The 56,493-nt window shown below is 36.2% G+C and overlaps 2 protein-coding genes across 8 annotated transcripts; one reads left to right on the plus strand and one right to left on the minus strand.

Annotated features, from left to right (window-relative positions):
• Positions 1–8,239: 8,239 nt before the first annotated feature.
• Positions 8,240–13,838, minus strand: LOC127793799 (E3 ubiquitin-protein ligase AIRP2-like). Of its 2 annotated transcripts, none has more exons than XM_052324531.1 (5): positions 13,518–13,838; positions 12,077–12,233; positions 11,931–11,997; positions 11,596–11,830; positions 8,240–8,810 (listed from the first exon to the last, which is right to left on the minus strand). In XM_052324531.1, exons 1-5 carry the CDS (start codon positions 13,595–13,597, stop codon positions 8,600–8,602), a joined length of 750 nt encoding a protein of 249 aa, XP_052180491.1. In that variant the 5' UTR covers positions 13,598–13,838; the 3' UTR covers positions 8,240–8,599. The 2 variants fall into 2 exon arrangements, with proteins under 2 accessions (XP_052180491.1, XP_052180492.1); XM_052324532.1 differs by having other exon boundaries at positions 12,077–12,227; positions 13,518–13,835.
• A 4,458-nt stretch (positions 13,839–18,296) lies between these two features.
• Positions 18,297–56,112, plus strand: LOC127794152 (splicing factor U2af large subunit B-like). 6 transcript variants are annotated; one of them, XM_052325072.1, is made up of 18 exons: positions 18,297–18,463; positions 24,270–24,421; positions 25,035–25,154; positions 40,552–40,619; positions 41,253–41,323; positions 41,402–41,455; positions 41,538–41,597; positions 49,055–49,115; positions 49,220–49,332; positions 49,978–50,093; positions 50,870–50,968; positions 51,175–51,250; positions 51,569–51,657; positions 53,037–53,103; positions 53,183–53,281; positions 53,407–53,488; positions 55,117–55,184; positions 55,724–56,112. In XM_052325072.1, the coding sequence occupies exons 1-18, from the start codon at positions 18,377–18,379 to the stop codon at positions 55,859–55,861; spliced, it is 1,620 nt and encodes a 539-aa protein (XP_052181032.1). In that variant the 5' UTR covers positions 18,297–18,376; the 3' UTR covers positions 55,862–56,112. The 6 variants fall into 6 exon arrangements, with proteins under 6 accessions (XP_052181032.1, XP_052181033.1, XP_052181035.1 ...); XM_052325073.1 differs by having other exon boundaries at positions 53,040–53,103; XM_052325075.1 differs by lacking the exons at positions 18,297–18,463; positions 24,270–24,421 and adding an exon at positions 40,864–41,078 and having other exon boundaries at positions 25,084–25,154.
• The last annotated feature ends 381 nt before the right edge of the window (positions 56,113–56,493 follow it).

Raw genomic sequence — 56,493 nt, forward strand, 5'->3', positions numbered from 1 at the left:
TAATAACAAATATATCATATTTTGAAACATTTAATCAATCAATAAAATTATTTAAAAATTAAAAATAATATATAATAATATACTTTATTTGAAAATATAAAGCGCACTCATGCCCAGTAATGGTCAGCATTATCTATTTTTATTACATAATAAATTAATTTATAATTTAATCTAATCTTAATTTGTTCATCATACTTTGGGGGCAGTACAATTCTTTCAATTTGTTCATTGAGAAAGTTTTTAGCTAAGTTATTGATAGTGCGAAGTAATCACTGGGGGTAAAATTCTATCTTGATTTGAATTATCAGTCAAGCAATTAACAATTGAAGTGGCCTATAATTACAAGTAGAAAGACAGTTTAAGATGAACATTTCAATGTTTTAAGTTAAAAAGAATATATATTTATAATGATAGTATGCTAGGAAATGAAGGATTTAGTAGGCATTCTCTACCCAAGGGTCCTGCCTTTTATGGCCATGCGCTAACATTAGGAGGTCATGATAATGCAAGTTGAGATGTTGGGGATTGAGATGATGCTTGTTTTATTCAAGGGTTAATACATATGACTGACTTTTTAATAATTAAAAAATAAAATATTTAGTCTTTGAAGTAAAAAATGTTAAGATTTGATATTTTAATTATTAAAAAATATTATTTTTAGTGCTTACTATTACGAAATGTTAACACGTACATAAACACGCCCGTTTTGGCATGTGAGCGCTACATCAGTGAGACATATTAAATCAGGTTTAATATATAAATATATAATTTTTACTCCTTTAACAATTAAAAAAATTAGCAGATATGAAAAAAAAAAACTAAATTTGATAAAAGAAAAATGCCTAAATTTCATAAAAAAAAATATCCTAAAAATTTCAAACAAAAAGAAATAAAAATACTCAAAAAAGGACCTAAATTTCATAAAATAGAACTAAGAATATTCAAAAAAAATTGATAAGGTTTATTTTATCACTTCTTGTTTAAGACCTTATTTGACAATTTGTGAAAAAGATTTATGGATTCAATGAAGTTTTTGTTTTTGTCATTTAAATTTTTGTTATCACAGTTTTATTAGGTCTTTTTTTTATTAGATTTGGTCCTTTTAAAATATTTTAATGAAATTTTAAGAATTTTTTATGTATTTTTATGAAATTTAGGTCTTTTTTGAATATTTTTAATTTTTAAATAAAATTTAGGTATTTTTTTAATAATTTTAGGTCTTTTATAAAATTTAGATTTTTTTTTTATCAAATTTGTTCTTTTTTCATATTAGGGATTAAATTTCAAAAATTTTAATTGTTAATGGACCAAATGTCATATTTATATATTAAGTTTAATTTGATGTGTTTTGCTAACGTGACATCTTACATAATGTAGATAACGAATCTGTTTACTCTCAGTTACAGTAAAAATTTGAAATAATTATTTTTAATAATTAAGATATTAAATTTTAATATTTTATATATTAAATATAAAATATTATATTTTTTAATTATTGAAGTACACATCGTCATATTTAGAGACTTTGTAATATTCAAAGCTTTATTTGCTTATAACTCTATGTTTTATCTCCACATCCAACTTTCATGAAACATGATAGTATTTTTTTATGGCTAAAAATATATTTATGTCTCTAAATTTTTATATTTTTTTTTATGAAGTCTTAAATTTTTTGTGATTTCAAATGTATTTGTAAATTTAGGCTAAAAACATATTTATATCCCTAAACTTTTGTATTTTTTTTCTTGTGAAATTTTAATTTTTTTTATTCCAAATGTGCATTTCAATTGTACAAAATCACTCATTTAAACACTTGATTAACAAGTGATGCGCATGTGAACTGACATGACAATTTTTTGACATCTCCTCAACTCTTTATTCTTTCTCTCTGGTGTCACCTCAACTCATTTTCTCTCTAACGGCATCTCCTTAGCTCATTCTCTCTCTCCAACGCCTCTTTAACTTTCTTTCTCTTTGATTGCATCTTCTATCTCTCCGGCATCTCCTACATCTCCTGTAAAAAATGCTATCCCATACTGACCCATCTTTAATCCCACTAGTAGTTGGGTGATCATCAACTTGGACATGTCAATAACCTATCTAACTCAATTGGCCTACATGGCCCCACCAAATGAGATGTAGACGTGTAAGCACCCTCGTCCGGATATCCCAACTGTAATACCCCATATTCGTATGAGGCTGTCACGTAATTTTGATAGGTTTAGAATACCGAAAAATTAATTTTATAGCAATTTCAGGTACCGAATCAACTATAGGGAATGTCTCGGAGTGAAATTATCTAAGAAAAATTATATGGTTTTGATGAGTATTTCGAGATAAAATTTATGGTATCGAAAGAAATCGGATTGGGAACAGTTTTCGGTACAGCTAAAATACAGCTGCCATTTAGGTTGAAAACCCAAATCGTTGTAGGAGACTCCCGAAAAATCAACGAAACCCTAGGGGGGCTCCGATTTTGTGTAATGAGCAACCCTTCGATGGTCTCGAGATGAAACGACAGCCCGGTAAGGACATTGGAGCAAAATCATCTATATTGAGTAAAATTTAAGTTATTAATTATGAATTCTCAGTATTAAAATGCAAGTTTAATCGGTGTTTGAGAGCATAGTTGCAATAAGAAAATTACCTAAGTGATATTATGATAAAATTAGGGTTTAATGTATAATTTCTCTTAATTAAAAGTGTAATTTTCCTTTTGTTGGTGTATTATATAATAGCCATATATACGCATGTGCGTGGCCAGCTTCTGAGAAGCATTAATGGCCGCGATTTTGGGCTGCAATTGGATGATCATGGCAGCAGGATTTGAGGAAAATGGTTGCAGCGGGATTTAAGGAGGTTGGCAGCAAGATTTAAGGGATTATATAAATGATGTATAATATATATATATACACGATCGCGAGCGCCTATAAATTGGCAGTGACTTTGGTTGGATGAGAAGCAACAAAGCAAAGCAAAGTAAGGGAGAGCAGCAAGCAAATGGGAGAACGAGAGAAAGAGAGAGAGAGAGGTAGAGATAGAGAGAGAGATCAGAGTGAGAGAGTGGGAGATGGCCGAAAATGGCCATGGCCGAGAGCTGCATGAGCTGGCCGAGAGGAAATGAGGCCGAGAGAGAGCTAACGTGGGGGAGAAAGCTTGGCCGAGAGCTTCACCGAGAGAGTGGAAGCGATCGAGTGAGAGAAAGAGAGAGGTCGAGAGAGCTTGGAAGCCGCGGCCAGCAACGTTTCAGCGGCCATGGCAGCAACTCGAGCGGCCATAGCCGCAACGCAGCAAGCACGCAGGCAGGGGCAATCGAGGTAGCGGGTGCGCGAAGGATGCCAAAGGCCGCGGTGATGGTGCGAGCACCCGCGAAGGCGGCTCGGGCATGGAGTTGCAGGCGCGCGAGACTGTGCGAAGAAGCCGCGAGGAAGAAGAAAAAACAGAAGAAGAAGAAGAAGAAGAAAAAGGAAAAAGAGGAAATGAAGAAGAGAAGTTGCAGGTGCGTGAAGGGAAGGAGGAAGATGAACAGTAAGAAGAAAAGAGAAAAAGAAAAATAAAAAAGAAAAGGAAGAAAAAGAAAAGAAAATTGGGAAAAATGTCGAAAAGTCCTAGAAAAATCCTGAAAAATAGGAAATGAAGATGTAATGATATCCCGGAGATTTTGGCGAGAAAAGCGGCCCGACACGCGTTTCGAGAATATGGCATGCATACCGAGAAAATAGGAGGAGCTAAGTCAAGGTAAGTAAAATTTCCTAGAAAGTTTCAGAAATTATAGAATATTATTTTATGAATTTTCGTAGTGAAATATTTGAGAAAATATTTTAGAAATATTTAGTTTTGATTTATTGAGGAAATTAAGAAGAAATAGAAGGAAAATTAAAGGAAATGCTAGAAATTATGGAAAAAAAATGGGTTTTAATATTTATTTAAATAATTATGGTGATTAGGATGCTTTGAGGCTGAACTTGAAGAGACTCGTGCAAATTTTGAGGTTGACACGCAAATCGAGGCAAGGCACGAATATCGAGGTAGCCCGATAAGCTTGAAAAGGTAAGTGATACTTCTTCGAAAATGTTTTCATCATGTTGACATGCCCTGATATGTATCCATCATGTAGACTGCATACATGACTATGAAATGCATAAATACACGTTGATATCATTGATCATTCGCATTTGAGGCCGTAAGGCGTACGAACTGGCACCGCTACTTTACCAATGGTGCACTCATACACCTCGGCTTTGAAAGAAGAGGCCGCTAAAATGGTAGGTAGCATGAGGGGTGCAATTGACACCTACGAGGTAAGACATTGCATACACACATGACATAGCATTATGTACTCTTACTTAGATGATTCATCATCTAACTTGGGTTTTGCCCTTGGAATATTCAAACGTTCCAGATGGAGATTGTAGTAGATTCGAGGATAAATGCGGCATGATATGAAGAATGAAATGTATGTTATGTAGCCTATATATTTAAGTTCTGTTACTTTAAATTCTGAACGTTTTGAGAAATGTCGAAGATATAAGAATTTATTTACGATTAATGTTAAGATATCAGGTTTCGATCATTGCTTCCGCATTTGATGTGTATAGTGATTCTCTTTCGAGAATAATAGATGAGAATTCTGGGACGAAGTCGAGGAATTATGTGGTTTAGTTTTAGTATTTAAAAGAAAAAATTTTATTATCCCAGAATTGTCCCAAGTCATAACGCGCCCGAAAAAACGGGGCGTTACACCAACCACCCGGTGTATCTGAACGAAAGCGCTTACATAAGGGAAGAGAAATAGACATAAGACCAAAAATACCCTGGCATGCATACATATGAAAAATACAACAGCGGAAGCAAAACAATATACATGCATGCCCACAAGTACCTCGCTGGAACAGCAGTCACAGAGTATATATATACACATAAACCCTGTGACAATGAGTAGGAAATATAAAGGACAACCCAGCACAGTCAAAAATGAGAGTCAGAACTCCTAACAAAACATCAGAAAAGACGGGGGCAGCTAACTGTACATCCTACCGACACGGCTGGCTGCTAGGTGGCGCGGTCCTTGCCCTCGACTTTTACTTTACCCTTACCTGGAACGATGGAAAGCAAGGTGAGTCGCAAGACTCAGCAAGTTTATATGAAAATGAAGGCTATAAATGAAACAGAAAAGGAGATCACTCCAAATATAAACCCACATGTACACACAAGCCATGTGACGCAACAACGTAACAGTGCACCATAATAAAACACATACTGGTCCTTGGGGCCCACATAAAATACCTGGCACCCAAGTCCCCTACCAACCTGCCGCTGCCCTGAAAGGCAACATAGATCTCCAACAAACCTATGCGCACTGTCCCGGGTCAGTACTCCCGTCACCCGTATCTTTGTCGGTACTCCCGACAGCCGAGCCATAGGCGCTCTCGGAACGGTACTCCCGTCCGAGAACTAAATACTACCGGTAACCATGCAATGCACATAAAATGCAATGGCGTAATGAGCATCAACGTGATACAAGACGCACATACATCCAGGCATCAGGCCATGCTTCGCCCATATAGTAAATCACACACGATGCATATGCCCGTGCTGAATGCAACCTGACCAAGCTAGAATGTCCGTGATCAAGCATAACCAAATCATGATAACTCCAACATGCAAAATTATACAAACTGTAATATTCCAATTATTTGTCAAAATTAATAAAATTGGACTCTAAACAAAATTTCGACTGCACAGAATATTAATTACTAACTTGTCTACATATCTAGAATATTAACTCTGGAATTAAACGGGATTTAATCTGAATTTTGGCCCCAAAATTTCTCAAATTTTCTCCCGTGCACGCTGATTCTTTCTGTAATTTTTTTGCTGTTGAATTGCGCACAAAACACACCTTAAATCGGGCTTAAATGCAGCCAAAAATGAGTGGAGGGAAGGGCGCCACGTGGCAGCGCGTGGCCAACCGCTGGAGAGGCTATCGCCTCTTTCGAAACGACGTCATTTTGACGTCCTTGGGCGTCTGCCCACCCGCGGAATCGAACCCGCGTCCGCAACCTAGCCGCCTCGCGCGCAACCGCTCGCGCCCGCTCCAACCTTCAACCTATATATGCTTTAAGTTATATTTAAGGTGACTTTTAGCCTTTTTCGCAACTCGCGCCAGCACCCCCAAACTTCTATAAATTACACTCCCACCCCCTATATTAATTACACTAACACCCTGAACTTCCAAAAATTACACAATTTGATTTTATTTCAATTTTTTTCTAATTCCAGAAATTCCTAAAATAATTAATCAATAACCTTAATTTCTTATTTCTTTAAAATCACATAATTTAATTTTATTTAATCACCACAAATTATTTTAATATTTCTTTTAAATCAAATTATCCCAAAATTAAATTAAATTGCTATTTACGGGGCGTTACAAGACGACTCCAAAGATGGAGGAAACACAACTGGAGATGGAGAGAGAGAGAGAGAGAGAATGTGTGTGTGTGTTGGTTGAGGAGATGTTAATTTTATTGGACATATCACTTGCTAGCTAGGTATTTAAATGGGTGATTTTACACAATTTAGATATATATTTAAAATCATAAAAAGTTCATGAGTATAAATATGCTTTTAGTTTAAGTTTAGTAACATATTTAAAATAAAAAAATATTTAAAGTTTCACAAGAAAAAAATATAAAAATTTAAGGAAATAAATATAATTTTAACCATCCTTTTACCTAATATGTCCATCTATTGATGACACATAATTTATATCAACATTAATTTTATTTTAAAATCATTAAATATTCTCATATTCTTTCAATTTTCAACATTCACATAGATTCTTATGATGGAGGTTAATAGCATCTTCCCTCTCTCTTACATTTTCTTTTTACTTAAAAAAAAAAGAATGGAGAAAATATGCTTAAACATATTTTCATATTTTCAAATCTTCCCTTTAAATCCGTAAATTTAATATATTTATGAGTTAACCACCCAACTATTTGCAAATCTCAAAATTTTTGGCAAACAATCTTTGAAGGCAATTTTTAGAAAATTTCAGCATTAAAAAATATATTAAAACAATATGATTATTAATGAAATTTCTAATTCAAACCACCAATATCAGCAGCACCTACCATAAATATGTAACTCGTAAAGGAGGAGATTAAATTGCTTTAATCGCAAGCAAAGAACCCATGCTTTAAATTACAAGTATAAAATTTATAACGACGGAGGAATCTCTTGGCGAAATTTCTTCTCTCATTCATTGATAAAAGAGCTTAACATTATATAATAGAAAGCTTATTATAAATATGGATAGAATTTTAAGAAACTATATCTTTCTTCCGGTCTAAAGGGTTGTCAAATGGGGAGATTTCGGGAGTTTCAGAGATAATTTTAGTGATCGGAGTAAGAGGTGGCGGCACTTGTAAAACACTCTAATGGTGAAGTGAGTAAGGAATTGAGTAAGATATGGTGAAAAAACGCTTCGATACTATAAGAAATTTTGTGATAAAATATATTCTCACTCATTAACAAGAGAGTTATACATTATATAAAAAAATATTTTAATTATGAATAAAATTCTAATTGCAAGGGAAGTATCAATATATTCTAAATATGGACAAAATTCTAATTATATAGAAAGTATTAATTTAGGGAAAAACAAATAAAAGAAAATACAAAATTAAAGAGAGAGATTCCTTAACTAAAGCACTTTATGAATTTAGAGTAGAAAATCTAGAAATAATTTCAAGAATAGTAACAATGACACCCAACATGAAGAAGTCATTAACATCTCTTTATTACTAAATTTAATTTGATGAAAAGTAAAAATGAGTTTTGAAAATAAAAATGAATATGAATTACTATTTTTTGTATAATAAATGACAATTTTCAGATTATTTTATTTAGTTAGCTAGCAAGGAATTTGACTTTATAATTCTCAGAAAGAAAAAAAAAAAAAAGAGTTTATAATTTCATAATATTTTTTAAATTTAATATTAATAAATATGATACTACACAAAATTACCAAAACTCTGATTTTATATATCAATGCTCTCACAACATAGTAACAGCCACACAACAAAGCCAAACAAGCCTAAGCGGTGACACAAAAGCATTTTTAATGCTAGTCGTCACTTCCCTATGACAACTTTTATTTTATCCTAACTTCAGACCAGCTATAAATGTATGTGTGTGTGTGAGTGAGTGAGAGAGAGAGCGGTAGTAAGTAACATAATGTTCTTCAATAGAAGGTAACAAACTGTCTGGGTATATGCATACATAGCTACTCAAAGAGAAGCAACACAATTTCATTCAATGAAGTTTAAGCTATACATAGATGTACAAATTTGGCTAAATACATTACATTCACCAAACACCTTCCAGTCAGACAATCTCAAGATGGGTTATTCACTTCCAAAGCATTGGGAAATTTCTCCAACTCTTAACCTAACCTAACCTAACCTCACCTCACCTCACCAGTCGCCACATCCACATGAACATTGGTCTTTATGCAGAATACAATCAATGAGGCACTCTCTGCTCATATGGAGGCCATCGCATATTGCCTGATTCAGATGGTGCCAAGCGCCTACCTTGTATGAGAGTCATAAGGGTCCAGAGCTGTATCAGGAACGACCACAGGCAACTTATCTATGTACATGAACAGCCTTCGAAGGTTCTCCTCTGCAACGGTTTCCATGTCGATTATGTCCCTAGCGTCCAGGAGGACCCAGAGGTCACCTGAGTTCACCCTCTTCAGACTGTTGCGGCAGAAGGGGCACGACTGAGACCGTGTGCACCTGAAATATGTCCTAAAAGATTTCAGTTTCACATACTGAAAATATGAGGGGAATATCTTATAATCAAGCATGGCAAATAATAAGTTGGAAAGAGGGAATTCTGCAGACGTGTGAATGTTTGAGGGCAGCGACACCATCACCCTTCGCTTGGGCCAAGGGCAAAGGCTAAGGTTGTCATGTTTGAGAAATCGCGTAGAAGAAAGTTGTTCATAAAAATAGAGCCAACGATCAGGTCATGCCTAACTCCAGCGTCTGTGGTACACCACATTGACAAGGAACAGCAGCAGCAGCAGCATAGATATAGCATTATTCAGTGAGAATGCTACAAAACAGTTTTCAATTGTAACCTAGGAGCAGTTTTTTTCTTACTAAACTAAAACATGCTTTGCAGTTTGACGTCTGGAAATCTCTAGATCCCACAAATCAAGAGATATTGGTAACAATCCATAACTTTCTTCTATTAACTAAACATGTTCCAATACTATAACAACCAGAGCCTTAATCCCAATAGGTGCGGTTGACTGAAACTCATTCAAGTACTTGCCTTTTTAAAAACATCACGGGTAAGTTATTTCTTTCCAGTTAAAAGGAAAAGAAAACTGATAGAACATCAAATCACCATTTTAGTTTTTTATTTTTTTGGAAAAGCTAAAAGAGATACCAAATTCAAAGAAAAATAAATCAACTCCACATACAGTTCAGATCAGAACAAATACAATTTGATCTGGTTCAACAGTCATACAAATCCCTTCACTGTGTAGATGGAATATTGCCAATGATAGCATTCGTCAGCAACATTTTCTGGTGCCCACATGGGGAAGGGGAACAAGTTGCTAACAGCCTAGCTTTCTTGGGGTTTTAAAGTGTTTTCAAACTGCTCCGCTTCCTGTTCCCCTGCACCTGTCTTTCTTTTGTTGTTTTTTTTTTTTTTTTTCCCCTAGGAAGATTCTTCTTCCCTTCCCCCTTCTTGGTATTTATTTGTTCACAAATTATGTAAAAAGGTAAGAAAGGGACAAGCGTCCTAGCATGGGAGTATAGAAAGGAAAACCATATATCATTAGTAAGAAGAGAACCCCCCTTAACTTGAAAAAAACTTTTTTTCTTCATACACAGTTTGAACGTCTACAAGGTAGCACCCAAAACACCATTAGATAGCAAACACTGGTAAAATACTTTTCAAAGAACACCTGAATGGACCATCACCACCTTCTAGACATTAATCTACCTTTGAGTCGGAACAAACCAACTAATTCACATAATGGGAAAGATACATCATCAACTGCAATTACCTTGCCCATCTATTGCATTTGCATTTTGCCTTGCCTGGTCACCATATGCATCTAACATGCAACCATTATTCAATATTACAGATAAAACAAGACTTAAAATGGGTAACATAAAAAGGTGAGACAAATAGCAGTTTTGGAGACCAATGTAATATAATTGGTAGGATTAATTATTTTCCAACTATTCGGAGTGGGTCATATGTATAGATCTAGTCAATTGCAGCATCTCTAAGACAAAAATGATGAGGACTTAACAGAGGATAGGGAAGACACTTGTTCCTCTCACAACCACTCTTACCAAGCTTATAGCTCCATAATATGTCTTTTTTCACATTAATATTTCTGTGACTAACATCTTCTTATTCAAAATCCACCATCTCAAATATTTGAGGATCCTAATATACACTATAGATAATCTCTCTTCTTCTCCCCATACCTTTCCATCAGATTCCTTAATAGACTAGTCAATTATATTGTTGGCCTCTAAGGTAAATCAAAATTATTTTTTTTATATCTGACTTAATTAAATGTTTATTTACAAAAATATCTATAAAATATTACCAATAAGACCAAAATGATTCCGTCATAAAAAGGGGTGTCCCCTGTGCAGAGGCTTCCCTCTATACGAGGGTCGAGGGAGGATACAATTTATATGCAACCCTGCCCTTGTTTTTTTTTTTTTTTTTTTAAAATAGATTGTTTCCACAACTCAAACCCATGACCTTCCGATTACACAAGAGCAACCCTCTAAACTAAACTATGCAAACATAGGTTCCAATAGGGGGAAAAAAAAGAGCATGGGATTTTGAGGGCTAAACCAGATGAGGATATGGGTTGGGCGCTGGGCAAAGTTTCCAATAGAGTAGATTTCAGGCTGACCTCTTGATAAACAACACATTGCCATCCCTAAGTAAGAACATAATGGGAATGCATCACATATTGTAAAATTTTTCACTGCATTCAATTATTTACTTTTTCTTTCTTTCATTTTTCTTTTTCTTTTTTTCTTTTTTGCTAACTACATTCAATTATTTACTTTACTTCCGACCATTTTTATTCTATAGAAGTTTGCCAAGTGGCATGATTTAATAGATTAGCGTAAATAGATTAATAAAGAATGTTTAGCCAAAAAAAAGAAAAGACAAGAGAAAGAGGTTATCGTGATTATTATCCTACAATTTAAATTTACCCAATAGTTAAAGACACAAAAGAAAACCATGCAAAGAAGATAAAAGTAAAAGAAATGAGGTGACTAGTTTCCTGATTTTATCTATCCTTTTTTATTTTTCTGGCTGGTGAGAGAGCTATGGGTATGATTGAGAAGAATCAAGAATGGCAAAGACAAAGCATTACCGCTAATAATGGCAAAACAGAAAATATACAACTGTTTTGAACAAATATAGGACCATCACTTGAATAATGGCCTACTTTCAAATTCGAAATGCACATCAGATAGATAAATAAATAGATTTGGGGCTTGGGAGAGAGAGAGAGAGTACCACTGGCGGTAGCATTTCAAGCACATGGCATGGTTACAGTTGGGCAAGACAATCTTACTATTCATCTCCATGCAAATTCCACATTCTTCCTCTCTTTCAATGTCTATATCTGAATATTGTTTGCGTTCTTCATCATCTTTCCTTCTGTACCTTTCCATGCATAATGCCTTTTGCCTCTTATCTTCTTTGTCAGTAACACCTCTTTGAAGTTGTAGTAAAGAGGGATAAATAACCGCTGGCCAGGAAAAATTCAGATATCAACAAGTAGACAGAGACTTCAGGATGCTAACTTTAAGAAACATGGCTTCAAACTAACACAGGATTCAGAAACTTACCATAGAATTCTCTTATGCTAGCTTTCCTTTCATGGGTAGACATAGTTGTGGTGCCATCATCGTAAACCTGGAGCACGAGGTAGGTCAACAATGTCCATCATCAAGGAGCATTCAAAAATTGAGAAAACCTTACTACACAAAGCAACCTTGTAAATCAGGATTCTCAGTAGCCCAAGTGCGCCAGCAAGGTTACAGTCCGTCCACTGTACTAGGAAAAGGAACAGGTGTGCAGCCGGACTATAAGACATTCTCATTTGGAGGCAAGCACCGCCATAACCCCTGGGAAAATCAGACGCCCTGCAACTTGCAAGAAAGAAAAAACAAAAACTTTAGCAGGAATATCTAGTGTGATACAGTATCAACTTGGCAAGTCAACTATGAATCAAATGAAGAAAATGCACAAACAGAGCTATACAGATATTCTATAACTGTAAACATGACAGTGCACCAGCTTAAAATGTAGAGGTGCTCTGATTATCAGTGGCGATATAGTTATTTCTCCAATCAACCTGATTATAGCATCCCTTTCCTCTTTCCACACCATCCAAATTTTTTTTCACAAAAACAGTAGTTCAAAGCCAAAAAGCATGACTTTTATGCTAGCACCTATACTTTGTCACAACCTATTTCCAACTGCAACTAGGTAGCCAAATGCAATGTTGCTGACTTGATTAGCCGCAACTCTATAATCAAAACCTAATACAAGTAACTGAAAATACTCATTTTGGGATTTCAGGGAACTAGTGAAGTCGCTTATCAGAATGAAAAAGGAAGCAACACCTTCGGTTTAAACAGGAGAATTATTTTGTGCCTCTAAGGCACCACCTCAGCGGAACACCTTAGTGCCCCAAAACAATGAGATGTTGCCACATTAGTGATAAAGTTAAATTTGTAAATAATCACGTGAATTCTTTTAAAGTATACGCGAATTTAACCTTATTGCTAACACATTGCAACACCTCATTGAATTGAGGCACTAAGGCCTTTTGCCGACGTGGCACCTTGGAGGCATAAAATAATTTCTCTCCAAACAGAGACGGGCAAGGTAATATAATAATGCCTCAATCTACCTTAAAAGCATTACAATGGGAATTTCAACCATATCATCGAATGTAGTAGTAGTAGAAACAATAATAATAATGAGCGGCTCAGCAGAAATATTTCATCCCCGAATCCATTGAGGTAAAGGACCCGGCATAATCACTGCTCAAAAACGATACCCAGAACAATTAACTAATATCTTTCCAAATAAATTTGGAAGTGAAGAACTCTCAAACAGATGCAACGAGCCAGATAATTCAAAACAAACCCACTTACCTAAGCCGGTAAGAGAGAGAAAATCCTATAAATATGACAATTAATGATTAACTCGGAGCAGAAACAGAACCCTCAAACCATATGCACATAAGGCTAACTAAAATTAAAATAGAGTTTCGGAGCAGAAACAAAGCCCCGGCAGCTTGATTCAGGCACAAGAACAATAACAAAATAGAACATAGACAATAGAAAAGAAAAAGCAACACCGACAAACCAAAATGGTCCAAGACCCGGGAATCGATTTAGAGAGAGAAAGAAAGCTTTACTGACAGGGTATTGGCGTGCTGAATATCGGCTTCAAGACCTTTCAGAGAATCCTTGAACGACTTTCTCATGGACCCAACGTACATCCCTCCTCCTCTTCTTCCCCCTCCTCCTCCTCGTTTTTCTTTTCGTTTCGCAAACACCCAGAACTTTCCCTAGAAACAAACAACACACAGCATTGAACGATCACTCCCTATCTCTCTCGGCTCTTGCTCTCAGACTCCAAAACCTAATCAATTTTCATCCAAACTGCGAAAAACCCTCACTCACTCACACAGTCTCTCTCTCGAGTTGAATTGCTTGTGGGCTCGGCGTCCTTCTATTCCATTTTGTTCGAAAGACGATTTCTACAGAACAGACCGACGTGGCCGATTGGAACGGCCACGTGGGCCGTAGTGGTGCCCCGCACTCGTCCAAATGACTAAGTTTACTTATCCCTTCTCAATATTATATTATAAGAAAATATTATTAATACACCTTTATGTATACCTTGGACTACGTATCAATGACAAAAATATCCCTCTAAGGCGCATAGAGGCGCGTGAGACGCATGAAAAGGCACAGGGTATTTTTGTCATTGATACACCTTGTGTAGCCCAAGATGTACAAAAATGATGTACATGTAGCATGACTCTATATTATAATATTGAATCATGCTAGATGTACATCTATTTTATACATTTTGGGCTACATAAGGGGGTATTATGACCAAAATACCTGCGCCTCACATGCACCTCACGCGCCTCTATACGTCTCATGAAGGATTTTTTTGTCATAATACCCCCTTATGTAACTCAAGATGTACAAAATAGATATACTAATAGCATTTTCCTATAATATTTGAGATGATGATCACCTCCATTGCTCGTTTTCTTAATTTTGATAAAAAAAAATAATAAATAAATTATAAATGTGAGAATTTATTTTAATACGCAAGATAAAAATTAAACTCACGACCTATCAATACGAACCCAACATATCACTTATTGACCACTCGACTTATACTCTTGAATCTATATTATAATACTTTCTTCTTATACTATTGTTCAAATTACATTTTCATTGTAATACCACCAGTTTATGGATTAGTATGATATACAAGTACCCCAAAATTATATATATCAGTTTATTCTTTTGATGATGATAGGAAACGAATAAAATGTTTTAAATGATAATTTATTTTAAATGGTGGTATTTAATTTTTTTAAATAAATTGTAATTAATCACGAACTTTAATATAATCATAAAATTATTTTTAAGTTTAATAATTGTATTGTTAAGTGATAATTGTGTTGAAAGATTAAGATTGATGGAACGTTAATTGTCAAATGAATCAATTTAATTGCCTTAAATGTACCTAAAGTTATGGGTAATTGGGCATCTAATGATTAAATGAATCAATTTAATTGCCTTAAATTTACCCAATGTACCTAAAGCTATGGGTAATTGGGCATCTAATGATCAAACGAATCATCTTAAAGCTCATCTAGTATGCCTAATTAAGATATTAATCATGGGTTTTTGGCATTGGTTGTTTAATTCTTAGTTTTATAATTTATAACGTAAAATATAAAATAATGTTTTGATTACTTGGCTTCAGTTTAAAATTTTTTAAAAACTTTTTAAAAGATTAAACAACAAATTATGTTTATATAATTATTATTTTATTATTCCCATCTCCTAATGGTTGATAATAGCTCTAGACATCATAAAATTTAGAAATCATTATTTGTCTAATATCTTCGGTTGTCAACAACAACAAGAGTAATAGCTTAATAGAAAAAAAAGACAACAAAAATTATAAAAAAACAAACTATAAGTATCAAACATCGATGTCATTTTTTTATTTTTTTAAATAAAATAAACTAAACACAACAAAATGAAAAATAAATTTGAAAATATAAAACTCATGTAATAGAGTTTCAAATTTCTTTTAATTTTTGTTTTTATTATAAAATTATAACACGGGATTTGATAATATTGCTTCGTTTTGAGTTTTATGTTTACTTTATTTTTTTAAACATTTTATTCACATTTGTTTTTCACGACTCTTATAATGAGTTATCGATAAAACTTCTAAAAACTTATAAAAATTATAACAATAACTATCATACATATTTATACTAGTCGCTCCAACAAATCTCATGAGCGTCGTTGGCGAGTGATATTGGCTATTGATATCATTAACTTTCCTTCATCATGTTGAGTTATTGTAAATAAGGAGTAAGGAGAAAATAAAATAGGATAAAATATAAATTATAAACAAATAAAATTTTATTTTAAATAATGATTAAAAATAATTTTCTATTTTCATCATGTGGAGTTATTGCTCTCACATGGCTATATTTTCCTAATAGACTAATATTACAAAATAACCCATAAACTTGTTTTAAATTACAAAAAAGGCTTAATTTTTTTTTTTATATATTTTTTGACTTTTCGAGATAGGAAATTATTTAGAAATGCTGAAATAACGCATTTTCAGTTCATTGTCATTTTTGTGTTTCAGCACGTTAGAGTCACGTGATTGTTTTTTCAATTTATAAGTAAAATTATATCAATCAAAATTTAATAAAGAATCAACTAAAATTCAAACTCAACATCTTAAACTTAATAAATTTTAATAACAACGATGATATTGCAAAAGCTTTCAAAATTTAGGGTTTGAATTGATAAAATTAAAATTTCAGAATCAATTTTGGCAAACAGGAAAATTTCCATATTTTTACGATTTAACCTTATAAAAAATAAAGAATAATTCATGAAAATTCACAATTATTTATTTTTAAATGTATATTAAATAAACTTATCTACCATGCATATTAACCCGCATGTTATATGCACCGACTAAGCTTAAATTACATGCCCACAAATGCTAGTTTGCCAATAATATTTATTTATGGCCATATATACTTATTTTTTATATAATAAAATTATCTTAATTGTGTTTTGAACATTTATTTTTAATATAATCTCATTTTTAATCATAACATTTTTTTATGTGCATGGGATGCACATCCATCTACTTTACAAAAAATGCTATGTGAAACTATTAAACACTTTTTTACTCGATCAACAAACTGTGTAAGAGTACACATTAGTAAACACGTTTAAGCAAGGAAGCCCCCTATCTCTTTCTCTATGCTGATATCTCCTTAACTCTCACTCTCTGGTTATGTCTCTTCTAGTATATATTGTGTTTATTTGGTATATTTCTCTTCCTTATTCTTAGAATCAAGCGACAGTGAATGCGGCAACATCCTAAATATGAAAACATAAGCCCGACCACCATTAACAACCATCAAATAATAAAAACTAGAGACCACCATCGAGGTACAACCAATTCAAAAGCCATAAATGGCTGCTATTAATGGGGTTGTAACTTGAACGATTACTTGATTGATGATTTTGTTTTTATTGTGTTTGGATCTTGAGTTTTTTCTAGTTGTTACAAATTATAGAGTTTTTTATTTTCACTTTTGAAAATGTAAATACTTGTATATAGATTTATGGTTGAAATTAAATGGTCATGGTGTTTGAAGTAACCATTGCATTTGCTTGCCTATTCACTGACTAAGCATGGCTCGTACTATGTTATGTTCTTTTTGCATTCAATATATTTGTTAACAATTGCATGGAACAACAATTGCTTTAAGATTTCAAATTCATGAAGGGAAGACACAATAGGAGAGAGAGAGAAAGATAGTTGAGGAAATGTTGCTAGAGAAATAGAGGGAGTTAAGGAGACACAACCGGAGAGAGAGAAATATGAAGACTGGAGACATTGCCAGATTTGAGGTGATCCACCATAAAGAGAAATATAGTTAAGGAGATGTCGGAGATAAATAAGATATTAAAAAAAAACCGTAATTGGATAAGACACACGAAAGAGAGAGATGAAATGCTGGTGGAAACGCAACCAAAGAAAGAGAGAGTTAAGGATATGCCAAATAGATAGAGGGAATTAAGGAAACACTGCATGGGAGATAGAAGGAGTTGAGGAGGCACTAGAGATAAATAAAGAAGAAGTTGAAGAGACGTTGCAAATTTAAATTTCTTTAAAATTTGTACAACCTTATGCCATATCACGCGTGTCATCTTCTCATTGGCCCAGTTCATGAGAGTTATGCACATACATTTCATGCTTTCAAACAATTCATAACCAGTGTCTAATGAGTGTTTAATAGTTTTATTTTTTTAGGGTTGAAATGTCTAATAAGACATTTTGAAAGTTTGGAGTGTCACACCACAATTTTGATAAATTACACGGATATTTGTATGTCTTCTCTCTTTTACTATATTTATAATTTGTATATATTAGTGTCAATTACTTAATAACAAAATTATGTGAGTAACATTTTAATAATATCCACAGTTAATTGAAGATGTCTACATTCACAATGATGATGTAAAATAAAATTAATACATAATTTTGATACATTATTACCATGAAAAATATATCCTAATGGTAACTTGCAGTTGTGTAGTCTTGTAAAGCTTCAATTACTGCCTAAGTATGAACAGTATAATCTGACTTATTAATTAGAAAATGGTAAAGAGTTAAATAAATCAATATATTTAATTCTAGAATCAATTTAACTACAATATTTTAAGTTATTATACGTTTAGAAATAAGGTTAGATTAGTTATTACAGTAAACGCATAATACACTGGGCCAGTTCATCTAGCGGCCCATGTATTGCTTTATCCAACAAAGGCCCATTTTGTGGGCCAAAAAGCCCAATTTGGATTCCACAATATAGGTCGTTTTCTGATATTTTTCTCCTCTATGATCGATCCCCATATCCGACAGAAAACAGTGAAAAAAGTTGGGGGCAAGAGCTAGGGTTTGCTTACCAGTTTCGATGTCTAGTCACGACGACGATGGCGACCGGCGTACCAGAAGGGTAGGTGATCACGTTCGTGGAGGATCGCCTCCGTATCATCACAAGGTTAGTTTTTTTTTTTGTTGTTTTCTCCATATTTTTTGAAATTTAGTGGCTCATTGAATAATTAGAACTATGGTTAGCAATTCTGGTTCGTGTTTCATCTATACCATTTGGATGAATTGGTAGCTGGTATTATTTTCTTGATTGATTACACAAAATTTGCGAACCTTTCTTGTTGTCCACGTGATGCTTTTGATTTGTCGAGTTGAAGGTGGTTAAGATGGTGGATCGGAATTATCAATACCGGTGCTCTGTTATAAAGGGAGGAAACTGCTTTGATGTTCGATTTATGTCGAGAGATGTTTCACTATTTTAAGATGTGAAATGTGTAAGAATTTTAGTTATTTACTAATTTAATCAATTTCATCTTAATTTTGTACCGGAGCAAATATGGAATTGAACATCTGATAACTGTATTCTAGTTTTTCGTAATTCTTTTAGCTGCCGTATTTCTTTACATATTTGTAGAGGAGAGTTGTGAACTTAAAGAGGAATAGGAGATCTAGACATATTTTAGTACATATAATCTGTGCTCTTCACAGCCAGTACATATCGAAGGACGTTTATTTTTAAATAGAACCTTTTATCGACAATCTTGAAAGTTGTAGGGCGAAGTGCCAGGGTGGCCTCTATACTTCGGCCTGTGGGCCAGATTGACCCTCATACTTTCAAAAAGGCTAAGGAAGCCCTCCTAATTTCAAACTAAGGGCCACATTTTCCCTTTTGTTTGTTTGGAATGGATGGTGTTTAAACATCTTCTAGCACCATTTGGCTTTGACCTATTAAAAGGGTTTCATTCCTTCACTTCATTAACAGAAAATACATCTCTTTTAAACTCCTTCAAGGATCAAACCACCTTCTTATGAAGATGATAGAAACTAGGGTTTGAGGGTGGAGTATGGGATGTATAGAATCATGTGGGTACTCTACCAGCTATTTGCCTATAGCAGCCGTTAAGGATTGTTCTCTACCAGTGCCTCCAACACCCCCCTCCCCCCCCCCAAAAAAAAAAAAAAAAAAAAATCCACCCACAAGCACATCAACAGCCATTTCAGATGAGTTTTGTGTAGGTGTGTGAAGAAGAACTGCATGGTTCTTGTCATGAAACACGACACAATCATCCAGTGACCTGGGCAGCAACAAAAGGTTCCCCATTGTTCATCTAGAGACTAGATTTTCCTCTTTAACTTTTCTAACCCTCTCCCCTCCTTATCTTGACTAGTTATGGGAGACCAACAATTGTAGTTGTGGGTCTTTGTTTTCTTTTTCCTTTTCTCTGTCATCTTTCTTATGAAAATTAGATAGTCTCCTCATATTGATTTGTATATATATTGATTCAACAACCAAATCTGTGTATATTTTATCTGTGTGTGTGTGTGTTGGGGGGTGGTGGTGGTGGTGGGTGTTCAGGTTTGTTGTTCTTGGTTTCTAAGATCAACAAATTATTTTTGTATTCTATACATTGATTTAATCAATTCTTTTTCAAGTGTGGTTAATTTTAACTTTGTCAATGGACACAAACGATGTTGGAAGGTGTTTAAACATCATTGCCAAACAGCCAAAAGGGATAACATGGCCGTTAGTTTGAAAGTAGGAGTGCTTTGTTGGCCCTCTCAAAAGTTGGATGGCCAATCTGGCCCCAGACCAAAGTACAAGGGCCACCTTGGCACTTCTCCCAAAGTTGTAACAAGAAACTTGACCCGAATGACTATTTTAGTTATGAACCTATCATCATTCATCATTAACTGCACCTTATCCTAACGTAGGGTCATTAACACGACATTTGTAATATCAATTGACTTCTAAAATTCTCATTGGCAATACAAATCCATGCAAAAGACCAATGTGGCTAAATTTTACACCGGATGCTCTTCTTGACACAAGCCTTTCGTGAGGGAATAATGAGATAAAGTTCCAGAACCATCTTCATAAAGAAAAGTTTTATGAAACGGTGATGAAGGTAATTGATATGGTTGTGTTTCATCACGTAGTTGATATTGTGAAACTAACCTATACAACATGGAAACATGACACAAAACCTATGTTCATGATCTTTGTTTCAAGTAATGGACAAGATGTTGGCCATTGAAACAGCTAGAAACATTTCAATTCCTTGAATTTCCAGTGCTTTTATCAGAATATATTAAAACACTTTGGAACATTCCAAAACATTGAGTTGGTCTGACGCAGTAGGAGTATTTTAGAAGAGTTATTTGGGTTTACCTTTTCCGTTTGCAGAAAATATATATGGACAAAAAGAAACAGAAATTAGAAGGGCTTAAATGTACTACGAAATCTTATGGACTAGAATGGAGTGAAGGGTGAAGTGAGAGCTTCAAGGTGGTAATGAAGAAAGAAAACAGAAAAAACTGAGAAGGAAAATGAAAAAGAGAGAATTTTTTACTGAATGATAATATCTGTTCTCAAGTTACAGAAATAAGGATTAGCTGAGTATTTATATTCAGCTAATCCTTGTTAACAAACAACTTGCAAGTTGCAGCAAGTTACAACAAACTAACTAACAAGAACTAACTGCCACAACAGAATTAAACAACCTAACAGCATCCTAACCTAGCATAACAATAAATTACAGATAAACAAAATTATTTCTCTTCCATAAGGGGGGCAGGGAAGTGAAACCTTACGCTTGATTAACATTATATTCTTTACTTTTCTAATCATATTATCGTTAGATCTAGGCTTTCTTGAATATTGATGTTGATTTTTAGTCATTATTGCTCTCGCTCACTGTTAGAATGAGAGGGAAATGTGAATTCAATTGTATTCAAGCATATCTGCTAATTACAGTGAGAGCTAGGAATTGGGTGTAATTGAGACTTGGGTTTGGAGAGAGAATACTGAGATTTGTAGTTGTAAACTTTACTACATAGTGATATTTTTTTTGTCGTCTTGATGGCTGTGGTTTTTATCTGTTAGGGTTTTCCACATAAAAATCTCTTGTGTTTGAGTGTGATTGGATTTTTTTGTTTTCCATCTTATTTTTTTCCCAAGGGACGCTCCTGTGAGGAGAGTTGATGAAATGAAACAACTAGTCAAAAAAAGAGATAGAGGCAGATCCAAGAAGACTTTGAGAGATATATTAAAGTTTGATATGAAGTGTATGAGCTTAAATGAAGATATGACAAAAGACAGAAATATATGGAAGTCTAGAATTCATGTAGCCGACCCCACAGAGTGGAATAAAGGCTGGATATGTTGTTGTTGTAGGGTCCAGGAAGGAAATTGGAAGAATTCGGGAGAGAAACAGAGAAGAATTAGAGGGAAAGATAGGGCAGAAATCTAGAGAAAGGAAGGAAAACAAGGGAGAACGAGAGAGAGAAAATAAGGAGAAAAATATGAATTCATTATATCATTTCAACATACTCTTCTCTACATACTAAAGCCTATTTGTAGGCTATTTAGCTAAAAGAAAAATCTAGGAACAACACCCATGTGCACTACAACAGAACAAACAACATCTCCTAACAAACAATTGTAACTAATTACAGTGTTGACCCTCTAATTCGTCTTGGGTCGTGACAATTCTCTGCTCTATCGTTTCCGCCCAGAGTCGTTAGAATTAACTGCTAACAACTTTCGGATCACAGTCGAGAATTGTCGGCTCTAATACCAAATATCACAACCCTAGGATTTGGGTAGGGTTTAGAAAGGAAATTGGAAGAATTCAGGAGAGAAATAGAGAAGTATTGGAGGGAGAGTCAGAATTGAAACAAAGAGAAAGAAGAGAAAACAAGGGAGAATGAGAGAGAGAAAGTAAGGACTAAGGAGAGAGATCTAATTCAACGTATCATTTCAACATGCACTTCTCTACATACTATAGCCTATTTATAGGTTGTTCAATTGAAAGTAGAATCTAGAAACAACACCCATGTGCACTTCAACATAATTAATAGCATCTCCTAATAAACAATTGTAACTAATTACAATATTGTCCCTCTAATTCCCCTTGGGTTGTGACACATGAGGGCCTTTAACTCCTCAAATCTCTGCTAATAGGCTTGTACAAATCCCCCTTGCTTAAGCTTATTAAATTCTTCCACAACATTTAGCATTCCTTTTTCCCCAAATTGCTGACACAGGCCCTGCACGAATTCCCCCCATGGGCACTCCTCCTTCACTCCCATCTAGCCTTGATACCACACATCTCCCACATCGTTCAGATAAGCCGCTGCTAGCGTCATCTTCTGCTATTCAACCACATTGTAAAGGTTGAACAACCTCTCACAACGCCTCACCCACCACCTTGGGTTTTGGCCATCTAATAGACGATCTCCATCTTGGGCATAGGCAAACCGATCTGATTTGATCCAATTGCAGTGCCTTGCCTCCTTACCCCCAGATTCTCTTCCATCACATGTTCTGTCTCCAACTCTGCAGATACCTCCGATCTGAAATTTCCTCCCTGGCGATTTAGGATTGGTTCAGATCTCTCCCTTGGAGGAAATTCCGGTGAGATTCGTACCTGATTTTGGCATGAAAGCATCAACATGATTTGTCGATCCTCCTCTCCACCAAATTCTTGAATGCCTCCATTCTGTTCTACATCTCCAACATCATCGTTGTCACTTGTTGGACCTGCGTCTCCATTTGCTTCGTTCTTGTTTCGTCCGCCATAGCCCAACCTGATCACCCAGAACTTTGTTTTGATACCAAATGGTCAAAACTCAATTCTGACAAGGGGAATTCTCTCGTAATTCAGTGAGGAATTGCGTGGGAATTGATGAACCCAGAGGGAGAAGGGAGAATAGAAAGACAGAGAGAGAATTGAGAGAAAGAGGGAGAATAAGAGAATGTGAGGGAAATTTGAATTCAATTGTATTCAAGCATATCTGCTATGGTCGCGGCTGCTGGCTTATATACCCATCCTCTGTGGGTTGGCGCCAATATTTGAATTACAAATTGCTATTCCCTTCTTCTAATTGCCGATTCTTCTACAACCTTGTACCCATAACCACCCATCCTCTTTTATTACAAGAATACCCCTTGTCACATGACAGTTGTGTTCTTTATTTTTTAAAAAGAAGACTTGCATAACTTATAATTAATAATTTAACAATATAGGTTTGTGCTTAACTTACTTTCAAATTTTGTACCTGTTATGTGTGAAGATATGCACAGATTTAAAAATATTCAATGGTTTGTATAAATATTTATGTATCCATTACTTTATTTTTTTTAAACATTTGTATATGATACTCGAAACACTGATCTACATCAGTCTTTTGAGAATGTAAAGAGTTCATGTCTTTATTTCTTGGGATTTGAAATAAAAGAAACAAGCCCTTGAAAAATTTTGCCATCTTTTTTCTTGCCTTGGATGTTAAATGAACTCTAATTTTACATGAAGCAAGGGAGACTGACCATTGTCTCAATAGGTTGTCGAATGGTTTGAAATAAAATGCTAAATCCAGCTTAATATGAGCTAGTTTTTGATGCAATCGATTGCTTTCCAAATACAAATTTCTCTTCCAAATGTGATGCAAAAATGAAACAAATAAAATAAATGGAAGATGATACATAAGAAACTTTTGATTACTGTATGATATATTCCCTTAGTTAATTCATACCTTCTTAATGACCTTATGATGTTAACTTCTTGTAAATTTTGTTCTTAAATGAATTCCCATTTGCAGTTGAATCCTTGTTATATTCTGTTTGTTACTCCTCTTGTGATTTTTTAGTTTTTTGTAATCTTCATTTCCCCAGTCATAGCATATATTTTCTTCTTTTTTCCCTTGATGTTTTGATTATATATCAGGCCAGCAGCTAATTATGCAAATTCTTGCAGCACAAATCACGTGAGTCAGATCATGATAGGTCAAGGACAAAGGACCATAACCGAAACCACCATCCAAGGGACTACAGAGAGAGAAATGTGAGGGACAACAGAGGAAGACGCAACAATAATTATGGCCGTTCCACGTATCGTAATTATGAAAGGTTTAGATGAGAATTTACTGGTTTCTTGATTTTCCTTTTTTGTTTATCGATTTATTCTTATCATAGTTTAGTTCTTCTAAAGCAATGTGTGGGCATTTTGTGTTCAAAATTATTTGATAGTTTTGCCACATCACCTGCAATTTTTTTATACTAATAATACATACACCATGTTGCATAGAATTTAGTATAGATGTGCTAGTATTTGTTTTAGTGTTGAACTCGTCAAATTTTCATGTCCAAGAACGCAGGGTTATGGCTAAATTTTATACCCTTTAAACTATTTTTTATTTATTTAAGGTAAAATGGTGTTCGTAAACTAGCGTAGAGCTTTTAATTGATAACATGAAAGTTTTATATGTAGTTTTTCCTTTTCCCTCTAAATGTACTACATTTATTGAGTTTATATCCAATTAGCCTCTGTGGATGCATGTATTATCTCTAGTGTCTAGCTCTTCATAGGGGTGTTTTGCAAATTTTGGGGGAGTCCAATTAGCATAGTACATAAATGGTTGTTTCTTGATGATACTGTAATTTATGTTATATATTGTAAATATTTGCAGCATAATTTTTTTTCTTGATTTTGATACTCTTGTAATGGCTGTTCCTTTTGCAGGCGCCGTGATTATGATCAAGAAAGAGAGAGGCATAACAGACATAGATCACGTTCCCGATCAAATGAAAAATATAGAAACAGATCTATATCTCGCTCACGTTCAACTTCTCCATCCAAAAGGTCATTAATGTCTTTACCTAAGTGCATATGGTCTATTTGATGTTTACACCTTTTGTTGAACCTTAAAATGCTTCTTCATTGATTCATTAATAACATAGATGCCATGCATTGTTTGACAATTAAGAAGCCACTTTGTGAGTTTTCTATGCTTATCATCTTCTGTCTTCATAACACAGACTGTTAAAGCTGTGGTTTTAAGAATAAAAATCTGGCAGTTGTATTGTTAATTGATAAATTTGACTACCTTTTTGATTGTTGACAATTTTTTGAAACTTTACTACAATTAAAAGTCAGGATATCAACTTGCTAATTGATGTCTTGTCAAACTTTTGAATTCCATAAGTATGGACCACCTTAATAATTTTGATCTCTTACCCAGCACCTTAAGCAAAAGGCTACAGTATAATGACAACATATCAAACCTTCATCTCACTATGTGGAGTTAACTATAGGAATTCTAGCTTGCTAATCATTGGCCTTATTTTTTGTAAGACACTTATATATCTTTTACCAAGTTTTTCTGGTCTGCCTGAAGCTCTTTTGCTCAATATTTGTTCTATTTTAGTTTCATCCATTCTCCTTTCAGGAGCCTCTATTGATATTCTTCTCACGTGACCAAATCACCTTAAGCATGATTCACTTATCTTTAATGCGGGCTACTTTGATCTTATTATAAACAACTTCATTTCTAATTTTATGTGTTTTATATGGCTGCTCATTCATCTTAAAATCCCTAACTCTTTTATGCTCATGTTTTGCACATGTTGGTTATTTACTGCTCAACATTCTATGCCATGCAACAAAGCTGGTCTCATAGTTTAGTCTTATGAAATTTTCCTTTTAGCTTTAATGGAATCTTACTACCCAATGAATTAATAAAATATTAGATCCAGTTTTTCTGTTTTTAACTCCTGCTTTAATTCTAACATCCTAATTAATTTCTCTATGAGGATTGATCTAAGATATCTTTATGATATCCACACATATTTTTACTAAAGTAACATTCCATATATTAGTTTTTCAATCTGCTAAGCTCTCTAGATTCCAAGGCATTCCTCCATACTTCAACCTTATTATTCATGTCTTATTTTGTCTCATCCATCAACACAACATTATTTGCAAACAGCATATACCAAGGCACCCCTGCCTAGATAGGTTTAGTGAGTATATCATTGGTACGGAAAATAGATAAGGGCTTAATGCAGACTTCTAATGTTATCCAATTGTAATTGCAGAAGATTTAGGAGAGATACCATGTGTTCTAGCATGTGTTTCTACTTCATGATACATGCTTTTAATAAATTGTATATAAGCCATCTGGACTTGCTTTCTAAAAGCCTCCATAAAACATCTTTAGGAACTTTACCATAAGCTTTTCCTAAATCTATGTACACAATGTGCAAATCCTATTGTTTTTCACTATACCTTTCCTTTATGTACGCACTTGATTCCTTTATATTATCTGTAACTTTTAAACATCTCCTTTATTATTGTAAATAGGCTATAAAGTGCTCTTCCTCCACTCATCCAACATCCTTTTTGATTTAAGGATCACATTAATTTCATTAACAAAAAAATGCACTCTTCTTCCATGAATTTCCATGCTTCTATTGGTATAGTATTTGGTTCAATTTCCTTACTATTCTTTATCTTTTTCAATGCTTGCTTTATGTCAGTGCTGAAACAGAAACCTAGGGCACGAAAAGAAAGATAGCGAGAGAAGAAGAAAAAGATCTCGCTCAATTTTACTGAAAAGAAAAATGTAATCAAAAGTTACAAGAGGGAGCAGGCGTAGTTGAGTTTTATACTCAGCTGGCCTTAATAACTGTTGTTGCAATCTATAACAACCAAACCGCCTAAGCAACAGCCTAACTAATAAACCATTGCTTATAACAATACAATAACAATATATAAACATTACAATTATCAACATCATAACATAAGAAATCTAAAGCATTATGTTCTTCCACAAGTGCTAGAGCTTGACAATGAATCCCCTCTAATTCGATGTGAATTAGAGTGTGTTGGACAAAATAGCAGAACAGAGAGAGTAGAAGAAGAATGATAGGAAGAAGAGAGAGAGAGAGAACAATTCTCATTAACTTCTCGGTACCTCAATCAGAGGGATCAATTAGTTTATATAATGATATCCCCTGCCCCATCCCTTCAATAGGGATGCAAGTGGGTGTCATTCCTGCCAAATACAATTTTCTATAAGCTTTTACAGTTCTAACTACCTTCATGTGTAACAGTCCTACCCAATTGAAAGTACATGACGACACCCCCCCCCCCCCCCAAAAAAAAAAAAAAAAAAAAAAAAACAAGTTTCTTGTCCTTAAGAAATGTTGAGGAGGCTGGCCACTTGGGGAAATTGCTTGAGTAGGTCAGGTAAGTACTTTCATTTATTATTATTTGCATAAAGATTTGGCCACTTCACTAACACCTGGATAATTGGGGCTCCATGCTTGTATATAACACGTCTGTCCACTATAGCTTTTGGCTCCATAGGAGGAGTGATTTCCCTAGGGAGTGAGGGCAATGTGGGACTTACCTGCTGCGTTCCCACTAATTTCTTTAGAAGAGATACATGAAACATTGGGTGAATTTGCTAGCCTTCGAGTAGTAGGAGCTTGTAAGCGACCTTTTAAATCGTAGCAAGTATGGGAAATGGTCCATAGTATGCTTAGTTTAGTCACTTGCCCCTATGTGATTGACTTGAGACGAGGGTGCCTTAGCTTCAAATAGACTTCTTCCCCTACTGAGAACTCTATCTCACTTCTCTTTCGATCTGCAAATTGTTTCATTCGGTTTTGAGCCAAGGCTAACTCCTCTAATTGTTGCAAGACTTGTTTCCTATGTTGCAAATAATCCTCCACTATTGCCACCATAGTATGTTCCCCAATAGTAGGTAGGATAGGCGGTTTGTAACTGAATAAGGCCTCAAAAGGTGACATTTTAAGTGAGTTGTGATAGTTGGAATCGTACCACCACTGTGCAAGTGACAACCATCGGTGCCAACCTTTGGGCTGTAGGAAATAGAGACATCGTAAGTAGGTATCCAAACTCTGATTCACTCTCTCTGTTTGTCCATCTGTTTGCGGGTGATAGGCCGTAGACATGTTTAGCTTAGTGCTTAAGGCTCTTATCAATTCCTGCCACAACAACTAGTGAATATTTTTTCACGGTTTGAAATTATAGATTGAGGGTGTCCATGGTCTATAAGCTGTTAGGGCTAATTGAAGAAGTTTAGAGGTTAGGTGGGAACAACTCTCTCTTGTATAAACAACTAGTAGGGTTGTTAGAATAGTTAGTTGGTTGTGATGTGGCTAGAGGCTCTTTAAAAGAGACCTACGATAGATTGGAGATTATCAAATGAATATACGATCTGTCTTTTTTCTCTCCCTCATTCTCTCTCTCTCGTTCTTCCTTCTTCCTTCCTCATATTATCTGTTTTCTTCCTAAAATTCAATCATCCTTTCTGGAATTCAGTCGAATTCCTTCCATTGTCCAGCCCACAATTTGAGAGCTTGACAAAGTGGTATCAGAGTCGGACAAACCAGCTGTGGAGTAATCGCTGAAAGCAGTCATGATTGAAATTCGGAAGTGAGGAGCCTGGGCTTGGGTGGGTGAGCGCGGGCAACGACTCTCGGTTCAATTTGGAAGTGGTAGTTGCAAGCGATCAAAGGAGCAGGTTCAAGAAGATGGACGCGAAGTAGATGCAGGTTCAAGAAGCAAACTCGATTGAAGCTGGGTGGTTACTGGACCCCTGTTCTTGGGTCATTACATGGTGAAATTCAAGAATTCAGGTAAATTTTGACCGATGGTCAGTGATTGGGTAAGAAGTGGACTTAGACTTGGGCAATCTTGAATTTGCAACACAGAACGAGAGGCTGTGACTACGAAGATTCTTGGGGTCGGAAGTTAAAGGCAAAGCGGAAGCAGAGACGGTCAATTCGGCGGTGGAAATTCTTGGTGGAACCATCACGGCGAGAAAGGCGTTGGAAGCGGCAAGGAAGGCGTTGGAGGAAGCTGGTAACGATTGCTACAGTGCGGAAAGGGAAGAACAAGCAATTGCAGGGCCCAGTGCGATTGAGGAGCAAGGCGTCATGACCGAGGGTACACGATTGAAGCAACTGGAGATCATGTTGGAGGCTATGGAATTTAGAATGACCTAGACTCAAGATACTAGGGAAGGCTTAGCGGAATGGAAGGAAACCTTGCAAGTTGCAATGGAGAAGCAACAAGAAGCTATTGAAAGGTGCCAAGAATCAGTGGAGCAGCAAGGGCAAAGGATCAACAGTATGCTAAACATGTTGTCCTCCTTGCTCCAATTCCGATTATCACCGGAATTCTCGCCAAGGTAGGCCGATGATCCAATTTTCCGCATTAGGTTAATCGTTCTAGGACGCAAGGGGTTCTTGAAGAAGCAGATCAGGCTGAAATTCAAGAAAACCAGATGAGGAATCCACAACCTTTTAATCACACCCATACCCCTACACCAAGATTGGAGATTCCTATTTTTGAGGGGAAGAAGCAAGGTGGTGGGTAAGGAGATGTGAGAGATTCTTTCAGTTTTATCGGATTTTAGAAGAGCAAAAGATCAATTTGGCTACGACCTACTTGAATGATATAGTAGACTCTTGGTATCAGGGGTGGGTTCAAGATGAGGGAATGCAGGGAAGTTGGATAGAATTTGCTAGAGGGTTATGCGGGTGTTTTGGGGAGAAAAGTATGGTGGATGTAATAGAGGAGTTCAACAAATTAAAGCAAGAAGGGACTGTAGTGGAGTACCAAGGTTGGTTTGAGGAATTGAGGTCCATGGTGTGTATTGTGCAGCTAGGGCTCATTGAACAGTACTTAGTATCCAACTTTATTAGTGGATTGAGGGAAGAATTACAGCCCATGGTAATGATGACGATGCCAGCATTAGTGAGGCAAGTAGCAAAAAAAGCTAGACCACAAGAGCTGATATTAGAAGCCATTTTTAAGAAGCATAATGTTCCCTACGAGCCGAGTTTATTGGTCAGGAAGTACGGGGGTGGTAACTCTAGGCTTTTACTTATAGGGCCTAATCAAGAGGCAACCAAAGCACCTTCCTATAATAATGGCACTAAGGGTAATCTAGTAGAGCAGAGGAGACAACTCGGGCTATGCTTTAGGTGTGGAGACAAATATTGCCTCGGTCATCAATGTAAGAGGTAGCTGATGAATATGGAGGGTTATGATGGGGAAAAGGAAGAAGAAGAAGAAGAGGAAACAGGTGAGTGCGGGGTGATCCTCGGGAAGGAATCACAGTTGTAATGTATATAGCCTGAAGTGTTTGAAGGGAAGGCTGAGGTGGAGGTAGAACAGTTAAAGGCAGTGAACACTGCTATACTTCTACTACTCAAAGGGGAAAAGAAAAATAGTAAGAAAGAGAGGAGGAGGCAACAAGTATTGAAGGTAGGGATTGGTTGAACCATAGCCTTTGCTGTCAATTCTTGGGGACAATAATTGTTTGAAGGGGTGGGGATTGTCACGACCTTGGGGATGTGATTGTAATTGGGGGGAAATCCATGGTGTATAAGTTGTTAGGGCTAACTAAAGAAGTTTAGAAGTTAGGTGGGAATAACTAACTCTTGTATAAACAACTAGCAGGGTTGTTAGAGTAGTTAGTTGGTTGTGATGTGGCTAGAGGCTCTTTAAAAGAGACCTACAACTGATTGGAGATTATCAAATGAATATACGATCTGTCTTCTTTCTCTCCCTCGTTCTTTCTCTCTTTCTAACTTCCTCTCTCTCTCTCTCTTGTTCTTCCTTCCTCATTCTATCTGTTTTCTTCCTAAAATTCAATCATTCTTTCTGGAATTCAATCGAATTCCTTCCATTGTCCAGCCCACAATCTGAGGGCTTGACAAAGGGGTACCATGTAGCTTCACTACTTGATCCAGAAAGGTCCTAGCTACTTCTTGTGCTATGTAGGGATGGGTGAGCCCTATGAAATGGGCAAATTTTGTGAATCTATCAACCACCACAATTATACTATCTTTGCCCTCCGATTTGGGCAATCCCTCTATGAAGTCCATTGATATGCTAATCCAGGCTTTTGTAGGTGTGGTTAAGGGCTATAGTAGTCTAGGGTGGGCCATGTTTTCATGCTTGCACCTCTTGCATGTGTCACAGGCCATGACAAACTCCTTCACCACTTTCTTAAGCTGGGCCCAGTAGAAACGTTGCCTAACCTGGGGGTAGGTATTCGGAATTCTAGAATGTCCTTCCAGAGGTGATTCTTGTAGGGCTTGTAGAATTTTCTTCTTGAGTGATTCATTGTCCCCAATCACAAGCCTCCCTTGGTACCTTATCAGTCCATTTACCAATGTGCATCCCTTCTTCCCATTCCGATCCACTACTAGCTGCTCTAACAAGTCCTTAGCCTTCTCATAGCTTGTTACCGCTCCTTGATACCAATCTGGAATTATGGCGGTAATGGTTGCTGAACTTCCTTCCTTGTGGCACCTTGAGAGGGCATCGACTGCCACGCTCTCCCTTCCCTTCTTGTATTGTATGATGTAATCTAGCCACATTAGTTTGGCCATCCCTTTCCTCTCCAGGTGAGTGTGCAATTTTTGTTGCAATAGGAGTTTTAAGCTCTTGTGATTAGTCCTGATTATGAATCGACTCCCTTCCAAATAGTGTCGCCATTTCTCCACATCCATTAGCACAGCTAGGTGTTCCTTTTCATAGATACTTAGCCCTAGGTGTCTGGAGCCCAATGCTTGGCTAATGAATGCCAAGGGTCTGCCCTCCTGCATCAAAACCGCCCCAATTCTTGTTCCACAAGCATCTATCTCTAGGATGAAGGGTTCGCTAAAGTTAGGCAACCTGAGGACTGGGGCCTCACTCATAGCTTTCTTCAATTCTTCAAAGGCTGCCTGCCTGTACATTAGGTCTCCAACTGAACTTCTTCTTTCATAACTCAACTCCATAGTTCTTCACAAATCATCGATAATATCCGATCAATCTCAGTTAGAGCCTTAACTGTGGTAGACCATGGCCATGTAGTCATTGCCTCCACTTTCCTCATATCTGTACTTACCCCTTTCACTGAGATTATGTGCCCTAGGTACTTCAGCTGTCCCTGGGCAAAAGCACATTTCGACCTTTTCATATAGAGTTGGTTAGACCTGATGATCTCAATTGTAGTTCTTAGGTGGGTTAAGTGTTGGTCAAAGGAGGGACTGTAAACAAGTATGTTGTTAAAGAAAACCAATATAAATTGTCTTAGGGTAAGTGGTATGGGGAACTTGTCTTTAACGGTCATGGCATTGAGTTGGTGGTAATGCACACAGAAACACCACGATCTGTCCTTCTTGACAAGTAAAACAGGTGATGCATAAGGGCTTTGGCTTGGTCTAATTATGGCCTTGTAACATTTCTCGGACCATCTTCTCAATTTCAATCTTCTGGTTTGGGGGGCAACGGTAGGATCTATTGTTAATGGATTCAGTGTTTGGTTTGAGATTGATAGAATGGTCACACGATCGATTGGGTGGTAGGGATGTGGGTTCTACACAAAGATCCTCAAATTCAACCAACTTCTTATCAAGAAGGTTTTAGATAACGTACCTCTCCTTGTCCCATGTAGGGTTGCTGATTGTTAATAGAAATTCTCCTTCCAGCTTAGTGTTGTTACTGCTTCCTTCCACAACCTATGTTGAGAACAACTGTGAAACCTGAGCCCATTTGTTTTTGAATATTTTCTGTAGCTTCTTTCCTATGATCAACTTGCTCACCTCGGTCTCCTTGCCATTTGTAGGGGTCATTTTTTTCCTTTCCTTCTCAAATGATACCTCTATCCTGTTAAAATCAAAGCTTACGGGGCTTACCCATTTCATCCAATCCACTCTTAGCACGATATCACTGCCCCCTAACCTTAGTAACCTCATGTCAGCTTTGAATTCCTCTCCTTGCATCTCCCAACAGAAGCCAGTGCATGCCGACTTGCTCAAAACCTTATTCCCATTAGCTATTGTCACACTCAAGAGTTGTGTACCTGTGAATGGACAGTTCAACCTTCGAGCTGCCCCTTCATCCAATAAACTGTGGGTGCTCCCACTGTCAATTAGGATCATGAGGGTACAATTCTTCACCCTTCCTTCCACTTTAATGATCTTGTTGTTTGTTAAGCCCTTCAACGCATGTAGGGATATCTCCTTATTGTCCTCACTTTCATACTCAACTGGTTTGCTAGTTTCCCCTTCCCTAGTTACCACTCCCTTCTCCCCTTCTGTCACACACGGCGACTTACCTTCTGTTATTTCTTTTTCTTAAATGCTGTAATCGTTTACTTTATTTCTGTTATTGCCTATTATGGTTGTTGCTTTAAATTCCAACTGTAATAGTTTGTTACTAGGAGAATATTCTAGGAGGGCCCATGTGTAAGGGCTAGAATAGGACAAACCGGTTGTTATAACCGCTTACAAGAGGAAATCTGCTATGGCAGCGTCCATGCTAGAGGGTATATATACCCCTCCTAGACCCTCCAGGTCCTTTAATGAGAATATTATTGACACTCAACATCTCTCTCTCTCTCTCTCTCTTTTGCTATCTCCCTACTTCTCTTTGTTCCTTCTTCCTTCCTTTCTTCCCACTGCTATCCACTGATTAATGCTAAATCAGTGAGATAGCCACTGTCACTAGCAGTGACACCTTCTAAGAGCAGTAGTTGTTGCTTGCATTGGTGATTGGGATAGTATTTATCTCCACACTTGAAGCATAGCCCGACCTACCTTCTTTGTTCGATTAACCTCTCGCCTTGCTGTTGCATAGGGTGGCCAGAGCTTGGGGCCCCCAACCCTTTGACTCTAGAATTCATCTTGACAATCTCCTTGCCATATCCTTTTACCTCCCTGGGATGTTGTCCCTAGAGTCACCCATCTAGATTGTTGCCTTTGCTTCTTAATCAAGGCCTTACCACCAATTTTTGCAGCTTGGCACTCTCGGCTGCTTGCTCAACCGTGCGGGGTTGTGGCATCTTCACCATCAGTTGTAGCTCTTTGCTTAGGCCATTGACAAGACTAGAGACGAAGTAAGCTTTGGTTGAGCATGAGTGGTCTCAATTCCTCAAATCTCAGTTGATAGGACTGTACCTCTCCGCATGGCTTAACCTTGTTAATTTCTTCCACTATATCCATTATACTTTGCTCATCGAACCTTTCGCACAATTTCTCAGCGAACTCCTCTCATGTACAATCGTCTCTTACCTTTGACCACCCTTGATACCACACATCCCCTATATCATTGAAATAGGTCGTGGCCAAGGCTACTCTCTACCCCTCCAGTACATTGTACCAATTAAACATCCGCTCACATCTCCTCAACTACCACCTTGGGTTGATCCCTTCAAACAACGGGATCTCCATTTGGGGCATAGGGAACCCTGGTTAGTTCTATATAGCCTGTCCTTCCTATCTTCTTTCCATCACTATCTCTCCCACTTCTACCGGGTCCACCTCAATTTCAAAGGTTTCGGTCATCCGATGGCTCACCCTGTGCCTAGGTAAGATCGGATCCATCCTCTCTCTAGGGGGAAGTCGGGGGATATTCTTACCAAATTTTGGCGAGTGAACATCACCATAAATTGTTGAAGTTGTTCCCTGAATTACACTTCCATCTCCTCCTAGATCTGTGCAATCGCACCATCTGACCTTCTCTCCAAACCGTCCATAGAGCTATCCAACCTCCTATCAACCACCATAATCGCCTCATGATTCCAAGTAGAATCAATCTCCAATAGACCGGCCTTATTCTAGAGATCAGACATCGTTGCATTGAATTGATGTAGTCGTGGTCCCTAGTTCTTCATGCGAGTGTCCTCCGCCATTGATCTGAATTTTGAGAACGGACCTCAGTTGAGAGTCGTGCTCTAATACCAAAATTGTCAATGCTAGAGCCTGACAATGAATCCCCTCTATTTCGATGTGAATTAGAGTGTGCTGGACAGAATAGCAGAATAGAGAAAGTAGAAGAAGAATGATAGGAAGAAGAGAGACTTGAAGAGAGAGAGAGAGAGAACAATTCTCATTAACTTCTCGATACCTCAATCAAAGGGATCAGTTAGTTTATAATACTGATCTCCCCTACCCCATCCCTTCAATAGGGATGCAAGTGGGTGTCATTCTCGCCAAATACAATATTTTATAAGCTTCTATAGTTCTAACTTAACTTCATGTGTGTCACGTGTAACAGTCTTACCCAATTGAAAGTACATGACACTTTACTAAGATGCCCTAACATAAAACTTTTTTCTCCACATTCATTGAATAATTTCAAGAAATACTCTTTCCATTTCTCCTTGCTCACTCCCTTATTTACTAGGACTTTTTTGTTTTCATCTTTTATGTATTTCATTTAGCTCAAATCCTTTGTTTTTTTTTTCTCTTGCTGTAGCTAGTTTATGTGTGTGTGTGTGTGTGTGTATATATATATCTTTCTCGATTTATTGTATCAAGTCAGTGGTATAAATTTTCATAAGTGTTTGACTTTGCTTCACTAACTTCTTTTTTTGGGGCAAACTATCTCTCTCTAGGTTTTCTTTGTTATGACATTTATTTAAAGTTTTGTAGCAAGTTCTTCTAGTTTTGATTTTCTCTCGTACCTTTTCATTCCGCCATCAAGACTCTTTACCTTGGGTACTTTTCCATTACACTCTCCTATAACCATTTTTGTCGTATTTCCAATAACAGTAGCCATTTTAATTCACTTTTGGTTTGCCAATCATTTTATGGCCCAATCTCTTTTGCTATGTACTTTTCCCTTGAATATAGTTTCTTTTTCACTTTTTAAATCCTATCATCTGATTCCTGGGCTTTGTTTTATACCATTTTTTTCCTCAATTTTTTGATATGGATGTCAATAACCATAAGTTTATGTCGAGTAGTCATGCATTCTCCTTATATAATTTTACAATCTTAACAATATATGTGGTCTTCTTGTCTATAAGAAAGTAGTGTATTTAGCTATGATGAGCCAAAACTAGTGTTGATTGTGATGAGCTCATATCTTGTGGCAAAATCTAAAATAGCTTGACCCAGTGTTTTGAAAAACACTAAGTGCAAACGGTGCATGGAGCTTAAGCATAGAGCGCAAATGAAGTACACACTTAAGCAAAGTGAAGCACATATAAATAAAATAGAGAGTAGACTTTTATAAGTATAAAAAATATAACCTATTAAAAAAGCAATCATTAAAAAAAATAACTAAATAAGAATGAGGGCTGCAAATTTAACAAAAGACGATATACCATTTTTCATTTATATTTTATATCAATTTACAAGTTCATGCAACCATGGCAAAAAAAGATAAGGGACATTTAAAGGGATACAATTTGATCAGTTGCTGATCCTGATAGAATTTGAAAGATAAACAGGTCTGAGCTCTTGGTTGAAAGGATTTGAATATGCTAAGTTTTTTTTTAATTTTTATTTTTTTTATTTTGATGCGTCTTCTTTTGTTTTTTTGTAAAAATTTGGCCAAAAAACCCATACTATTTCTTAACACAATTTATGCAAAGGATTGGATAGAAGAATAAAGAAGAAAATATACCTAATTTATAACAATCCTCAATTAATCAACCTCTAATTTACATCAATCCCTAATCAATCAATCAATCCTAGATTTGTAATCAATCAACAATTCCTAATATGCAATAATCAAGAATCAATTCTTAATTTACCTCAACAATAACAACATATCCAGCTTTTATCCCACTATGTGGGGTCGGCTACATGAATTCTAGACTTCCACGTATTTCTGTTTGTTGTCATATCTTCATTTAGGCCCATACACTTTATATCAAACTTTAATGTTTCTCTTAAAGTCTTCTTGGGTCTGCCTCTACCTCTTTTTTTGACTAATTGTTCAATTTCATCAACTCTTCTCATAGGAGCGCCTCTTGGTCTTCTTCTCACATGACCAAACCATCTTAGTCTAGTCTCTCTCATCTTCTCCTCGATTGGCACTACTCCTGCCTTATTACGAATAATCTCATTTCTAATTTTATCTTTTCTTGTATGGTTGCACATCCATCTTAGCATCCTTATCTCCGCTACGTTCATCTTTTGCTCATGCTGGTATTATAATTCTCCTATAGAATTTTTCTTTCAGTTTTAATGGGATTTTACCATCACATAACACTCCCAATGCATTTCTCTGTTTTAGCCAACCTGCCTTAATTCTATGTGTGACATCCTCATGAATTTTTTGCATCTTTTTGAATCACTAATCTGAAATATCGAAAGTGGTCTTTTTTTTGTATGATTTGGTCTTCCAATTTTATTATAACATCCTTCACTCCTACAATTTTACTAAATTTACATTCCATATATTCTATTTTCCTTCTACTTAATTTAAATCCCTTAGATTCTAAATTGTTTCTCCACAACTTAAGCTTAGTGTTCACTCCCTCTTTTGTTTCATCCACCAACACTATGTTATCTGCAAATAACACATCATGACACCTCTATCTAAATGTGTTTAGTGAGTTCATCTATTACTAAAGCAAATAAGTATAGACTTAGTGCAGAACTTTGATGCAGTCCCATTGTAATTTTAAACGGTTCAGTATCTTCTCTGCATCTTCTGACCTTTGTTTCTGCACCGTGATACATATCCTTAAGGGTTTGTATATAGGCTATTCAGACTTATTTCTTCTCTAAAACCCTCCATAATACTTCTCTAGGGACCCTATCATAGGTCTTTTCTAGATCTATATAAACACCATATGCAGGTCCTTCTGAGGATCCCGATACCTTTCCATTAGACGTCTTAGTAGGTATATAGGTTCCATTGTTAACCTACTAAGCATGAAACCAAACTAATTTTCCAAGACGTCTGTTTCTTTTTTGAGCCTCTGCTCTATTACTCGCTTCCAAAGTTTCATGGTATGGCTTATTAACTTAATTCCTCTGTAATTTTCACAGTTTTGAACATCTCATTTGTTCTTGTATATATGAACCAAAGTACTCTTCCTCCACTCATCTAGCATCTTTTTTAATTTAAGGATCGCGTTAAATAATTTCGTTAGGCAGGATATGCCCTCTTCTCCCATGTATTTCCATGCTTCTATTGGTATATTATCCGGTCTCACCGCCTTATAATTTTTCATCTTTTTTAATGCTTGCCTTATTTCTTTTGAACTTATGCGTCGATAATATATATCTCACGTTCCCTTCGGAGTTACTAAGATGTCCCAACCTAACTCTTGTGTCCCCATCATCATTGAATAATTTTGTGAAATACTCCACTCATCTCTCCTTAATCGCTCCCTCATTCACTAATACATTTTGGTTTTCATCTTTTATGCATTTCACTTGGTTTAGATCCTTTGTTTTTCTTTCTCTTGCTTTAGTTAATTTATATATATATCCCTTTCTGCATCTTTTGTATCAAGTCGTTTATATAGATTCTCATATGCTTTTGACCTTGCTTCGCTAACAGCTCTTTTTGCTGCCTTTTTCGCTTCTTTATAATTTTTTAGGTTTTCTTTATTGCTACACTGATATACAATTTTATAGCATGTTTTCTTATTTTTAATTTTCAATTGTACCTCTTCATTCCACTACCAAGACTCCTTAAGGTTTGGAGCTCTACCATTTGTTTCTTCAAGGACTATCTTTGCCGTGCTTCTTAGAGCAGTGGTCATTTTTCTCTACATTTGGTTTGCCTGTCCTTCTCCATTCCATTTCCTTATACCCCTTAATTTTTCTTTAAAGATTAATTGTTTCTCCCATTTTAAATCATAATTTATTTCAATTAGGAATAAATTGGCAACCCCTAATTTACACATAATTATATGTTTCCTTCAATATTTTTTGCTTGGTTAATATAAGCGAGTTTTTTTTTTTTTTATAAAAAAACAGATGTATATATGATTTTATTTAGATCTTTTCTAAGATTTGATAATAGCTTTTTTTGGATAAGGTTTCCATACAAACAGCCACTCTATTGCTAAAATTTAAACAAACCTAACAATTCATATTGTTTGCTAAAAAACAAAAAACCCAAGTGTATTTTTGGAGCATGGTTTTTTGTGCTTCAAGCAAAAGTGCAACTTAACTGCTCTTTAATTGCACTTAGCTAAAGTCTTGAACTTCACACAAAAACAGGCCCAAGCATGCTGCACTTTCTCCCTCTAAATCCATAATCTCCATGGACACCTCTACACTGATTCCATTCTCTACCCACATGACCACTTAAATCACCTCCTATAATGGTTGTATATTGTCTAGGTATATCTTGTACCAACTTCTTTAAAATTTTCTAAGTTTTGCCTCTTATCTCCAAGACTCAACTTGTGGTGCATATGTGCCAACAATATTCGTAGTTTCTTCTCCTAGAACAACTTTATCTACAATAATCCTATCTCCTATTCTTTTCATATCCACAACCTTATCTTTTAAAGAATTATCCATAATAATTCCTGCTCCATTTTTTTGCCCAACGGCTCCGTCCCATCCTTGAGTGCCAAAGTTTATATCTAATTTTCAGCATTCTCTCCAACTCATTGTCTCTTGAAGGCACACAATATTAATTTTTCTCCTAATCATCACATCCATAGCTTTTCCTGTCAAAGTTATGATATTCCATAATCCAATCCTTAAGCCTAACAATGTGAACTTCGATGCCATTGAAAGATCTAAGGGCGTGATTCCACTAAATATGCAAAATCCAAGTTTGAAGTTCTCTTCTCACTGAACAATGAACATAGAAGTGATTTATTGATTCCACATCTGACTTTCACATACACACTAACTGACAAAGATTGACCTCCTTTTGATTAAGTTATCAACATTCAAATATCTTCGCATGTGCTACTTCTGAAACTGAAAAAGAGTCCTAAATAAAAGGAGAAACCAAGTAAAATATGCTTTTATTGGAGAAACTGTGTGAATGTATTAATTGTTTTCATGTAATGTTAATTTTAATCTTTCCGGAAGGTGTCAATAGTTGTCATCTCTCCTTCATGCTAACTTTTTTGATAAACTAGAATTACCTTTCATCTTTATGTAAAATATTTCAAGGTACTAGCGCCCTTGTTCATTACCTCATAACTTGTACCATCTGGTGTTATTATGTTTGAGTCTGTATTGCTTGCTGAAGCTCCTTATCAGTATGCCGGGTTTTTTTCCTCATTTTTTCACCTATCTTTTTTCTTTTTTTACTTGCTTCTTATATTAATGTGTAAGCAATTGAAAGCATTATGTTTTATTACATCTGTGGGACTGTGGTCATATAGTCTGAAATAGATAGGAAGGTAAATAGGAATTAAGAAAGAAAACATCTTTTGTAGTTTGACAATTTGTTTCTATCTTTGCTTTTGGAGCCGTTTCGGTGATGGTGACTCGTTATTTTTCTACAGCAAGCGAACAAGTGGTTTTGACATGGCGCCTAATGTTCCCAATTTGTTATCTGGTGGGGGAGTCCCAGGTTAGCCACCTAGCAATCTGCCATACCAGCATTTTTTCCATGCTTCTCAGTTGTACAGCATCAATTAATTACTTCCAGAAATTTTTTGCAGTAGTTTCAATATTTTTTTTTGCCTTTGCTCTTACTATATCTTTTTTTTTTTAAATCTAATTCTTTATTATCAAAACTGAGAACCATTGTTGTGTTGTTTGGCTGTTGTGTGTTGTTGTTTGTTTGCCTTTTTGTTTACCATCTGAGTAAGAAGGCAATGTTGGGCTACATGTCCCACCGTGCTACCTTTGGACGTGACACCACTGTTGATTTAATGTTCAACGAGGAACCAATGCAACGATTAGCTGGATCTTGTTCGCTTTCAACTGGCAACTGTTGTTATTTGGTAGACTTACGAATATTTCTCCAGCATCTGCACTGATGAAATTAATTTCTTACTTAAATACCTGAATGATGTAATAACTTTAGGTATGAATTGGTTCTCTTTTGTTTGTTTTTTATTGCTTTATGCTATAATGATATAGACAAGGATTAGACTTAAGATGTGTTGCTTCTTGACAAGCACGAGCAACATGTGATATTCTAGAACTTTATGCTTCATGTTATATTCATTTGTTTTTTTTTTCCCCCGGTTTAACACAGGGCAATTGATGGGTGTCCCTCAAACAATGCCAGGAATGCTCCAAAATATGTTTCCTTTTGGAACAACACAGGTGGAGGTCTTAGTGCATGGCTTACTGCAATTCTTTCAATTTCATCCTTGTATTAATTAGTTAACTGGATTTTGATAGGTTAATCAATTGGGAGCACTTTCCATGATGCCAGTCCAAGCCATGACTCAGCAGGTATACTTGTGATATTTCATTTATTTTATTTATTTATTTATTTTTCTCTAATGACAAATTTTCCTCCACCTCCTACCTGTAGGCTACAAGGCATGCACGTCGAGTTTATGTTGGTGGCCTTCCTCCCATGGCAAATGAGCAGGTTTATTGTTAGTGAAATTGGACTTACTGTTTATCTACTATTGACTCAAATTTTACATTGTTGAGGTGATGTTAGGTAAAAATTATCACATAACTTTTTCTTTCATATCATTTGTGGTTCTTCTGAATTTTATTAAATCTGATCCCACATATATTGTTTTTAATGGATTTGGTAAGGAGAGCGTAAAGAAATGTCATGGTATAGACAGTTTTCCTTGTTTCAGTACCATGGCATAAACAATGATGAAAGGATAATATGATAGAAATTAATGAGAATTTCAGTTTGATATTTTCCAAGAAACTCTTTTCATTTAACTTCTTATGAAAATGCAAGAGAGAACACAAAAGAAAACATTTTTGGTTCCATACATTCTTTTCCTTTTCTTGCCCTTTTACATTAAGAAATCTGTATTAACCATTATAAGTTTTCAAATGCCAATTGCATATATCTTCTTTATGCATGTTAAATTGTTAATAGTTTCCCACGCAGTTATTGTGGAAGCATGTCATGTTTAAGGAGCAGTTAGCTTCTGCTGTTTCTGTTATGTTATGTTGTTATGTTTGGATGTATTAAATTCAAGTAGTTATGCTGTTAGTTATTCTGTTAAGAGAAGAGGCGTGCTGTGCATATATATATACAGCTCACTCTCAGGTTCTGTATCTCTTGAATTCATTTTCAGAATTAAGAAATTTCGTGCAAGTTTTATTTCTTCAATTCTCTCTCTTGCACTTCTCCTTTTATGCTCTAGGGTTTTGTTTCATGGTATCAGAGTCATTGTTCTACCTCGATGGCCTCCAATCCCATTCTCAGTTCTTCTTCTTCTCCACCACCTTGCTCATCTTCTTCCTTGTCGTTTGCCTTGCAATCAGAATTTGCGGCAGTGGCTAGGGCATTTAATTTCGTTCAATCGAGCTAGATTCCAGCAATTATATCTTCTGAAAAGCTCAAGTTCTTACTACGATTCGAGCTTTTGATTTGACGTCCTTTCTAAACAAATCTCCACCTTTGACGAAATTTTTGGCTGATCCAAAGTCAGGCGTGATTGGACCCTCTTTCTTCCGTCAATCCAGAATACCTAAACTAGATTAGATCTGACCTGTTGCTAATTGGCTGGCTGTTCTCCACTATCGACAAAGAGGTATTGGCGCAGGTGATTCACTGTGAATCATCTGCTGAGGTATGGTCTTCCTTGGAAAATCTCTACTCTCACCAAACTATAGCTAAATCTTTCCTATTGAAGTAACAATTGAGGTCGGTTAAGAAAGATTCCCTCTCTAATAATGATTATATTTTAAAAATCAAGATGATAGGGTATGCTCTTGCAGCCATTGGAGGGCCTTTACATGATAAGGATTCTTTGCTTGCTATTCTAAATGGATTGGACTATGACTACGAAACAATTGTTAGTCTTATAACCTACCAAATGGATGAAATTTATTTAAAAAAGGTGCAGTATCTATTATTGATGCATGAACAAAGGTTAGCATCCAAGAATTTGCCACAACTCTCAACCAATTTCGATTATGTTTTGCCTTCATCCATGAATATTAATGTGGCTTCATACTCATCAAGAAATGGTATTGGATCTGTTAATAATCATAGAGGTGGTTATATTTCATGAGGTGGTAGTTATGTCAATAAAGGAGGCCGAGGTAGAGGTAGAGGTAGAACATCTAAAAGAAGAATTTACTGTCAACTTTGTGGGAAATCGGGGCATTTTATAGACAAATGTTATTATAGATTTGATAGAAACTTCCAACGAACACCTAGTCAAGGTTTTGGAAGATCTAATCCTATTGGTCAAACTGATCCACGTGCTTATATGGCCTCACTTAGTGATTCTAACAAAGCCTACATGAGTGAAATAGGGTTAGTTCATGGGACTCACTATGGCCCTCTTTCTCAACCATCAGAAACCCTACCTCATAATCCTCTATTCAATCCCTTCTGGTTTGTTGACTCAGGCATAACAAACCACATCACCTCCAATCTCAACAACCTGTCCTTGCATTCTCCATACAATGGTGGTGACAAAGTGACCATTGGCAATGGTAAGCCTCTTCCTATATCTAATATTTGTTTCAGTCAATTGTACACTGAATCCAAACCTACATCTATTATCTGATTACCTCATGTTCTTCATGTTCCTAGTATGAAGAAAAACCTGATTAGTATTTCACAACTTACTCGTGATAATAATGTTCTGATTGAATTTGATTCTAATTCTTGTGTGGTCAAGGACAAGAATTCTAGTTTGGTGCTACTTCAAGGACACCTTAAAGATGGACTTTACCAGCTAACTCCAACACTTAATCCTGTTGCTCACAGCCACTATAACATCCCGCATCGAGCGATAGGAAAGACCAGAACAACTTATCCTGATGGGCCTACGCGAACTTCTCAGAAGGTCACCCATCCTTGAGATTCCCTAGTTTAAGTACGCTTAATCCGAGAGTTCTTTGCCTGCATTCAGCCCAAAATATATCCAGCTGGTGCTGTTTTCCTCTTTACTTATCCTCGATATATAATACCCTTCTCTGGGCTCTTGGGGTATTACATTCTTCCCCCCTTGAGCACATGACGTCCTCGTTATGCGACCTTACAACTAGTCCCAGATCTTCTCCCCTTTGAGGGCTGCCATCTTAGAAGCTTGCTAGAAGCCACTCCTTGTATAGGCCCTTGAGCCCCGGCGCCACCCCCTGCCCTCGTCGGACCGCCTTCACCAAGGGTTGGCTCTGATACCACTTGTAACATTCCTCATCGAGCGATAGGAAGGACCAGAACAACTTACCCTGATGAGCCTATGCTAACTTCCCAGGGGTCACCCATCCTTTAACTTCCCTAGCTCAAACACGCTTAACCCGAAAGTTCTTTGCCTACATTCAGCTCTAAAAGTATCCAGCTGATGTTGTTTCCTTCCTTACTTATTCTCGATATATACTACCATTCTCTGAACTCTTGGGGTATTACAACCACTCAGTCCGATCCATTAAGCCAACTTTGTTTTCTAAACCTGCTGTATCTTTGAATACATGTAATAGACAATTGGACACATGTAATAGACATAATTCATTTAGTTATGAGCTGTCTAATAGTGTTAATGTAGCTCAAACTACTGCTAGTGTCTGTTTGCTATGTCATGCACGATTGGGGCATCCATCTCTTTGTGTATTGCAATCTATATTGAATAAAATTAATGTTTCTAGCTCTCCTTCAGTTCTTTCATTTTGTGATTCATGTAAGCTTGGTAAATTGCATCAGCTTCCATTTGCTAATTGTGAAATTAAGTCAACCAAACCTTTAGAATTGGTATATTTAGATCTATGGGGACCATCTCCTGTTCTATTTACCGAAGGGTACAGATATTACATGTTTTTGTGGATGCATACACTAGATATTCCTGGATATATCTTTCGAAACTCATGCCTTATCTACTTTTGTTTCACAAGTTTGCTAAGCTTCAATATCAAACCAAACTTAGAGCTTTACAAGCTGACAATTTGGGAGAGGGGGGGGGGGGGGATTTAAAGCCTTTTTACCTTATTTACACAATCATGGTATTCAACCTCGATTTACTTGTCCCTATACTCACCAACAAAATGGTGTAGCGAAAAGAAAACATAGACATGTTGAAATGGGCTTAACTGACAATTGGGGGGGGGGGGGGGGGGGGGGAATTTAAAGCCTTTTTACCTTATTTACACAATCATGGTATTCAACCTCGATTTACTTGTCCCTATACTCACCAACAAAATGGTGTAGCGAAAAGAAAATATAGACATGTTGAAATGGGCTTAACTCTATTTGCTCATGCTCATATGCCTCTCAAATTTTGGGTAAAAGCCTTCCAAACTGCAGTTCATACCATAAATTTGTTACCAACTTCTCCCTTTCAATTTAATACCCCATTTGAGTTACTTTACAAAAAACCACCCAATTATTTCTTATTTCAACCTTTTGGTTGTGCTTGTTTTCCTTTTCTTAGACCCTATAATAAGCACAAATTTAATTTCCATTCTGTCAAGTGTGTGTTCCTTGGATACAATCATTCTCAAGCTGGCTACAAGTGTTTGCATCCATTGGGAAAGGTTTATGTCTCTAGACATGTACAGTTCAATCCTAATGAGTTTTCTTTTCTTTGGTTGTTTTCTTCTCCTATTGTCTGTCAATCATCCTCTAATGGGTTCTTTACTAATTTCTTTCAATCTCTTTCTTCTTTTTCATCTAGTTCTCTATCTCCTCGAGTAGCAGAGTCCTTAACTCCTACCTTGTCACCTTCCATTTCTACTAACCCTCATGTTTTATCTCCTGCTTCTTTGGCTCCTACTCATGAGCCACAACCTATTCCTTCTCATCCACCTACAGCTCCCATTTCTTTGCATAAATCAAAACTAGTTCCAGTCCCATCTGTTCATCCTATGCTCACTCGATCTAAGGCTAAACAACTTGTAACCTCCTCACCACATGCCTTAGTGAGTACTTTTGAACCCAGTTTAGTTCATGAGGCTCTTTTAGATTCACGATGGGTGCGGGCTATGGAGGAGGAATTCTCAGCAGCGTAATAACACTTGGGACCTTGTTCCATTTTCTAAGGACATGAATCTTATTGGTTGCAAATGGGTATTTCGGGTCAAGTATAAATTTGATGGATCTATTCTTAAGCACAAGGCTCGATTGGTAGCCAAGGGTTTTCTCCAAACATCAGGGATAGACGATGTAGAAACCTTTAACCCAGTTGTAAAGGCACCAACAATTAGGGTGTTGTTTTCTCTAGCTGTCACTTTTGGTTGGGATATCCAACAAGTGGATGTGAACAATGCATTTCTTAATGGTGACTTGATAGAGGCTGTTTTTATGTCCCAACCTGACGGTTTTGAGAACTCCCAATTTCCTTCTCATGTGTGTAGATTAAGAAAGTCCTTATACGGTCTTATGCAAGCTCCTCGTGCTTGGTATATAAAGTTGAGAGTTTCCTTATAGAATTGGGGTTTTTCTAGAGCTACATCTGATGCCTCTTTGTTTATTAAAAAGACAACTGAATATGTGATGTTTGTCTTGGTTTATGTTGATGATATACTCATTACCGGATCAGATTCTACTGCACTAAAGCTGTGTATTCAAGATTTGGACGCACACTTTGCTCTTCAAACCTTAGGATCAGTCAATTACTTCATAGGATTTGAGGCATATAGAGATGAGAGTGGTATTTACTTGACCCAAGCCAAGTATACGTTGGATTTGCTGAAGAAGGCAATTATGTAAGACTGTAAACCTTGTGACACACCTATGACCTCGGGTATTTCCTTAACTAATGAGGGTGATTCCTTCTCCAATCCATCATTATATAGGACTCTTATTGGCTCTCTACAATATTTGACATATACACTCCTGGACATTGCCTTTGTGGTAAACAGGTTGAGTCAACTCTTATCAACACCTAAAATACAACATTGGTCAACCTGCAAACGTTTACTTAGGTATCTTAAAGGAACTGTCGGTTTGGGTTTATTATTCTCTCCATCTCCAAGTGATCTATCCCTATCAGTATATACAAATATTGATCATGCAGTCTGTAAGGTTACAAGAAGATCTACAAGTGGGCTTTGTGTGTATTTTGGATGCAATCTGATTGTATGGGGTTCCAGGAAACAAACAGTGGTAGCTAGATCAATTGGGGAGGCTGAGTGCCGAGCAATTGCACAATGTGTGATTGAACTATTATGGTTGAAGTCATTGTTTTCAAAGTTGGGATATCCCTATGGTGCTACTCCTAAACCTATTGTGTGGAGTGATAATTTGGCTGCTAAGAGCATTGTTGAAAACCATGTGTTTCATGCTCGCACCAAACACATTGAGATTGATGTTCATTTTGTTTGAGAGAAGAGGTGAAGAATGGAGAAATAGAGATAGATATGTTCCTACAACTCATCAAGTAGCAGATATTCTTACAAAAGGGTTGCCAAGAGATTGGTTTCAGTTTCTGTGTGGAAAGCTTGGGCAAAAATTTTCTCCAGTGCACAATAGTTCTATTGACTCTACAAGCAGTGCAAGGATCAAAGTTTTGTCTTCTAATATGGAGTCTGATTTGAGGGGAATGTGGAAGCATGTCGTGTTTAAGGAGCAGTTAGCTGCTGCTGTTTCTGTTATGTTATGTTATGTTTGGATGTATTAAATTCAAGTAGTTATGCTGTTAGTTATTATGTTAAGAGAAGAGGCGTGCTGTGCATGTATATATACAGCTCACTCTCCGTTTCTGTATCTCTTGAATTCATTTTCAGAATTATGAAATTTCATGCAGGTTTTCTTTCTTCAATTCTCTCATGCACTTCTCGTTTTATGCCCTAGGGTTTCATTTCAGTTATAATCTCTTTACTCTATAGATTATAAGTCATGCATAAAGAAGTTTTAGATGGTTGGTAGTTGAGAACCAAAATTTTAAGCAGAGCATGTTGTGGAGCTAAATTGGGAAAGGGATTTTACATATTTAGGCCTTTAGTTTTTGAAAGATAATAGATCTTAGTTATTAACTAAGAATATCTTTGAGATTCAAAACTCTGAGAGGACTTCACATACTAAATCAAGGTGCTGCATTTTTATAATAGCATAGATACTGCTTCCTTACATGATTATAACAAAGAATGAGTTGCTGGGCATACATTTTGTTCTGGTTTATTGTGTGTGTTTTCTCCTGTCCAAATGAACACATATGACTTGGCGATAGATTTATTATATTCGTGCCATTAATTGATTTTTCACCTACTTGAGAACGTAGTCTATCAGTCATTTGATATATTGTACTCCATGTCTTTTAAGTCCCCCTAGTGAGGCACAAGAAAATACAAGATCCAATATCCCTTTGATGTTCTAAATAGGTTGCTACCAACAGTTCTACAAGTCATTTTGTTTTTCTCCCATAAGAGGTTTTGTTTGATTTCCTACTTACCTTTCGTTGTCCTTTCACCTACTAACTCCAAATTGCAAACAAAGTACTAATTTGATTTCCCCGCCCTACATATAAGGAAAATATATATTCTCTTGCACTTTCCCCTGATTGTTCTAGAAAAGAGGATTAGTATTCATGCTTATAACATGGCATGGCATTTTTATGTTTTCATTTTGTATTGAGCCTATTGCTTATTTTGACCTCCATTCATATGAACATGTATAACCATGTTTGTAGATTTGTTTCTTTTGTTTAATTGTTTGAAGTTTTGCCATATTGAGAACATGAACTATCACATTCCTCGTGACACATGGTTTATGTTAAGTTGAAGTATGTTAAGCTTGTCATAACACGCCTGTTTCTATGTTTTGACGAATTTAGGTTCATTCATATTTCAAAGAGTTCCTTACCTTGTGCTGGTCCATGACTTACTGTTTAAATTTCTAAATGTTATTGATTTCTCTTCTCATGCTTTTATATATATTGGAAGTTAACTTTTAGATTTTTCAAGCAGACAATTGCAACATTTTTTAGCAGTATTATGACTGCTATAGGAGGAAATTCTGCTGGCACAGGTCAGTTTAGTCATCAACGTAAAGTACAGTAATGGATGACTCATCTATTTCCCTGTGGTGGTCATTTTCTGTCTAATCATAATGTGTTCTACATTTTACTACAGGTGATGCAGTTGTCAATGTGTACATTAACCATGAAAAGAAGTTTGCATTTGTGGAGATGAGAACTGTTGAAGAAGCCAGTAACGCAATGGCATTAGATGGGATTGTATTTGAGGTGTGCTAAACTCCCTCCTTCTGTATGATTCTTGTGCACACACAGAATATCCATTGGCCAATCACTTTGAAAATGTGATTAAACAGTATAAGAGAAATCAAATACATGTCATGTTACAGCTCAAACCATTTTGATTCAGTGATTCTGCATTATCCTCCAGTATTTTTAATTTTTTTTTTTTTGTATAACATAATCCTTACTGGAATTTCAAGTATTAAAACTAAGATATGTTTTTGTAGTCATCGTTAATAACTTGTTTGCTTGTATTATTGTGGGACACCTTGATTTCAATTGAAATGAACTATGGCCTCAAGTGGAAAGTGTAACAGTAAGCAATGATCATATTATTGATCTGAAGTTACGTTTAGACTTCCAAACTTTATGGGGTTGAAATTTTGGAAGGGGGATTCTTATTTGCAGAATATGTCATCAGCATACAGGTAGTTTTTTGGCTTTGGTTTTTACTTGCATGCTACATAACTGGCGTGCTTCTTGTTTTATGGCTTTGAGTTATCACAATCTCTACATACTGTGCACTAGCTTAAATATCTTACACAATAGGCAACTGAATGAAGGGTATATTGACTGGAGAATCTGTGAATCACTAGTGGTTTTGTGTCTGAAGTGTATCTTTTTAATCAATAGGGGGTCTCTGTGAGAGTTCGAAGGCCTACGGACTATAACCCTTCATTAGCTGCAGCTCTGGGTCCTAGCCAACCGAATCCTCACCTTAACTTAGCTGCTGTTGGGCTTACGCCTGGGTAAGTTGCTATATTTATCAATTTTCTGCTTCACTTCTATTACATAATTAAATTCAACAAGGTGAGTGTGTCACTTGAACCACAGACCACTTTTATTCAACTTTTTCAGGGTTATGACAGGAACTATGCTAGAATTTTATATCTTATTTTTATATTAGCATTATTATGGTTTTATTTGTTTCAACAAAACAATAAATTTGTATCAATATTGGAAGGAGGATGCTGAGAGGACGCATGAAGTAATGAGAACTAGGACCTGAATAATGCGATAACTGCCAGGTCTCTGAGTTAGAGAAGAAAGATTGAGTGGGCGTCGCTGTCACCAAAGTGATACAGAACAAGCGGTAGTTTTACATGAGTTTGGAAAATTGGGAATCCATCCATGAAGAACCAAGGATCAAGTTGTTAGAAAAGAGAAAACCACCCATTAGTTTGGAATAGATCCATGGAGAATCCTGCTGTTACTGTGTATAACCTAAGGGAAGGGATATTATCTGGAGGGCTATCACCTAACTATACAAGCAGGAACAAAATCCTAGTAGCCAATCTGAAATCTTTCTAAAAACCAAAACCCTTGCTAGGTACAGGCAGGATGCCTGACGTCTTGCATGGTGATTCGTTTTTTTTTATCTTTCTTTATGGGGATATCGTTTTTTTATCTTTTCTTTATTGGGATATCGTTAGTTACCATCTTTACTACTCTCATTTTAAAGTATTTCTATGGTTTAGCTTCTTTATTTGTTAATTCTGGTATTTTGGCTCTGGTTGATTTATAGAATGATTGGTGGAGCTGAGGGACCTGATCGTATATTTGTTGGCGGCTTGCCATACTACTTTACTGAAGAGCAGATACGAGAATTACTGGAGTCCTTTGGGTATGCCAGTGTTATTTTATTCCCCTTTTTAACTCCCCACTCCCCCCCCCCCCCTTTCTCAAACTTGAGTGTGCCGTGCTCTTCATCATGTTGTTTTCTCCTTGTGGCTCATGGATGATCTTCTGTTTTTGAGGCGTCAGGATATTTCTCATTGTTATTTCTTATGGTACTGTAAGTTCTATTGCTAAATTATTGAATTATTGCAGACCTCTGCGTGGGTTTGACCTTGTTAAGGATAGAGAAACTGGAAATTCCAAAGGATATGGTTTCTGCATTTATAAGGTGAATGAAGCTAATGTTTACTTCAGATTTTGCCTCATGTTGCTATTATCAAAGTCTTCATAGCTCTCTAAATCCTTCTATATCTTGAGAAGAGCAATTGTTTTGTTCCTCTTTTAGCTAAAGCACAGCATGTTTGTACTAAGTCTCAAACTAAAGCTAGATGTTATAAATATTGATAACTTATCTTTCATTTTCTGCTTGTGACTTGGTGCTTTATAAATATTCTCTAAACTTTTAGCATTTTAACTAGTTTATATGCATTGCTGGTGGGGCATCTATTCGTGTTGATGTTAACTGTTTTGCATACATTCGCATCAGGATCCAGGGGCAACAGACATTGCTTGTGCTGCTCTTAATGGCTTGAAAATGGGAGACAAAACACTAACTGTTCGACGTGCTACAGTCAGGTTTGTATTCTTTAATAAGGTGAACTTGTAGATGGGAGAAGATAAGCTTTCTTTAACAGCATCAACTCTTTGTCTAGTTTCATTGAGAGCTGATTCTGTGCTCTTTCTATCTTTGGCTCTGTGTAATTTGTGAATGAGGTATTGGGTCATTAGGAAACTAGCCAAGACAAAAGGAGGAGAATGGGTAGAAGGTGAAGGTGCTCAATCATAGGGAAAGGCAGGCAGGCTCTTGGTGTATGAGGATTTATGTTATGTTGAAGTATTATAAGTATCTCAATTTATAGGTGTAGGTATGTGAACAGATAAAAAATAAGCTATATGGTGCATGATAAGGTATATTTCTCTGTTGGTAAATTTAAATGGTGAAGTCTTGCTGTGTGACTAGAACCAGCACGGTGTATGGTAGTGAAGTGACATTGACACTGCATGTCTTTGCTACACCGGCAAAATCTTGTGGTTGATGGTGCAGCTTCAAGGTCTTGCAGTGTGCATCCTTGACTTCTAACTTTTGTGGGTGTTTGGGAATGCATTGAACCAGGCCTGTTTTTTGGTTCTTAGACATCAGACACAAGCTGTTCAGCTCATGGATGTCTCTTGTTTGTCCATTGTTAGGCAGGCTTGTGGAGGTTGATGTATGAGGTGAACACCTGTGATGAGAGGCAAAGCCCATGTCCATGTAGCAGGGAGGTATCTAGGTTTTATTTGCTCTTTCAATAGCAAAGGCAGGAAGTCTAGTTCTCTTAAGGTTGTTAGTGATCATTCTTTTTTTCAATGAAACTACATATCTGCCCATATAAGCTTCTGGTAGGCAAATCTTATGAGCTAATTGTATTAATGTGGAGTTCTCTTTTTCTTTTTTCTGCTAAGTAATGTGATGGAGTTTTCATTAGAGACAATTCTAATTTCTTAACACGTGAGCTTGAGATGAAAATTGCTGAATCTAAAAGTTTGGTCATGTTTTCTTATTCTGCAAGTGGAATGGTGAGGTGCATTCTGAAATGTGATTTTGGGAACAAGAGGTCCCCAGTTCTATAATTCCGTCCTATCCTTACTCAGAAATTAAAGACACTTGTTTTATGCATGCCTTGTTGCATATGACATTCATATAATGTACCTTTAACACAAGGTAATGGAATATTTCTTCACCTAAATGGAGCAAATAAGTAGGTATCTTTTGGCTTTTTATAGATGGCTTCAACTGCATTTACAGATATGTTCTTTTCATATGAATGATTTAATGGCAGTTTATGTTTACTTTTTTTGCATATGAAGTATAAAACATCCTCATAAAGGAAGCAAGCTTATGTGATATATATGTGTGTATATATATATATATATATCCCTTTAGAAAGCTGAGACATTGCCCTTTTATTGTTCAGTAGTGAGTTGGCTAACACAGAACATGAAAGTATATTGGCTCAGGCCCAACAACATATAGCTTTGCAGGTCAGTAATCTACTTCCCCATCATGTTAGTTTTTTTACCTTTTTTTAAACGTCATTTACACTCTTGCCTTATGTTGTAGAAAATGGCCTTGCAAGCTGGTGGTCTGAATCTTCCTGGAGTAGGGATAGGATCCACAACAACTGCAGGACCTCCAACCAAAGTTTTATGCTTGACTGAGGTGTGGTTAACCTTAAAATTTGTTTATGTATTTATTTTTGTTTCTGCCTCCAGACACCATCTTCTTTTCAGGGAGTAATTGTAGCATATTACTGGTAATGATGTTTCAATTTGGTTACCATGAAGGTAATTACTGCTGATGAACTGATGGATGATGGAGAATACGAGGAAATATTGGAGGACATGAGGGAAGAAGGGGGCAAGTTTGGTATGAGTTTCATTCCTAAAAAGTTGATTATTTGTATTTTGACCTATCATGCAGTTCTCACGTTTACTCTCACCCCATGGTCTTGCTTGAAGGCATGCATGTTGTTAAATTCAAATACACACATTTCTTTCAATTGTTACAAGTATAATTCCATGAATGCCGGTTCTGAATTCTCTAGGTGTCAGTTGATTCTAGAATAATTTCCTGTAAATAATTCTATAATTCTTATTTTGCAAAAGATTAGTCTTATTCAATTTTTCTACTCTTTTTAGTTTAATGTTTTCCGTGACGGGAGACATTTTTGTTTTGCATGGTTCTTTTTCACATTTGAAAAGAAAGTTAAACTGGCAGCATCTAGTGGTTATAACCCCCAATTAATTACTTGAAATGGTAGGTGACTCATCAAATAGCATGTATAAGTTTCTACAAACAAAAATCTAATTAGCACAGTTGGTGTTGTGGCTGCAGATATGAATAGACACACAGATATGACAGAATGATGTGGTAACTTACAAGAGTTAAGGATATGGCAGAATGGAGATGTGAAAATTTAATTGTTGTTGTCAGAGATTTTTGTTTACTGTCTACAAGTTTACCAGAAGGCACCAATAATATGCTTAATTCAACAAGAAAAAATACCACTCAATTCATAAATTTAAACATCCTTTGCATACAACAGACTAACACTAACTACACCAATTAAATACATTATAACATAAATATATAAATTTTCACTAGTTGCCATTTTTCCTCTCAGCCAAAAAACAAAAAAAGAAAAGAAAAGAAAAGAAAAGCTCACTAGTTATCAATATACTGTCAATGGGTTGTTACATTTTAAACACATTAAGAATAATCTATTATTCATAAAATAAAGGACATCCATTACTGACTTCAATTCCTGTGGCATGTTTGATGGATATTTTGATGTCACGTGTCATCACCATTGGTTATTATGATTAAACAACTATTCAATTGCTATTGTGCTACTATAACAATTAATACCTTGTAGGAAACTAACTGTTGTTTTATGCTCATCTTCTTGTTTGTACGATGCACTGCCATGTTCAAAGCACTCTGAGCCTATATTGTATAATGAATTGCCAAAATTATCTAAAGTATTGAAGATTTTATTGGTTTTCAAACTATCCACATGCTGCATAACTATTCCAATACTACACTTTCCTCTCCCTCACCATTGTCATGCCACACCAAAAGTGGTCCCTAATAGCCAAGGTAGCCAAGGGGAACAGTCATTATCCACGACCAGAATAGCATGAATTCCCAAAGTTAACTGGTTGGTTGACAATTGATGAACAAGTAAAATAGTTCATTGTTTTACCATTTTGTTTGCACCTATAACACCATGTTTTTGGAAAATTGTTTTATTATATGCAAATGTGCATTGTATTAGGAATTCTATATTTTCTATATATTGCAGAGTGATTGTAAATGGGAGTAATCATGTCTACTGCTGGAAAACATATTTATAGCTGATTTTCTACTATTTATCGCTGATATATTTAAGCATCATGTCATAGAAGCATAAGCATAGCACCTTTCTTTATGAATTCATGGATACCGTATCATTACTAATAAATCAATCTTCTACTTGGTGGTGGGTGTTTTAGGAGTCTTGATAAATGTTATTATTCCCCGCCCAGCTCCAAATGGTGAGCACGTCCCAGGTGTTGGAAAGGTATGTGGTCTTCGTTCTTTGCATCAATCAAAGATAGCTTTGCAATGAATCCCAAGCTCTGTACTCTATTTACATAAATCTTTTAAAGAAAAAACTTCATTACCTTCCAGAAGTTGTTCAGTTGCTGTCCTTGATAAGCCATTTTCTTGTTCAGCATTTCCAGCTTTTTTGATTTGTTCTTGTTGCCAACTTATGAATTAAGGAGTAAGGACACCTTTTGAAATGGCATATCAACGGTAGACATCCCATTGCATTTGGATTAGGAGTGAATGATTTTGTTTCGGAAAAGGGGGGGGGGGGGGGGGGGGGGGTGTTATTCCCAGGTGTTCAATTTAAGGTTTCTGGGGGATTAATAAACTTTCAAGATCTAAAAACATGATTTTGAGGTGGCTGCAATTCTGGCTTGTTGGAAATTGAGCATTGAAGTTTGAGCAAGATTTAAGTCTTGTGATTGTTGTTGAAGTGTTACAGGAGGTGTGTGAATGGGGCATCATCTTTCGGTTGAAGCTGCCTAAGCCCAAACCTGGCTTTTATTGCAGGTGTTTCTGGAGTATTCCGATGAAGCCGGCAGTGCAAATGCCAAGGATGCGCTTAGCGGCCGGAAATTCGGGGGAAATACTGTGAGCGCTGTGTATTACGACGAAGACAAATACTATAACAAGGATTATAGTGATTAAATCGCTCACATGTGCTCTAATTTAATTAAGCCAGCCAGCCAGCCAACCCATTCGGATAAATTTTATGGCCACTGTATAGTTTTAGAAGCGTTGTAACACAAACAAGCTCTCTTTTTAATTCATTAAGAGGGCCAGTTTTCCTTCGTTGCTGGGGCATGCGTGTGGAGGCATATATATGAATTATAACATGACATTTGTGTCCAGAGAATACAAATGGGCAATGAGAACTGTGGTCTTTGTAATGGTAGAAATATGCGATTTGAATGTGATTTTTTTTATTTTTGGCTGCAGACTCACACCCCGCTTTGTTTATGGAGTGAGTGATAATTTGCTATGAAGGCGGGGTGTGATTAAGGTTTTAATTCACAATTTGGTGTTTATTAATTAACTAATTATATAGGGTGTCAGTTATCACTCAGAGCCACCGTTGGTGCCTTCCAAAAGTGATTTTTCTCTTCAAAAAGTATTTTAATTATGAGATTCTATCATTCAAAATTTTAAATTTATCTTAGTAGCATCTGAGTCGCTGTTGTACAAGTGAACTAGATCTATACAAAAAGTTTTAGACAATTACTTGGGTCTCTTAATTGTGCAACAAATAAAAGTGGTTGTGTAATTTAATCAACCATCAA

This window comes from Diospyros lotus, chromosome 2 (genome assembly GCF_014633365.1).
Source record: "Diospyros lotus cultivar Yz01 chromosome 2, ASM1463336v1, whole genome shotgun sequence".
Lineage (NCBI taxonomy): Eukaryota > Viridiplantae > Streptophyta > Magnoliopsida > Ericales > Ebenaceae > Diospyros > Diospyros lotus.

Excerpts from the sequence above, each read along its gene's own strand:
- LOC127793799 (XM_052324531.1), bottom strand. The coding sequence starts at position 13,597 with ATGTACGTTGGGTCCATGAGAAAGTCGTTCAAGGATTCTCTGAAAGGT. Across the intron at positions 12,234-13,517 it reads ATTCAGCACGCCAATACCCT|TTGCAGGGCGTCTGATTTTC; the intron begins GTCAGTAAAGCT and ends CTTTCTTGCAAG. Across the intron at positions 11,998-12,076 it reads TGAGAATCCTGATTTACAAG|GTTTACGATGATGGCACCAC; the intron begins GTTGCTTTGTGT and ends CTCGTGCTCCAG.
- LOC127794152 (XM_052325072.1), top strand. The coding sequence starts at position 18,377 with ATGTCTAGTCACGACGACGATGGCGACCGGCGTACCAGAAGGGTAGGT. Across the intron at positions 25,155-40,551 it reads TCAACTTCTCCATCCAAAAG|CAAGCGAACAAGTGGTTTTG; the intron begins GTCATTAATGTC and ends ATTTTTCTACAG. Across the intron at positions 51,658-53,036 it reads GTTCGACGTGCTACAGTCAG|TAGTGAGTTGGCTAACACAG; the intron begins GTTTGTATTCTT and ends TTTATTGTTCAG.